This window comes from Scyliorhinus canicula, chromosome 1 (assembly GCF_902713615.1).
Source record: "Scyliorhinus canicula chromosome 1, sScyCan1.1, whole genome shotgun sequence".
Taxonomy (NCBI): domain Eukaryota; kingdom Metazoa; phylum Chordata; class Chondrichthyes; order Carcharhiniformes; family Scyliorhinidae; genus Scyliorhinus; species Scyliorhinus canicula.
This window is the reverse complement of record NC_052146.1, coordinates 266,347,977-266,420,065: the sequence shown is the minus strand read 5'-3', so window position 1 is coordinate 266,420,065 and position 72,089 is coordinate 266,347,977. Positions and strand designations below refer to the sequence as shown.

The window sequence follows — 72,089 nt, the reverse complement described above, 5'->3', positions numbered from 1 at the left end:
TGAGAATCGTTGGGCTCCCGAAGGGGTCGAAGGAGCGGACGCTGAGGCATACATAGCGGCCATGTTTGAGAAGCTGCTGACCCTTGGAGGTGGCGAATGGGAGACCCCCCCCCCCCCCCCCCCCCGAGGGCAATAGTGGTGAGATTCCACAGGTACTTGGATAGGCAGTGCGTTCTGTAGTGGGCCAAGCAGACACGGAGCTGTAAGTGGGACAATAGTATCCTGCGGGTTTACCAGGATCTGAGTGTGGAGGTGGCCAGGAGAAGAGCAGGCTTCAACCAGATTAGGTCGATGCTTTTTAAGAAAAAGGTGAAATTCAGACTGTTGTATCCGGCCCGTCTCTGGGTCACACACGAGGAACAGCACTTTTAATTTGAGTTGCCTGAGGACTGTTGGTGGACCGAGAACTTTTGATCTTTGCTGCAATGTTCTTGTTTTGGGTTTTTTTCTTTTTCTGTTCTTTAAAAAAAAAGTTTCTCGTTTTTTTTGTTTTGTGGAAGCTGTTTGTAATGCCTTTTGCATTGATTTGGGACCAGCGGTAGAGCTGAGTGAGTTAAGGTTTTCATTTGCATGTTGGGGGATGGAGGTGTGCTTGTTCAGATCTTGGTGATTTTCTGTCAGGCAATTGTGTGGGGATTATTTGATGTTGGAGTATGTTTGTATGAGCGGAGGAGGAGGGTGAGAAGGGAACAATAGATGGGAGACTATCCGGTGCCAGGACTGGGGGCCACCAAGCTAGCTGGGCGGGCTAGCTCTTGGTAGCACAGTGGGGGTGTGTGCATATGTTCGCTTTGTTAAAGGGGTTGGGTTACAGAGTGTTGTTATTATGGGGGTGGGGGGAAGGGAGGGTAAATGTTCTGCTGATGAGGGAGGGACTTGGGCTAAGGGACAGAGAGGAAGTTGGGGCGGGGGCTGCCTGGGCATGGAGGCGCGGAGCATGGACTGGAGGCGGGCCCAAAAAGGGGATGGCTGATTGGCGAAGGGGGGGGGGGGGGGGACAATGAGCCCCCCAACTAGGCTGATCACCTGGAATGTTCAAGGGCTAAATGGGCCGGTCAAGAGGACATGAGTGTTCACGCATCTTTGGGAACTGAAGGCAGACATGGTAATGTTGCAGGAGACGCGCCTTAGAGTAACTGAGCAAATTAGATGGAGGAAAGGCTGGGTCAGTCAGGTCTTTCACTCGGGACTAGACTCAAAGACTAGAGGGGTCGCGATCCTGATCAATAAGCGGGTGGTGTTTGAGGCGGGTAAAATAGTCTCGGATATGGGAGGCCGGTACATTATGGTCAGTGGGAAACTGGAGGGGGTGCAGGTGGCATTAGTAAATGTGTATGCGCCAAATTGGGATGATGTGGAGTTTATAAAGAGGATGCTGGGGAAGATACCGGACCTGGACTCTCACAGGTTGGTCATGGGAGGGGACCTCAACACAGTTATTGACCCTGGCTTGGATCGGTCAAGCTCGAAAATAGGCAGGGTGCCAGCAATGGCAAAGGAACTAAAAGGGTTCATGGAGCAGATGGGGGGGGGGGGGGGGGGGGGGGGGGTGGACCCATGGAGGTGTGTATTCCCGGATCGATTTCTTTATTTTGAGCAGGGCCTTACTGGTAGGGGTGGTGGACACGAGGTACTCAGCGATCACAATCTCAGACCATGCTCCGCACTGAGTTGACCTGCAGGTTAGTTAAGACAGTAACCAACGCCCGCAATGGAGGTTAGATGTGGGACTTTTGGCTGACGAAAGGGTGTGCGAGTGGCTGAGGAAATGTATTCAGAACTACCTGCAGGTCAACGACACGGGGGAAATTTCAGCAGCGATGGTCTGGGAAGCACTAACGAGAGTGGTCAGAGGGGTGCTGATCTCGATACGGGCCCAGAGGGAGAAGGTGGACAGGGCAGAGACGGACCGACTGGGAAAGGAGATACTACAGATCGATAGGAGGTATGCGGAGACCCCAGAGGCAGGGCTTTTAAGGGAACAGCGGAGGCTACAGGCGGAGTTCGGCTTCTTAACCACAGGGTGGGCGGTGGAGCAGCTGAGAAAGGCGAGGGGGGGCGATCTATGAGTATGGAGAGAAGGCCAGCAGAATGCTTGCACAGCAGCTTAGAATGAGGGAGGCAGCCAGGGAGATAGGGAAAGTAAATGATAGAGATGGGAACCTGGTTGGAGATTCAGCAGGGGTGAATAAGGCGTTTAGGGATTTCTACAGTGAGCTGTATAGATCGTAACCCCCTACGGGGCCGGAGGGGATGAGGCACTTCTTGGAGGGGCTGAATTTCCCAAAGGTGGATGGGAGCTTGTAGAAGGGCTGGGGGACCCGATCGGGTTGGAAGAGATAATGGAAGGTCTGAAGGCCATGCAGTCGGGTAAAGCCGTGGGGCCACACGGATACCCAGTTGAGTTTTATGAAATGTTCTCTGGGATATTGGGGCCGATGTTGATGAGGATATTCAATGAGGCAAGGGAAAGAGGGGTGCTGCCCCCGACGATGTCACAGGCCACGATTTCGCTAATTCTGAAGCGGGACAAGAACCCAGAGCTGTGTGGGTCCTGCAGGCCGTTATCCCTGTTGAATTGGACGCCAAATTGCTGGCCAAAATTTTGTCCTCCAGGATTGAGGATTGTGTTCCGGATGTTTTTGGGGAGGACCAGACGGGTTTGTTCAGGGTAGGCAGTTGGGGGACAATGTAAGAAGGTTGTTAAACGTGATCATGATGCCCCCGGAAGGTAGGGAGGTGGAGGTACTGATCGCAATGGATGCAGAAAAGGCTTTTGATCAGGTTGAATTGGATTATCTGTGGGAGGTACTGGGACGGTTCGGATTTGGGCGGGGCTTTATTGACTGGGTCAGGTTGCTGTATCAGGCTCCTGTGGCAAGCGTACGGATGAATAGGACAACATCGGGCTATTTTAGACTGCACCGTGTGACGAGACAGGGATGCCCCCTCTCCCCACTGTTGTTCGCGTTAGCTATAGAGCCACTGGCAATTGCTCTGAGAGCCTCAAAGGGCTGGAAGGGGCTGGTCCATGGGGGGTGGCGGGGGGGTGGAGCACAGAGTCTCGCTCTATGCAGACGACCTGCCTCTGTCTGTATCGGACCCAATAGAGGGGGTGGAAGAAATCATGAGGACTCTAGGGGAATTTGGCTGGTTTTCGGGGTTTAAGCTAAATATGGGGAAAAGTGAGATGTTTGTGGTCCAGGCGATGGGACAGGACAGGCGATTGGAGGAGCTGCCTCTTAGATTAGTAGGCGGAAGCTTTAGGTACCTAGGCATTCAAGTGGCGCGGGAATGGGACTGGCTGCATAAATTAAATCTGGCCCGACTAGTAGACCAAATGATCGGAGATGGGACGTGCTTCCGTTGTCACTGGCTGGGAGGATGCAGACGGTGAAGATGACGGTCCTCCCAAGATTCCCGTTTGTATTTCAGTGTCTCCCCATCTTTATTCCGCTGTGCTTTTTTAAATGGGTCAACAAAATGATCACTGGTTTCGTTTGGGCAGACAAGACCCCGCGAGTAAGGAAGGTAATGCTTTAGCGGAGTCGGGGGGGAGGGCGGGCTGGCGCTGCCAAATTTTAGTAACTATTACTGGGCGGTGAATATAAGCCATGATCAGGAAGTGGGTGGTGGGGGAGGGGTAGGCATGGGAACGTATGGAGGCGGCTTCATGCAAGGGCACAAGTCTGGGGGAGTTGGTAACTGCGCCTCTGCCGTTCCCGCCGGCACGGTACTCCCCCAGCCCCATGGTGGTGGCGGCCCTGAGAGTCTGGGGGCAATGGAGGAGACGTGTGGGAGCAGAGGAAGCATCGGTCTGGTCCCCAATCTGTAACAATCACCGGTTTGCCCCAGGAAGTATGGATGGGGGGTTCCGGATATGGCGGAGAGCAGGGATTGAGGGGATAGGGGACATGTTTATAGAGGGGAGCTTTCCGAGTATGAGGAGGAGAAGTATTGGTTGGCGAGGGGAAACGAGTTCAGGTATCTGCCGGTGCGGGACTTCCTACGTAAACAGGTGTCAACCATCCTGCTCCTACCTCTAAGGGTGATACAGGACAGGGTAGTTTCCGGAGGGTGGGTAGGAGAAGGGAGCATCTCTGACATTTACAAGGAACTTATGGGGTCAGAGGAGATGCAGACCGAGGAGTTGAAGCACAAGTGGGAGGAGGAGCTGGGAGGAGAGATAGAGGATGGTCTGTGGTCTGCTTTGAGTAGAATCAACGCGTCCGCAACATGTGCCAGGCTCAGCCTGATACAATTCAAGGTTGCTCATCGGGCTCACATGACAGTGGCTCAGATGAGCAAATTCTTTGGGGTGGAAGACGTATGTGCAAAATGTGCGGGAGGACCAGTGAACCATGTCCACATGTTCTGGACATGTCCGAAGCTTAGGGGATTTTGGCAGGGGTTTGCAGATGTCATGTCCACGGTGTTAAAAACAAGGTTGGCACTAAGTCCAGAGGTGGTGATTTTCGGGGTGTCGGAACACCCAGGAATCCAGGAAGAGAAAGATGTGGAGATAGAGGAGATAGAGATAGAGGAGAAAGAGGCAGACGATCTGGCCTTTGCTTCCCTGGTAGCCCGGAGATGGATACTATTAGCTTGGAGGGACTCAAAGCCCCCGAAGTCGGAGACCTGGCTATCGGACATGGCAAGCTTTCTCTGTTTGGAAAAAATCAAGTTCGCCTTGAGAGGGTCACTGTTAGGGTTCGCTGGCAACCATTCGTCGACTTCTTCGTGGTAAATTAATCGTCAGCAGAAGGGCGGGGGGGTTAGTTTAGCTCAGAGTAGGGGGTTAATAAAGGTGGGACCTGTAAGGAAGGGCTTTTGCACTATGTTTATAGTTTCATGTACATTGTTTATTTTGCTGGTGTTACAATACAAAAAATACCTCAATAAAATGTTTATTAAAAAAAAAATCTTTGCCCAGTGTCAGCAGTGACAACTTCAAATATTTGATTGCGGAATCACATTACGGTCTTTTGAAATTACAATCTACACATAAATACTAAGTTAACAAGCTGACGGTTTACAAAGAAACCGGAATCAATTTCCAAAGTCAAGGTGACCTCAGGAAATTTACTGAGTCCGCTAACAGAACAGGGGGTGTGTGTGTGTGTGTGTGTGTGGGGGGGGGGGGGGGGGGGGGGGGGGTGGGGGGGAGGGGGGGTGGGGGGGGGGGGAGGCGGGGGGTTCAGGTGGCTGAAGGAACGGGCTCAAAATGCCTTTCAAGGCAGAGACTTGAGTCCCGGGGTATCTCAACTCACTGAGCCTCATCTGCAGACAATCAGTCAGCTTCCTCCCCAGAATGAGCTGAAAGGGGTAACTGGTTGGCAGATGGAAGTAGCGTGGGCAGGCAAGCAGATCTGACATGGGAGGGATTTCAGGTCGGGGGGGAAGGGGAGGAATAATTTTCCTTGGAGTGCCTTTAATGGGGCTCTTCTGACTCCAAGTTGGATACAGAACTGGCTTGGGCACAGAAGACAGAGGGTAGCAGTAGGAGGGTGCTTTTCTAAATGGGAGACTGTGACTAGCAGCATTCCACTGGGATCAGTTCTGGGACCTTTGTTGTTCGTGGTGTATATAAATGATTTGGAAGGAAATGTAGCTGGTCTGATTAATAAGTTCGCAGACGACATAAAAATTGGCAGAGTTGCGGATAGTGAAGAGGATTGTCAGATTATACAGCAGGATATAAATTGGTTGGAGTCTTGGGTGGAGAAATGGCAGATGGAGTTTAATCCAGACAAGTGTGAGGTAATGCACTTTGGAAGGTCGAATGTATGTAGGAATTACACAGTAAGTGGTAGAACTCTTGCGAGTATTGACAGGGAGAGAGATCTGGTTGTGCATGTCCACCAATCAATGAAAGTGGCAACGCATGGGAATAAGGTGGTCAAGAAGGCATACAGCATGCTGGCCTTCATCGGTCGGGACATTGAATATAAACTTGGCAAGTCATGTTGCAGTTGTGCAGGACCTTAGTTAGACCTCATTTGGAATATCCTGTACAATTCTTGTCGCCACACTACCAGGAGGATGTGGATGCTTTGGAGAGGGTACAGAAGCGGTTTACTGGGATGTTGCCTAATATGGAGGGCATTAGCTACGAGGAGAGATTCGATAAACTAAGTCTGTTCTCACTGGAACGTCAGAGTTTGAGAGGCGACCTATAGAGGTCTACAAGATTATGAATGGCATGGACAGAGTGGAAATCAGGATGCTCTTTCCTAGCATAGGAGAGTCAAGTACTCGGGGACATAGGTATACAGTATGTGGGGAAAAGTTTTTTACTCAGAGGTTGGTAAAAAAAAATTTTTTTAATTTAGTGTACCCAATTAATTTGTTCTAATTAAGGAGCAATTCAGTGTGACCAATCCACCTACCCTGCACATCTTTGGGTTGTGGGGGCGAAACCCACGCAAACACAGGGAGAATGTGCAAACTCCACACGGACAGTGACCCAAAGCCGGGATCGAACCTGGGACCACGGAGAGGTTGGTAAATATATGGAACGCGCTGCCTGGGGAGGTGGTTGGGCAGGTATGATAATAGCATTTAAGGGGCATCTGGACAAATATATGAATAGGATGGGAAAAGAAGCATACGGACTATGTAAGTGCATACGGTTTTAGTTCAAGCAGGTACCATGATTGGTGCAAGCTTGGAGGGCCGAAGGGTCTGTTCCTGTGCTGTATTGTTCTTTGTTCTTTGTTCCTGGTTTAGAAAAGAAAATACTTTCAGTTGCCCTGAAGGACCTTCAATAAGATGTTGGATTCATAGAATCATAGAATTTGCAGTGCAGAAGGAGGCCATTCGACCCATCAGGTCTGCACCAGCCCTTGGAAAGGGCACCCAACCCAAGTCCACACATCCACCCTATTCTCATAACCCAATACCCCACCCAACCTTTTTGGACACCAAGGGTAATTTAGCATGGCCAATCCACCGAACCTGCACATCTTTGGACTGTGGGAGGAAACCAGAGCACCCGGAGGAAACCCATGCTCACACGGAGAGAACATGTAGACACCGCACAGACAGTGACCCGGGATTCTCCGTAGCCCGACGCCGAGATGGTGTTTGGCGATTGGGCAGAGAATGGGCTCCGACGCCAAAATCGGGGCCGGTGTCGGTTTGACGCTGGTCAGCCATGCTCCGCCCCTCTGAAATGGCATCATCGTGATGCTTACCGCGCGCAGTCGCTATGCCATTGGCGCCTCATAGGCCGGTCCACCCGCGATGCTCCACCCTGATGGGCCAAGTTCCCTACAGCGCGGGACATGTTTGGTCACATAAATCATGAATCCGACATGCTGTCTGCAGACTGTGTCCAGCGGCAGCGCACTCAGCTGGAATCCCTGCAGCTGCCTGGGGGGGGGGGGGGGGGGGGGGGGAGCTTCTGCGAGGTCTGGGGGGACTAGTGAGGGGGTGGCCAGGAGGTGGGCTGTGGGATCACGGATAGCGGGTTCGGTCCACACACGGCGGTCGCCATATTATATGGCGTGACCGCTACAGGCCGTCGGCCATGCGCGGCCCAGGACCTCGCCATTCTCCGGCCATTTTACGGCGCAGAAGGCGGAGGTTTCAGTTGGTGCCGGTGCCAGCCCCTCACCGGTACGGGAATTGATGAGGGGTCTGCACTGATTTCTTTCACAGATTCTCCATTTGAGCTGGCACTTAGCGGCAGGAATGGAGAATCCAGCCCATTGTTTGTGGAGATGCACTGGAATGCAACTGGCACAGTGATGCAGTGAATACAATGGTGATGCCAATTATAGTAGCACATTGGAAATTTGGTGCTACAAGAAACCAAGCAGATATTTTGAAGTACTTGAATAAATTCCCGTTATAAGCTGGTGTATCATCTCCACATACCTCCGAAATGTAAAATATACAACACTGATCAGAACCCTCATGCTCCTGAGCAGACAGAGAAGAAAAATTGCAGAGCAAATTTCGGCTGCTATCGATCATAGTTGATGTTGTGATAATGGCAAGCCATACAAATAAAAATATAGGCAGACTTGACTTTTCACAACTACCGGATGCCTCAAAGGACTTTTTTGCCAATTAAGTGCTTTTGAAGTATAGTTGCTTTTGCACGGCCGGAAATGTGGCAGGCAATAGGATGGATTCTGTGCTGTCTGCCAACGGTAGCAGATTTTCCAAATGGCTGGGGAAACGAGCATCGGCCGAAAAATGGTATTGACTCTCGTCTGAATGCTCCAGTCTTCCGCCATCAGCGGCAACGATCTACATGCCCTGGCACCATGCAAAACCGCAATTTGCGTGAAATCTAACATAATTAACGGGCTGGAAGAGGGCGTGAATTGGTGCAAGTGTTTACTTTTTAAAAAATTTAAAGTATCCCCAATTCTTTTTTTCTAATTAAGGGCCAATTTAGCGTGGCCAATCCACCCAGCCGGCAGAACTTTCAGTTGTGGGGGTGAAAACCACACAGACACGGGGAGAATGTACAAACTCCACACAGTCACCCAGGGCCAGGATCGAACCCAGATCCTCAGCGCCGTGAGGCAGCAGTGCTAACCACTGTGCCACCGCGCCGCCCTAAGTTGCAAGTATTTACAAGCAGGATTCAGCCACCATGGCCGTCGAGGGGGAGCAAGGAGGTAAGATAACTTTTCAAGCTGGGGGGTATGATTGGACCTCAGGGAGTAGCAGAGAATGTCTTGGTGGCAAGTGTGTGAACTCGGGGTGCTCCCCTTGGGATCGGAGTGTCCTGCCTGAGACCCCATTGCTGCTATCTAATCATTTAAACCCAACCCCATTACTGCAACCCACAGGCTTCTGGCTGTCGAGACTGCTGACTGCTCACGGTATCCTCCATATGCTCTGAGGGCTTTTGGTCATCTGGATTTCCCCTCTAGAAGCCCTCATACCCCAGCAGTGCCCGCAAGGGGATGAATGTGGCCATGCTTAATTTCCAGCCACCAAGTGTTGACAGTCCTCAACGTACTCCTCAGAAGTGCAGTCCCGCACCAGAGGTAGCATCGGATCAGGAGAGCTCACCCTAAACGAAGGGCACTGCTCTTCGGGCAGCACGGTAGCACAGTGGTTAGCACAGTTGCTTCACAGCTCCAGGGTCCCAGGTTCAAACCCCAACTTGGGTCACTGTCTGGGCAGAGTCTGCACAGTCTCCCTGCGCCTGCGTGGGTTTCCTCCGGGTGTTCCAGTTTCCTCCCACAGTCCAAAGATATTCAGGGGAGGTGGATTGGACATGCTAAATTGCCCCTTAACGTTCAAAAAGGTTAGGTAGGATTACTGGGGACAGGGATAGGGTGGAGGTGTGGGCTTAGGTCAGGTTCTCTTTCCATGGGCCGGTGCAGCCTCAATGGACCGAATGGCCTTCTTCTGCACTGTAAATTCTATGATCTATGATGATCTATGATGACACATGCACCGTTGCCGCTGGAGCCCTCCCTGGCACACAGCTTCTCTGAGAGTAAAATCTTCAGAAGTGATACTATCAGGGAGCCCACCCCTCAGCTGTCTCCAAGCCCCTGCCTGTTCACCACGCCCTGATCCCTTCCTAACTACCGACTGAATCTGCACATTATCCTTAACAGAATCATGAACAAGGACTCCCAAGTCCCTTTGTGCTTCTGATTTCCTAAGCCTTTCCCCATTTAGAAAATAGTCTGTGCCTAAATTTTTCCTTCCAAAGTGCATAACCCCACACTTATATTTTATCTGCCACTTGGACACTCCTAGCCTGTCCAAGTCCTTCTGAAGCCCACCTGCTTCTTCAATATTACCTGCCCCTCTACAGATCTTTGTATCATCTGCAAACTTAGCAACAGTGCCTTCACTTCCTTCTTCCAGATCATTAATGTATATTGTGAAAAGTTGTGGCCCCAGCACTGACCTCTGAGGCACACCACTAATCACCGGCTGCCATCCTGAAAAAGACCCCTTTATCCCCACTCTCTGCCTTCTGCCAGTCAGCCAATCCTCTATCCATGCCAGGGTCTTACCCTGAACACAATGGGGTCTTAACTTATTTAACAGTCTCATATGCGGCACCTTGTCAAAGGCCGTCTGGAAATCTAAATAAATCACGTCCACTGGTTCTCATTTGTCTAACTTCCTTGCTACTTCCTCAAAGAACTCAAACAGATTTGTCAGACATGACCTCCCCTTGACGAAGCCGTGCTGACTCAGTCCTATTTTATCATGCATTTCCAAGTACGTGATCTCGTCTTTAATAATGGACTTTAAAATCTTACCAATGACCGAAGTCAGGTTAACCGGCCTATAATTTCCCATCTTCTGCCTCCCTCTCTTCTTAAACAGCAGTGTTACATTAGCCACTTTTATGTCCTCTGGGACCCTTCCTGCCTCCAAGATCCTGCAAGACAAAGGACATGGGGTGAGATCTTTGGAAGAACTGGTCTGTGGGAGACTCACTCACTGGAGGGACATCTGCGCTGCATTGGCCTCCCACTTCTTCGGTGCATGCCGAACTCCATCGCAGCCACTATCCCCTCCTTGGCCTTCCCCGTAGGGCCCTTTCCTCTGAGGGGTGTAGACCCGAATATTTGGGTTACCCCCTCTCTCCTTTTGGCGTTCCCACTGATTATGGGCCATTTTATCCTTGGGGATATGACATAGTGAGAGGCGGGGAGATGAGTTTTTGGCTGGGTCTGAAGCTGGTTGCATGTGTGTACAAGGCACCTGGCCAAAGAGGACAAGACATGTGTTGGGGTTTTGTGGAGAGTGGGTTGTAAGGGATGTGCAGGCGGCAATGGGGGGAGGTGGGGAGGGGGGTGTTGCTGGCTTCTAGGGGATTGGGGGCTGATGTGAGGAGTAAGGGATGGGAGTGATGCCTGGGACACAGAGGTGGTGACTCACCTGAGGTCGTTCATTTTTGGCATTGCGTGCCGGTCCTCCTGGTGAGGCTGGCAGCATTGATGGCCTCTGTCGCCTCATCCCAGGCCTTGTTGGGAATGGCGGGTTTGAGCCTCTGCCACACCCTGGGGAAAAGGATATCGCTCCTTTCCTCAACAGCATCCATAGTTCTGTCGAACTCCAACTGCCAGAAACTTGGACCAGATCTTCGCGTGGCTTCCTTAATTGAAGGAATGGACAGTCTGTGTTGAGTGGAGCGCTTAAAAGCTGCTCCAGCTTGTCAGGCTATTAACACGATTCCCGACTCCAACGAATCAGACGCCAGTGGAGCTGGGAATGGCTCAGTCTGCATGTGGGCAGCGCCCTGGCCCATTTGCACGGCCTGAATTTCTCCTGGCTTACGCTTCCAGTGGGAGCACGTCATTTCCACGATTCTACTCCAGTGGGAGCACTTAGTCTCCAGAACGGAGAATCCAGCCCAATATGTGCACAACATACTTCCACAAACAGCAATGTCATGATGACCAGATTGAGGAATAAATATTTGCTAGAATACCAGGAAGAACTCCCCAGCTCTGCTCAACAATGGTCAGATAAGGTGCAAGTGTGGGAGGCCACTATACATGGAGTATGAGGATTGGCAGGAATGATATTTATTTGGCATTAGAAGTACAACAATGTTGTTTTTTGGAAACTGCCTCTTCTTTCATTGGGAAACATTTCCACAGGTGCCAGAGCACTCTGGAACTCAGTCATGAGGCCAGTTTTCACCTTTGAACCTAGATTGCAAATGTTTGGCAAGAGTGGCATTTATATCACACGCACAAGCAAATCATTCTGAGTTTTAAAAAACACAAATCATCGAGTTGTATGTGGCAATGTAAATTCCTGCGGCATTTTTTTGAAGAGGCCTCGAGCCTAGAGTTCCACTCAAACAAACAATTTGACAGGGTTCATTCAATCGTTGCATGGGCATTGTTGTCTATTTTGTTCATTAATGCTTTACCGTCTGATGCTTGCCTGCAATCCCCATAAATTATGGTTTCATCCTGCTGAGTCATGATGACAGGAGTCACTTCTCGTGATGCCAATGACAGCCTGACCCAACTGTCTGCATCTGGCATGGATGTGACATCTCAGGAACCTTGTCCCCAAAGCTAGTGTAAGTTTATAACTCACTGCCGCTCACTTCAAAAATATCACTGTTTTTAAGGCTTCCCACAATGCAGTTGGGGAACAATGCTGGAAGGAAGACACAGTACTAGTTCTTTCTTTATTCAATCAAGGAATGTGGACTTCACTGGCGAGGCCAGCATTCATTGTCCATCCCTAATTACCCTTGAGAAGGTGGTGGTGAGCTGCATTCTTGAACCGCTGCAGTCCATGTGGTGTAGGTACATCCTCATTGCTGTTAAGGAAGGCGTTCTAGGATTTTGACCCAGCGAAAGTGAAGGAACAGCGATATATTTCCAAGTTAGGATGGTGAGTGGCTTGGAGGGCAACATCCAGGTAGTGGTGTTTCCATGTATCTGGTACCCTTGTCGTTCTAGATGGTGTGGTCACGGCTTTGGAAGGTGCTGCCTAAGGAGCCTTGGTGAGTTGCTGCAGTGCATCTTGGAGATGGTACATATGGCTGTCACTGTACGTCGGTGATCATAGAATTTACAGTGCAGAAGGAGGCCAGTTGGCCTATCGAGTCTGCACCGACTCTTGGAAAGAGCACCCTACCTAAGGTCAACACCTCCACCCTATCCCCATAACCCAGTAACCCCACCCAACACGAAGGGCAATTTTGGACACTAAAGGCAATTTATCATGGCCAATCCACCTAACCTGCACATCTTTGGACTGATAGAGGGAGTGAATGCTTCTGGAAGAGGTGCCAATAAAGTGGACTGCTTTGGCCTGGTTCTCTGAGTCATATTCCCTTTGAATATATCTTCCCTGTCGGAAGATCAGGGTTGGTTCTCTGTTTAACAATGTGGTCTGGTGAATCCGAACTGTCATGCCGTCCTCAGCTAAAGCAACTTCAATGACAACCTATATTTATATAGCTTCTCTAATGCAATAAAACATAAAGGAGGCGATTTTCCGGCCCTGGTTACTAACTCTCATGAGAGGGCCATAATGGGATTTGCGCAGGGGAGATTTCAGAATAAGATGTCCACCCCCCCCCCCCCCCCCTCACCACCGTCGGCAGCGTAATTAGCGTCATGCCTGAATACAATCAATTTAAATAGCTTTGAATATGTTGAAATGGCAGAACGTCTTGTCTTCTGAGTTTGTTGTATTTCCACCAGCCCCCCGCCCACGCTGGTGTGACATCACACCGGCAGTAATCACTACTGTTCTGTAGCAATCGAGGTGACCAAGCCGGAGGCCCGGACGCCAGTGCAGCCCCCAGGTGGGCAGGGATTTGGCAGAAGGGGGTGGAGCCAAGGCGGCAGGGCCACAATGATGGGGTGCCATGAAGTGGGGAATTGCTGGCGATGATTATTAGAAAGGGGGTAAATTGCTGGTGATGCTGAATGGGGGATTTCCAACATCCATTGAAGTGGGGGGAGGGTTCTGTCTCTTAACCTTGAGATCAAAGAGTGCCCCGAACTCTGTGGAGGCTCCGATCCTCAAGAATGATGGCACAAAACATGCGCCCCACTGTTTTTTGTTGACAAAGTGTCAGAGAATCTGGAGAGAAAACTTGGCTGTTTCTCTGGGAAGGAACACGTCGGTTTTCAGTCAGAATCTGACACTTTGCCATCTTGTGGGAAAATTCCGCCCGAAGTGTTTCACAGGAGTACGAGAAAACAAAATACCACACCAAGCTACAGAAGGAGATTTTAGGTCAGATGACCGAAACCTTTGTCAAAGAGGTTAGATTTTCTTCCTGTATGTAACCCATTCTTTGTTGTTTTTCTTGTTACACTGGGGAAAGTAGGTTGATGAAAGCATGCAGAAAAGGAGCATTGGTTTGCTTTTACTGATCTTAGTGCTAAATAAATTGATTTAAGATTAGATTTCATCACCGCAGTCTTTCCAGATTGTAATCAAGTTCTTGCTGACATTACGCTGTAGTCTATGACCAGCTACCATTATCTCTCTCATTTAACCGTATATTACCAGTTTGCTTTACCTTATCATTTTTTTTCCCCCTTGTGGAATGATGTACCATCGATTGCACGCGAGGCAAGTAATTTACCAAAGTCTGGCTTTAATTGACTAGAACACAGCTCTGCGATCGTCTACAGTGGAAAGGGACGATCGTCAGGCGTCTGTGCATTTATACCTCGTTAATAGAGGCGTGGTTAACTCAGCCTCTCGGCCAATCGGTCGAGAGGCACATGACCGACCAGGGCCAATGGTAAGCCGACGTTCTGGCCCAATGGCAGACGAGTATGCAGATCATATCACCACATGGAATAAAGGAATTTCCATTAATATTGAGGCATTCTAGCAGCCACATCTGGCAATGCTGGTGCATTCTGAAATGTACTGAGAAAAATCATCATTAAGCAACTGGCTTTAGCTTCTTTAGCCATGTTAAAGGCCAATATGCTGAAATTTACACAAAATTATACAGCGTGCCTCGAAAGGAATGTACAAATTAAATGTCAGGTTGCATCTATTACTTGTTGGCTTAAGGAAGGTTCCTGGAGCACAGTAAAATAATTATTGGGTATTTCTTCATACAACAAGACGAAGAAGAGAGCTATAGAGGGGGCAAACAGTATGGCCACTGGGGGTAATGACTTGTTTGTGTGACCTTTAGGACTGCCTGCAGTTGGAGAAGATAAAGTACGAGTTCAGGGGCTCAGCATAGGGGCTTGAGACAAGGTGGGGGACGTTCACGACCATTTTGAGGAGTTGTTCGTCGCAGGGGGGCTGAAAAAGGGGGAAAAATCGTACAAACTGTATAGTTGACTGTTGGGAAGTATGTTTCCCGGACTGTTTATGTGCTGTCGAACTCTGACTCCCAGAAACATAGACCAGATCTTTGCGCATGTTTGTAATAAGATACATTGGCAAAAATAAATAGACGGTTGAAATTGAGAAACATGGGGGCGGCATGGTGGCACAGTGGTTAGCACTATTGCCTCACAGCTCCAGGGTCCCAGGTTCAATTCCGGCCCCAGCTGACTGTCTGTATGGAGTTTGCACTTTCTCCCCGTGTCTGCGTGGGTATCCTCCGGGTGCTCAGGTTTCCTCCCACAGTCCAAAGATGTGCAGGTTAGGTAGGTTGGCCATGATAAATTGACCCTGAGTGTCCAAAAGATTAGGTGGGGTTACGGCGATAGGGTGGAGACGTGTCCTCTTTCCATGGGCTGCTGCGGACTCAATGGGCCGAATGACCTCCTTCTGCTCTGTAAGTTCTATGATTCCATAAGTGAAACATTTTAAATCAATGTTCAAGTGTGCATGGTGCACACATTCCTGATGTCCTTATCCCATTGTGAGTCCTAAAGCTTTGAATAGACCTGTACCAATTGTCATAATATACATCTATGTATATAATGGAGTGCAGACAGGCAGTGATTGACACACAGAACGACCAGTAAGCACAGGATTGGCAGCTAAACGTTCCAGGATTTAGATGTTTCAGACAGGATAGAGGGGGATGTAAAGGGGTGGCGGAGTTGCGCTACTGGTTAGGGAGAGTATCACAGCTGTCCTGCGGGAGGACACCTCAGAGGGCAGTGAGGCTATATGGGTAGAGATCAGGAATAAGAAGGGTGCAGTCACAATGTTGGGGGTTTACTACAGGCCTCCCAACAGCCAGCGAGAGATAGAGGAACAGATAGATAGACAGATTTTGGAAAAGAGTAAAAACAAGAGGGTTGTTGTGATGGGAGACTTCAACTTCCCCAATATTGACTGGGACTCACTGAGTGCGAGGGGCTCAGACAGGGCAGAGTTTGTAAGGAGCATCTAGGAGGGCTTCTTAAAACAATATGTAGACAGTCCAACTAGGGAAGGGGCTGTACTGGACCTGGTATTGGAGAATGAGCCCGGCCAGGTGGTAGAAGTTTCAGTAGGGGAGCATTTCGGGAACAGTAACCACAATTCAGTAAGTTTTAAAGTGCTGGTGGACAAGGATAAGAGTGGTCTTCGGGTGAATGTGCTAAATTGGGGAAAGGCTAATTATAACAATATTAGACAGGAACTGAAGAACCTAGATTGGGGGCGGATGTTTGAGGGTAAATCAACATCTGACATGTGGGAGGCTTTCAAGTGTCAGTTGAAAGGAATTCAGGAACGGCATGTTCCTGTGAGGAAGAAGGATAAATATGGCAAATTTCAGGAACCTTGGATAACAAGAGATATTGTAGGCCTCATCAAAAAGAAAAAGGAGGCATTTGTCAGGGCTAGAAGGCTGGGAACAGACAAAGCCTGTGTGGAATATAAAGAAAGTAGGAAGGAACTTAAGCAAGGAGTCAGGAGGGCTAGAAGGGGTCACGAAAAGTAATTGGCAAATAGGGTTAAGGAAAATCCCAAGGCTTTTTACACGTACATAAAAGCAAGAAGGTAGCCAGGGAAAGGGTTGGCCCACTGAAGGATAGACAAGGGAATCTATGTGTGGAGCCAGAGGAAATGGGCGAGGCACTAAATGAATACTTTGCATCAGTATTCACCAAAGAGAAGGAATTGGTGGATGTTGAGTCTGGAGAAGGGTGTGCATTTAGCCTGGGTCACATTGAGATCCAAAAAGATGAGGTGTTGGGCGTCTTGAAAAATATTAAGGTGGATAAGTCCCCAGGGCCTGATAGGATCTACCCCAGAATACTGAAGGAGGCTGGAGAGGAAATTGCTGAGACCTTGACAGAAATATTTGGATCCTCACTGTCTTCAGGTGATGTCCCAGAGGACTGGAGAACAGTCAATGTTGTTCCTTTATTTAAGAAGGGTAGCAAGGATAATCCAGGGAACTACAGGCCGGTGAGCCTTACGTCAGTGGTAGGGAAATTACTGGAGAGAATTATTCGAGACAGGATCTACTCCCATTTGGAAGCAAATGGACGTATTAGTGAGAAGCAGCATGGTTTTGTGAAGGGGAGGTTGTGTCTCACTAACTTGATAGAGTTTTCCGAAGAGGTCACAAAGATGATTGATGCAGGTAGGGCAGTGGATGTTGTCTATATGGACTTCAGTAAGGCTTTTGACAAGATCCCTCATGGTAGACTGGTACAAAAGGTGAAGTCACATGGGACCAAGGGTGAGCTGGCAAGGTGGATACAGAACTGGCTAGGTCATAGAAGGCAGAGTGTAGCAATGGAAGGGTGCCTTTCTAATTGGAGGGTTGTGACTAGTGGTGTTCCGCAGGGATCAGTGCGGGGACCTTTGCTGTTCGTAGTATATAGAAATGATTTGGAGGAAAATGTAACTGGTCTGATTAGTAAGTTTGCAGATGACACAAAGGTTGGTGGAATTGCAGATAGCGATGAGGACTGTCAGAGGATACAGCAGGATTTAGATTGTTTGGAGACTTGGGCGTAGACATGGCAGATGGAGTTTAATCCGGACAAATGTGAGGTAATGCATTTTGGAAGGTTTAATTCAGGTAGGGAATATATAGTGAATGGTAGAACTCTAAAGAGAATTGAAAGTCAGAGAGATCTAGGTGTACAGGTCCACAGGTCACTGAAAGGGGCAGCACAAGTGGAGAAGGTAGTCAAGAAGGCATACGGCATGCTTGCCTTCATTGGCCGGGGCATTGAGTATAAGAATTGGCAAGTCATGTTGTAGCTGTATAGAACCTTAGTTAGGCCACACTTGGAGTATAGTGTTCAATTCTGGTCACCACACTACCAGAAGGATGTGGAGGATTTAGAGAGGGTGCAGAAGAGATTTACCAGGATGTTGCCTGGTATGGAGGGCATTAGCTATGAGGAGCGGTTGAATAAACTCGGTTTGTTCTCACTGGAGCGACGGAGTTTGAGGGGCGACCAGATATAGGTCTACAAAATTGAGGGGCATAGACACAGTGGATCATCCGAGGCTTTTCCCCAGGGTAGAGGGGTCAATTACTAGGGGGCATGGGTTTAAGGTGCGAGGGGCAAGGTTTAGAGAAGATGTACAAAGCAAGTTTTTTACACAGAGGGTAGTGGGTGCCTGGAACTCGCTGCCGGAGGAGGTGGTGGAAGCAGGGACGATCATGACATTTAAGGGGCATCTTGATAAATACATGGATAGGATGGGAATGGAGGGATATGGACCCAGGAACTGTAGAAGACTGTAGTTTAGTCGGGCAGCATGGTTGGCACGGGCTTGGAGGGCCGAAGGGCCTGTTTCTGTGCTGTACTTTTCTTTGTTCTTTGTTCTTTGTTCTTTGTTCTCACACAGAACAGAGCAGCCAATCACCAGACAGGACACTACCACTATAAAGACAGAGGGCACTAGGTTTCCCGCTCTCTCTGGACCCAGCTTCTGAGACAGTCAGAGTTTGTGAGCTAGCCAGTGCAAACACCATGCGGTAGCTAGTAAGTCTGGTCAGGCTACTACTAGGTCTCCAGTCAAGTCAGTATAGTGTCAACCCACAGTTGAACATGTATTGTAGTTAAGACGTTAAATAAAATCGTGTTGCATCTTATCAAGTGTTGGAGGTCTGTTTCTCACTACACTGCATCGAGTGCAGTCCACGTCGACCCAGCCTGCCCAACACATCATGGTACCAGTGAGCGATACTGCAATTTGATGGACCTACCTTGAGTGAATCAGCATTGACAAACAGCCATCAGGTAACATGGAAAACGTCCGCCCTCCTCCGCAGCTCTGTATCGCCGGCAACCTTGATGCAAATTGGAAGATCTTCAAACAAAAGTTCCAACTATATATCGAAGCCACCGACCTCGAGGCCGCATCGGATGCCAGGAAGATCGCACTATTCCTCACCACAGCCGGGGACCATGCCATCCACATCTACAACTCCCTTACATTCGCTGAAGGCGAAGACAAGGCAAAATTTAAAACAGTCCTGCTGAAGTTCGACAGCCACTGCGATATTGAAGTGAATGAGAGCTTTGAACGGTACGTTTTCCAGCAGAGGCTTCAGGGTAAGGATGAACCTTTTCAGTCCTTTTTGACCCATCTCCGCATCCTCGCGCAGTCATGTAACTATGAATCGATAGCTGATTCCATGATCTGGAATCAGATCATTTTTGGGGTCCACTCCGATTCCCTTCGCCAGCAGCTCCTGAAAGTCAAGCAGCTCACCCTCACCATCGTCATCGAAACGTGCGTTGTCAACGAACATGCTAACAATTGGTACTCCCACATCAGGGTGGCAGAGAATGCAAAGCTAGCCACCCACGAGGCGGAACGGGTGCAGGCTATCGCACAAATGCAGGGCCTAAGTATCGCCGAGAGTGGCCATTTTGCGTGCTTTTCCTGGGACCCTCCGCATGCGCGCCACGATCGAGGGGACGGCGAGACAGACGACCAGACTGCGCAGGTGCGTACATCGTTTGACCACACTGCGTATGTGCAATGGCGCACGGAACGTGCTGACGTTGGCATCATGACGTGTCCGAATTGTGGCTCCACCCATTTAAAGTGGCAATGTCCTGCAAAATCACGACGGTGTCTACAGTGTGGCAAACTTGGCCACTATGCAGCCCTTTGCAGATCTGCTCAACTGCCCAGCATCCAACGATCCCAGCCACAGCACAGAAGTGTCCATTCAATACAGCAAGACATGCCAGACTCCGATTCTTCCACCGGCCTGCCAGCTCTTTGACTACAATGGCAATGCCATAGCTGCCAGTTGTTCGTGCCAACTCGGAGTTTCCAATAATTCAATTAAAGCGACGATGCGGTTTGAGACCGGAGGACCTGACGGAGCATCCCTGCTCGGTGCTCGGGCCTGCAAGCTCCTGAACCTGGTTCAGCGAGTCCACACCATGTCATCCCCACAGGCGACAGCCTCACCTGATGAAAACTTCCAGGCTGATATTGATGACATCATCACGCAGTACCACAGCGTGTTCGTCGGTATGGGCACACTCCCATACCGATACAAAATCCTGCTGAAACCGAACGCCACCCCTGTAATTCATGCACCACGTCGGGTGCCGGCACCCCTCAAGGATCGTCTCAAGCAGCAATTACAGGACCTCCAGGACCAGGGCATCATATGAAAGGTCACAGAACCCACGGACTGGGTCAGTTCCATGGTCTGCGTCAAGAAGCCATCAGGGGAGCTTCGGATCTTCATCAACCCCAAGGATCTAAACCGCAACATCATGTGAGAGCATTACCCGATACCAAAATGAGAAGAGTTGACCAGTGAGATGGCTAATGCCAAATTCTTTACGAAGCTGGACACGTCCAAGGAGTTCTGGCAAATACAGCTGGACGCATCCAGTCGCAAGCTGTGCACATTCAATACCCCGTTCGGTCGCTACTGCTACAACCGGATGCCTTTTGGCATCATCTCTGCCTCAGAGGTTTTTCACCGCATCATGGAACAGATGATGGAGAGTATCGAGGGGGTGCGAGTGTATGTTGAGGATGTCATAATCTGGTCCACAGCTCCCCAAGAACACATCGCTCACCTCAAGCAGGTATTCCAGAGAGTCCATGAGCATGGCCTCCAACTCAACAGGGCCAAGTGCTCGTTCGGTCAATCAGACATCAAATTCTTTGGTGACCACATCTCGCAGCAAGGCGTGCAGCCAGATGCTGACAAGGTTTCGGCGATCAATGCCATGAAGACCCCAGAGGAAAAGAAGGCAGTCCTCCGCTTTCTAGGGATGGTCAACCTCCTCAGGAAATTTATTCCCAATATGGCGTCCCACACCACAGCCCTCCGCTATCTCGTCAAAAAGTCGATGGAATTCCAGTGGCTGCCCGCGCATGAAAAGGAATGGCGTGAGCTGAGGGCGAAGCTCACCACAGCCCCAGTTCTGGCGTTCTTCGACCAAACCAAGGAGACCAAGATATCCACTGATGCCTGCCAGGACGGCATTGGGGCGGCACTCTTCCAACGGGATGACTCCTCGTCCTGGGCTCCAGTTGCGTACGCCTCCAGAGCCATGATGCCCACTGAGCAACGGTACGCTCAGATTGAGAAGGAATGTCTGGACCTCCTAACGGGAATTGACAAGTTTCACGACTATGTTTATGGCCTGCCAAAATTCACAGTAGAGACGGACCCAGGTCACTCGTCCACATCATCCAGAAGGATTTAAATGACATGACGCCTCGATTACAGCGAATCCTTCTCAAGCTATGCCGCTATGATTTTGAACTCATTGTTGCAGATGCCCTTTCCATTACCACACCATGTGAACAAACTGACTTCATCTACCACATCGATACGCAGCTGCAATTGTGTGCCTCCAACCTTCCGGCCTCTCATGAGAGGGTCATCCAAATTCGTGAGGAAACGGCCAAGGATCCTCTGCTACAGCGAGTGATGCAGCACCTTACAAATGGCTGGTAGAAGGGACAATGTCCCCAGTTCTACAACGTCAAGGATGACCTGACGGTGGTGGACGCCATCCTCATGAAGCTCAACAGGATCGTGATTCTGCAGAGCATGCGAGCTATGGTGCTCGGCCAACTCCATGAGGGTCACCTGGGGGTCGAGAAATGCCGACGCAGAGCTCGGCAGGCAGTCTATTGGCCGGGCATCAGCCAGGACGTTGCCAACACGGTCCTCAACTGCCCTACATGTCAGAAATTTCAGCCTGCTCCACCCAAAGAAACTTTGTGATAATGACCTCCCCATGGTCCAAAGTCAGTTTTGACCTTTTCCATGCCAAGGGGCGTGACTATGTCCTCCTGGTCGACTACTTCTCCAGTTACCCAGAAGTGGTGAAACTGCCCGACCTCACGTCGAAGGCGGTCATCAAAGCCTGCAAAGAAACGTTCGCCAGGCATGCGATACCGCTCACGGTCATGAGTGACAACGGCCCCTGTTTTTACAGTGAGGAATGGTCTGATTTTGCATGGTTATACAACTTCCGTCACGTAACCTCCAGCCCCCACTACCCGCAGTCAAACGGGAAGGCCGAAAAAGGAGTCCATATTGTTAAGAGGTTGCTATGCAGACTCAGGCTCCGACTTCAACCTGGAGCTGCTGGCTTACAGGGCAACCCCGCTGTCCACTGGGTTGTCTCCAGCACAGATGCTCATGAATCGCACTCTGAGGACCATGGTTCCAGCCATCCATGTTCCAGACCTTGACCACCTCACGGTCATGCAAAAAATGCAGCAGTCTCAGGCCCAACAGAAATCAGCATATGATGCTCATGCCACGGATCTACCCGAGCTGGTCCCAACTGATCGTGTTCGTGTGCAGTTGCCTGACGGCGGCTGGTCAGCCACAGCTGTGGTGGTCAAGCAAGTGGCCCCGAGATTGTTCCTCGTCCACATGGCTGATGGCTCCTTGCTACGACGCAACAGACGGGCACTGCGTAGAGTTCCACGCCCGCCACCTGACTGAAATGTCCCGCCACCCACAATGCTTCCTCCGGATGCGCCCTACCACGAGGCCACCGATCTACCAGCAATCCTGCCGACCCCTGCGACCACCGCATTGGCAGCGGTCCCACCTATCCAGGTGCAGGTGGCCCCTGATCCACCCTTGCGGCGATCAACAAGAATTCGTCGCTCGCCACAAAGACTAGATTTATAGACTGAACTTTTGTACATCTTGTTACTTCATCGTTTTGACCTCTGTAAATATCGTTTTACAGTTTCATCTGCCCTATGCCGGCACTAGCGACACCTTCCTATGTATATAAGTTCATTTTAGCGCATTCTGTATATAGTCACGCACATATACACTTCCACACGCACACGCATCTTAATATTTATTATCTAAAAAAAAGGGGGGGAGATGTCATAATATACATCTATGTATATAATGGAGTGCAGACAGGCAGTGATTGATGCACAGGATGACCAGTAAGCGCACAGAACACAGCAGCCAATCACCAGACAGGACACAACCACTACAAAGCCAGAGGGCACTAGGTTTCCTGCTCTCTCGGGACCCAGCCTCTGAGACAGTCAGAGTCCAAGAGCAAGCACCATGCGGTAGCTAGTAAGTCTGGTCAGGCTAGTACTAGGTCTCCAGTCAAGTCAGCATAGTGTCAACCCACAGTTGAACATGTATAGTAGTTAAGACGTTAAATAAAATCGTGTTGCATCTTATCAAGTGTTGGAGGTCTGTCTCTCACTACACTGCATCAAGTGCAGTCCATGTCGACCCAGCCTGCCTAACACATCACCAATAATAAGCCCTTCCTGATTTAAGGGTGTAAGCAAAGAGGAATAGCTGCTCAGCTTACTTAATGCTACATGGGATAAAAGAAAATATCCACTAATCGTATCTGAATTAGGGTCAATCCTTTTCTCAGTGTGATTCCATTCTAATACCTCAGGCTTCATGTGAGCCTGGTTTGGGGGGGGGGGGGGCATCTAATGGGAGAAGCACCAAGCACTGTAGCAAACGCAACTTTCCGGGTGCTTCCCAACGGGCGACCCAGCGAGACCGTGGCCGGTATTTAACGTCGATTAGGGCCGGCAATGATCCCCCAGGGGCTTCACAGCAGCAATGGCAGTCCCACCAGCTCATTCACCTGCACTGCGCCAGGCAGCTGCCCGCTAAGGAGGGGGAGCAGCTCATAAACCGGTTCCTCCGAGCAAACACCAGGCAGCACGCAGCCATGCCACGGGGCAGACCCACTGTGGTACGGTAGCACAGTGGTTAGCACTGTTGCTTCACAGCGCCAGGGACCTGGGTTCGATTCCCAGCTTGAGTCACTGTCTGTGTGGAGTCTACACGTTGTCCCTGTGTCTGTGTGGGTTTCCTCTGGGTGCTCCTGTTTCCTCCCACCCAGAGCGTTGGAAGGATTCCTTCCAACGGCACCCGTTGGAAGAGTGCCGCCCCAATGCCGTCCTTAAAGACGTGTGTTAGATAATTTGGACATTCTGAATTCTCCCTCCGTGTACCTGAACAGGCACCGGAATGTGGCGACTGGGGACTTTTCACAGTAACTTCATTGCAGTGTTAATGTAGGCATACTAGTGACAATAAAGATTACTATTATCTTTTAGAGGTGCTGACCTGGCCAGACTATTGGATACAGTGAAGTCAAGATGGGACTCCCTGTTCCCCTGAGGGGGTCAGAGGGAGTCACAGGCCAGCAAGTGCCATCGGGGAGCGTTACAAGGAGGACCTCAGTCAAATGTCGCAAGAAGTTCAAGGACCGGCACGGGTGAGTTGGCTTCAGCCGCCTGACAGCATTGAGCCACCACCGGAACCACCCCCCCCCCCCCCCCCGCCCCCGCCCCACCAATGAGCCAGCGGCTCAATGTGCCCCCCCCCCCCCCCACAGCACAATACCATGCCTGTGCCCCAGCACACCTTGACTCCCACCAGCACAACGTACTCCTGCCCAGCAGTGGTGCCCACACAGCTGTCTCCACCCATAAACCACACCACAAGATGCATGAAGTTCTCGGCATATAATACCCTCTCTTTGTCCCCACAGGAGAAGTTGGCACATAACAGGCAGGAAAGGGTCCAATGGGTGACGGGCTGCAGGACATCAGTGGAGATTGTGGGGTGGGTGACCAAGGACAGAGCGGTTACTGACAGCGAGGTTGGGCTGCGCTGCAGAGGTGAGGATCCGCCATCCCCGCCCAGATGACCTTTTGCAAGTGAGTTGTTCATGACAGACATGAGTATCCTTCCCTTCAATGACCACCTGTCCATTCTCCCGCAGGATCTCCATCTGATGGGGCCGGGCCATCTGCAGTGCACCTGCCCCCCTCACTGCCTTCCAAGGGAACAACAGAGGAGAGCTCTGAGAATGCCACCATCGATGCGTCACAGCTGTCACCCCCACCCTCCACCAGCGCAGAGACACACACCTCTGCCTCCCAGAGCTCCCCAGCGCACCCCCAACAATGGTGCCTAGCTGTCCTGAGCACTGGGGCAGTGGGTCCAGAGCACCCTGGCTTGCGTGCCCAATTTCGAAGATGGCTACTCATCTCCTCCGATCCCCTCGACAGTCATTACACCAGTTTCCCTCTTTTAAATAGGTATGCTAAAGGGTGGTCATGTGAGTGAAGTGTTGGCTGGTGTAGACTTGAGAGATAAACAGACACTTCCAACACTGATGAAGGTTCAACTCAATTTTATTAACTAACTTCTAATTAACTAACACACGATGACTGTGGGTCTAAATGATGCTAACTTGAACTAGAGACCTAAGCCTTGTCCGAACCAGTTGATTCTCTCAGCACGTGGTGTGAGTCTGTGCTGGGCTGGATGAGTTCCTGTTACACTCAGAGGCAGCACCCAGAATGAGCGGGAACCGTGGTGCCCTCTGCCTTTATATTGTGTGTATTCTAACTGGTGATTGGCTGTGGTGTTTGTACATGTTGATTGGTCCCTGTGTGTGTCCATCAGTGTGTGTCTGCACCATGATATACTGGTGTATATTATGATAGTGAGCACCCGCTGGGGAGCTCGTTAGATATCAGCAGGCCGTTAGATAGGTCGTCTGGCTGGTTAGTGATATGGAGGTTGTCCTCAATCGCTGCTGATTGAAATCTCGCCACGTCTAGGCAGGATCTGGAATCCGTCAACGGGAGCGACCGGTTAGATTGGAAACCGATCGGCGACTGGCACAGATCCCGATTTCGGGCTCTCCCGCGATCTAACCGCTTCGTACGCCTCCGCGTCGAGACAGCCAACAACACCCAAAAGAGCTGAAGAGTCTCGTCCAATCTATAACTCCAGAGCAGACTGACCGAGTTCTGAGAATAAAGGAAATTAATCAGTTGGTCAGTATTTTTCTCATTTATCTGTCAAAACTCAGGTCATTTTAATAATTGTAACATTTTATTAGTCGTAGAATGTTTACTGATAGTAGTGAAGCTTATTAGATTGGCAGGTGAGTGGCTCTTTTATCTTAACTAGGGAATTTCAATCACGGTAAGTAGAACATTTATTGAAATAATAATACTATTATTTAATTAGAGACATTAATTAAAATGTAATCAATAAAATAATACATTTATTAAACATCATAAGGATGGCAGGCCAGCGAATCTGTGGCGTTGCTGATTTCGGGGGTTTGTGGACACCAATGTGATCGAAGGCAAATACATCTACAGTAAATGTCTGTGTCTGGTTGTGCTTTCGTTCTGAGTTATTGAGCTGGAGATTGAGCTGCAGACACAGTGACACATCAGCAAAGGAAATCTGCCATCTGTACATGGTCTGACCTACATGTGACCCCAGGACCACAGCAATGTGGTTGACCCTTTACTATCCTTTGAAATGGCCGAGCAAGCCACTCAGTTCAGGAGTAATTAGGGACGGGTAACAAATGCTGGCCTTGCAAGTGATGCCACATCATACGAAAGAATATTATCCAGACACTTTGTTCAGGGAGCCAAGCACACGCCTTCGTACAGGATGATCTGATTTGATCCACAGTCAGGGTCATGAGGACATGACTGCGAGTGAGGCAGGTATAGGGATAAAGAAGGTAGAGGTGGAGGACACACAATTGGGAGCTGAGCCTCTGTGACTGGCTTCACCAAAACATCAACAGGATTTATTTATAGGTCACCCAACAGGTAGTGGTCACGTAGGGCATAATATAAATCAAGAAATTAGGGGTGCATGCACAAGGGTAAAACAGTATTCTTGGGGGATTTCAATCTACACATAGACTGGGGAAACCTAATTAGCATTAATGCTGCAAAGGAGCAGTGTTCTGGCAAGTCATCGAGATGACTTTAAACTAAATAGTGGGGACTTGAGGTCAGGTGAGTGAAGGTATGATATATTCACCAGAGAGGAAAAGAGAAGAGAGAAAGGTGGCAATAAGGAAATTGATGACTCGCGTGTGGCAGAAAGGGACAGATGTGCCAGTAGATAAAGCTAGAGGTTGGAAAAATAAAAAAGACAGAATTAATGGCACTCTATCTGAATGCATACAGGATTCGCAACAATTAGATGAATTGATGGCACAAATGGAAATAAACAGGTAAATATTACAGACTGTAGAGTGTAGCCTGCAGGCTGTAGGGTGTAGCCTGCAGGCTGTAGGGTGTAGCCTGCAGGCTGTAGGGTGTAGCCTGCAGGCTGTAGGGTGTAGTCTGCAGGCTGTAGGGTGTAGTCTGCAGGCTGTAGGGTGACCAAGGCTAGGGGCTGAACGTTCAAGAGTGATCCACATTTAGGAATGACAGGCACAGGGGAAAAGGAAGTGGGTTAGCTCTGTTGATAAAGAATAAGAACAATGCATTAGTGAAAGAGGATCTTAGATCAGATGATCAAAATGCAGAATCATTTTGAGTGGAGCTAAGAAACCACAAGGGCAGCAGACATTGTCAACAGTTGTTTATATGTCACCAAACAAGTATTGGTAATGTGGGGCATGGTATAAATCAATAAATTAGAGGTGTATGCAGCAAAGGTAATATAGTAATCTTGGGGGGCATCAATCTACATATAGACTGGTTAAACCTAATTAGTACGAATGCTGCAAAGGACAAATTCCTGGCTGACTTTCTGGAATGGTATGTTGAGGAACCAACTTCAGAATGGTTGTTTCAGATGTAATATTGTCAATGGGAAAGGGCTAATTAATAATCTTGTTGTAAAGGGGCCTCTACGGAAGAGTGACCTTAACAGGGTAGAATTTGAAAGTGATGTAATTCAATCTGGAATCTTCAATCTAAACAAATTAAACTACAAATGTTTGAAGGGAAAATTGGTTGTTGTAGGTTGGGTAACTACATTCAAAGTATGACGATAGATGGCTAGCATTGAAAGAATGAATATAGGGCTGACAATAAATTTGCCTTTCTTTGAGGCACAGAAACCCAGCAGGAAAGGTGATCCAACCATGGCTTACAGGAGATGTTTAGCACAGGGGCTGTTTAACACAGGGCTAAATCGCTGGCTTTGAAAGCAGACCAAGCAGGCCAGCAGCACGGTTCAATTCCCGTAACAGCCTCCCCGGACAGGTGCCAGAATGTGGCAACTAGGGGCTTTTCACAGTAACTTAATTTGAAGCCTACTTGTGACAATAAGCTATTTTCATTTCATGTTAAAGATTACATTAGATCAAAGATTTATGAAGTTGACAAAAAGTAGTAAGCCTGAGGATTGAGAGCATTTTAGAATTCAACAAAGGAGGAGCTGCTGCCATGTTACCTTCACCACAGGGAAGAGAACACAACTGAACATGGTTGGCATACAGTTGCCTCATAATTACTTGGGTGCCCCTTTAGACAGCCACTTGTGCTAAAGTTTTTTTTTTAAAATGTTTTTTATTGAGTTTTCACATTTTATATCCAACAAATTATAAATTATTAGAAAAAAAAACACGCAAAAATTAACATGTATATTTACAGGTAAGCATCTTCATAATAACAACTGTGGCCGCCCCCTTTAACCGGCATACATATTTTACATTCCCCAATATGGCCGAGGCACATGTTTATAGGCATTTATTTACAATTTGGTTTTGGGCCTTAGCTTTCCATCAAACCCCCATAATGAACCCATAGTCCTCCTCCCCCCGGCTACCTTCCCCCGATTCCTGTCCATTCTCCCCTGATTCTTGGCCACCCGACTATTCTTCCTCTTGTTTGTTGGCCACAAACAGGTCCCGGAACAATTGCATGAATGGCTCCCACGTTCTGTGGAAGCCGTCGTCTGACCCTCGGATGGCAAATTTGATTTTCTCCATTTGGAGAGATTCAGAGAGGTCGGACAGCCAGTCTGTGGCTCTGGGCGGTACTGCTAACCGCCAGGTAAACAGGATTCTACGGCGGGCGATCAGGGAGGCAAAGGCAAGGGCGTCCGCCTTCCTCCCCAGGAATAGATCTGGCTGGTCTGAAACCCCGAAGACCGCCACTATCGGGCATGGCCACTTGTGCTAAAGTTTAACTCCACTCGCCCAAAAAGACCCTGTTCCCTGTTGGATCTCTATGACATGAAAAGAAATCCAACACCGTATGTTCAAAACTATGGGCGCGATTCTCCGCTCCCCACGCCGGGTGGGAGAATCGCGGGAGGGCCGGGCGACTCATTTCACGCCCCCCTGGCGCCCCCTACGATTCTCCCACACCCCCCTCGGAAGAATCGCCGATCGCCGTTTTTCACAGCGACCGGCGATTCTCCGACCCGGATGGGCCAAGCGGCCTTCTGTTTGCGACCGTTTCACGATGGCAGCAACCGCACCTGGTCGCTGCCGTCGTGAACATGGGTGACAAAGGCCCGTTGAAGCTTGTGGGGGGCGGAGAGGGGAGTGAACACCACGGCCGTGCTCAGGAGGGAACTGGCCCGCGATTGGTGCCCACCGATCGTCGGGCCGGCATCTCAAAGCGACGCACTCTTTCCCCTCCGCCGCCCCGCAAGATCAAGCCGCCACGACTTGCGGGGCAGCGGAGGGGAAGACGGCCACCGCGCATGCGCGGGTTGGAGCCGGCCAACCTGTGCATGCGCGGCTGACTTCACATAGGCGTCGCCGTCGCGTCATTCTCGGCGCGTCAAGGCCCGGCCGCCGAGAATAACGGAGCGCCGCTCCTAGCCCCCCGGGTGGGGGTGAATACGGTGAGAGGAGCGGCCTCCGAGGCCGTCGTGAAACTCGGCCGAGTTCACAACGGCCTTCCCCATTTTTCCCGGTAGCGGAGAATTCCGCCCTTTATTTTTCTTGCTATTTTATTCAAATTGATTTTCTGCAAAATCAAAAGGGATGGCTGCTACATGTCCCATGATGTCAGGATTGGCCCTTTGTTCTGGGAATTACGACCAGGAGTTATAAGAACAAAATAATTCCTCACTCAGCCTGTGGCATCTCTCACCTCTTTGTACATACACCTTGTAATCAATGAAAACAGAGGCAGTGCAGACAAACTGGCACTCCCGGCCTGAACTATCACAAAAGAGAGAAATCAAACCTTATTAAAATGGAAGATATGTTGGGCGGAAATCTCCAGCCTCCCAGTCATGTGTTTCTCAGTGGCGGGTGGCGGCGTGGAAATTGCTATTGAAGCCACCTCATGCCACCTGGAAGCACGTGGGAGGGGATGTGCTACCAATGGGACCAGAGAATGCCGCTGCCAGCGGGCGGCTGTAGAATTCTGACAACTAACCTTGTCCCACTTCTAAGAAAGAATAATGGCATTCTGGCCAGAAGCACAGAAACTAATGTTAAGCCACAATTAGCCATTAATGGGCCATGTCACATGACTCAAGCCTCTTCATCTTTGGCTTCACAGGCAATCTGCCATTTAACATCCAATTGGCGAACCATTAGGAAGCAGATTGTCAGGGAAGATTACTTCCCATTGCTTGCAGAATTGATCCAGTCTCCATACCTACTTCACGTTGCATTATCAGCACCAATAGTAAAGCGAACACTCTAAACTCCGATCTTTAGCCAGCTGAACTCGAGATCATATGTGAAGTAATTCCTCATTGCACTCTCACTCGGGACTCAGAAAATCATGTGAACTAATATTTATTTCTGTGGCTCTTCTACACCTGCTATTCATAGTTGTAATACTCTGGGCGGAATTCTCCGCTCCCGGGAAAAATCGGGAAGGCCGTCGTGAACTCGGCCAAGTTTCACGACGGCCTCGGAGGCCGCTCCTCTCAGCTTACTCACCCCCACCCGGGGGGGGGGGGGGGGGGGGGGGGGGGGGCTAGGAGCGTTGCTCCGTTATTCTCGGCCGCCGGGCCTTGATGACGCGACGGCGGCGCCTATGTGACGTCAGCCGCACATGAGCAGGTTGGCCAGCTCCAACCCATGCATGCTCGGCTGACGTCACGACAGCTGACAGCTCGAACCCGCGCATGCACGGTGGCCGTCTTCCCCTCCGCTGCCCCACAAGACATGGCGGCTTGATCTTGCGGGGCGGCGGAGGGGAAAGAGTGCGTCGCTTTGAGATGCCGGCCCGACGATCGGTGGGCCCCGATCGCGAGCCAGTCCCCTCCCAAGCATGGCCGTGATGCTCACTCCCCTCTCCGCCCACCACAAGCTTCAAACGGGCCTTTGCCACCCAAGTTCACGATGGCAGTGACCAGGTGTGGTTGCCGCCGTCATGAACCGGTCGCGAACGGCAGGCCGCTCGGCCCATTCGGGCCGGAGAATCGCCAGTTGCCGTGAAAAACGGCGAGCGCCGATTCTTCCGAGCGGGGGTGGGAGAATCGCGGGGGGCGCCAGGGGGGCGTGAAATGAGTTGCCTGGCCCTCCCGCGATTCTCCCACCCGGCGTGGGGAGCGGAGAATCGCGCCCTCTATTTCTATCCCTCCCTTTACTGTGTGTGTTTGTGTGTCTGTGTGTAGTATGTGTGGGTGTCAGTGTGTGTAGTGTGGGGTGTCAATGTGTGTCAGTGTATGTGTCAATGTATGTGCAGTGTGTCAGTGTGTGTGTAGTATGAGCGTATGCGTGTAGTGTATGTGTGTGTACAGTAGGAACTTACGAACACATCTCCCCTTGGGTTTTGAATGTGAAATAACCTGCTGGGTTAATCATTTTAAAAAAAATTAATTTAGAGTACCCAATTCATTTTAGAACATAGAACATTACAGCGCAGTACAAGCCCTTCGGCCCTCGATGTTGCACCGAACTGTGAAACCACTCTAAAGTCCATCTACACTATTCCCTTATCGTCCATATGCCTATCCAATGACCATTCAAATGCCCTTAATGTTGGCGAGTCCACTACTGTTGCAGGCAGGGCATTCCACGCTCTTACTACTCTCTAAGTAAAGAACCTACCTCTGACATCTGTCCTACATCTATCTCCCCTCAATTTAAAGCTATGTCCCCTCGTGCTAGACATTACCATCCGAGGAAAAAGGCTCTCACTGTCCACCCTATCTAATCCTCTGATCATCTTGTATGCCTCAATTAAGTTACCTCTTAACCTTCTTCTCTCTAACAAAAACAGCCTCAAGTCCCTCAGCCTTCCCTCATAAGATCTTCCCTCCATACCAGGCAACATTCTGGTAAATCTCCTCTGCACCTTTCCAATGCTTCCACATCCTTCCTATAATGCGGCGACCAGAATTGCACGCAATACTCCAAATGCGGCCGCACCAGAGTTTTGTACAGCTGCAACATTACCTCATGGCTCCAAAACTCAATCCCTCTATCAATAAAAGCTAACACACCGTACGCGTTCTTAACAACCCTCTCAACCTTTTGGCAATTCAGTGTGGCCAATCCACCTAACCTGCACATCTTTGGGTTGTGGGGGTGAAACCCACGCAAACACAGGGAGAATGTGCAAACTCCACACAGACAGTGACCCAGAGGCGGAATTGAACCTGGGACCTCAACGCCGTGAGGCAGCAGTGCTAACCGTCTGCGCCACCGTGCTTCCCACCTGCTGGGTTAATCATAACGTGGGTTTGCTGCGCATTATATCTAAATTGGATCACACAAACTAAGAGTTTGGAAAAAACCCCCACCACAGACTTATAAAATAATTCAAAACACCTTCTGCTTATGGGCAGATGGTGCGGGGAAATAAATGTAATTTTCCTGTGTCGCTGCTGTCAGCAACATTTCACTTCAAGGGACCTCACTCACGGACTAAATGCCTGGTCAAGGTCAGATTTGTAAAATGGAGAACATCATATTCCAGATTCTCTCCACCACCTTCTGCCCACCCAGTCACCCAACCATTTCCCCCCAATCACACTTGATGCTCCCAATATCAACATCTTTAGGGCAGCACGGTAGCATGGTGGTTAGCACAAATGCTTCACAGCTCCAGGGTCCCAGGTTCGGTTCCCAGCTGGGTCACTGTCTGTGCGGAGTCTGCACGTCCTCCCCGTGTGTGCGTGGGGTTTCCTCTGGGTACTCCGGTTTCCTCCCACAGTCCAAAGATGTGCGGGTTAGGTGGATTGGCCATGCTAAATTGCCCGTGGTGTCCTAAAAAAGGTAAGGTTGGGGGGGGGGGGGGGGAGGGGGGGGGGAGGGGTTGTTGGGTTATGGGTATAGGGTGGATACGTGGGTTTAAGTAGGGTGATCATTGCTCGGCACAACATTGAGGGCCGAAGGGTCTGTTCTGTGCTGTACTGTTCTATGTTCTATCTCTTCCCATTCGGTCACTCTTGAATCTCCCCAGTTACCCTGGACCTTATTACAATCCAACAATCCACTTAAACATGTCTTCCCTCCCCTCAGAGACAACAGCCATAACCACCCCCCCCCCCCCCCCCCCCATGCCCACCCTGGCGGGCCCACCCCCCCCCCCCCCCCCCCCCCCCCCCCCCCAACCCAGAGATGCAGGGGACCTCCCCTAACCGGCAGAAGGCTGTGGAGGCCAAGTCACTGAGTCTCTTTAAGACAGAGGTAGACAGGTTCTTGATTAGTAAGGGGATCAGGGGTTATGGGGAGGAGGCAGGAGAATGGGGATGAGAAACATATCAGCCATGATTGATGGAACAAATGGCCCAATTCTGCTCCTGTGTCTTATGGTCTTATGCCTTAACTTCTTGTCCAGCTCAGGTCAACTGGTGCAGCACAAATAGGCGGTCAATGTGGGATGTACCTGAGAGCTTTCCTCAATAGTTAAACTTGACGTAACATCAGTGAAGCCCTCACTTTAGACAGTCTAACAGCTAGTACACTGAATTATGCACCAAGGCATCAGCGGGTCGATTCACCATCTTATCACAAGCCAAGTAGGTTGGATGATAAATGCGAAAAATCAGTCTGACTTGCCAGCTGAAAATATTTGCAGACTTTTCTGTGTAAACCTTCCCAGAATTCCTCAGATGCTGGTAAGATTTTGTTTGCGGCGGGATTTAATTTCCTGATTTTCTGGGAATGCTGGAGAGATAATTTCGGGAATGAGATTCTGCTGCCAGTTGCCTGTCGGAAATTCAAGCCCACATCGTGCGGGCATTATTTATTTAAATGGTCGGAAAATCTTACTCTGCCATTGCCCACATTTCTGGCAAGCACAGTCAGTGAAGTCAGAAAATCATCTTTCAACTGCTGGGAATTTTCAGAACCAGCTATCCACCCGGATAGGTTGGTAAAATATCTGCCGCTGGGTTTTGGCCTGGAGCAGAGGCAGACATGGAATTATCTCTAGCTCTGCCAACTGGTATGCCAGTTGCCTGGCTCCATTTTAGCGGAGGCAGCATGGGGGAGGGCAGGTGGCTGTATGGCGGCCTGTGGGATGCAATAGGCAACTAATCAGGCTCATTAAGAGCTTCACTGGGGCAAATCAAAGGAGACCAACTGGAATTTCCCAGTCGGCCTCCAAGTTCCCACAGGTTAGGTCCCAGGAAGTAGCCTCCTGGCAACAGACTGAGCAACTATTAATCCAGTCAGGCCTGAAGACCCTCCCAACCCTTCTGAAACAGCTACAGATTGACTCAAAGAGGGCCATGCACACACTATATATATCCCCGCCCACCCCGCAACAAACACACACACACATGCTAAATTGCAGTTAGTGCCCAAAAAGGTTAAGTAGGGTTACAGGGATAGGGTGGAGGTGTGGGCTTAAGTGCTCCTTCCAAGGCTGGTGCAGATTTGATGGGCCGAATGGCTTCCTTATGCACTGTAAATAATCTTCTTTCTCAACTTCTCCTGCTGCTTCTCTCAAGCTGGAAGGTCTCAGATTGGGCATTCCCGCATCCTTCACTGGACTAAACCTGCACTCTGGCCATTAACTAGTCGCCCTGGGGAAGATCACAAGTCACTGTTTCCCCTAGGGGCAGGTTTGAAACACAAAAACAATCCCCACCTGCACACCTACCCCAGGAGTGAAAGTCCAGCCCCCTGGTATCAAAGGTTAGTCACAAAGGCATCAAATGTATGCAAAATAGCAACTTAATTCCCTTTACAACTAGATTCATGGCAGGAGATAAATAAATGGTAGCACAGTGGTTAGCACAGTTGCTTCACAGCTCCAGGGTCCCAGGTTCAATTCCCGGCTTGGGTCACTGTCTATGCGGAGTCCGCACATTCTCCCAGTGTGTGCGTGGGTTTCCTCCAGGTGCTCTGGTTTCCTACCACAGTCCAAAGATGTGCAGGTTAGGTGGATTTACCATGCTAAATTTCCCTTAGTGTCCAAAAGGTTAAGTGGGGTTACGGAATAGGGTGGAGGCGTGGACTTGAGTCGGATGCTCTTTCCAAGACTCGATGGGCTGAATGGCCTCCTTCTGCACTGTAAATTCTATGAAATGGTCGACTCCCTTCAACCGGGGTCCATGTGATTGAAGACAATAATTTGTCTCAGTTACATATATTTAACTTTTTAATGATTTACATTTATTTCTTAAAAGGTAGTAATCCCACAGTGTAATCATTTTTCCTATTTCTTTGCCTCACTGGTGTTTATAGCAGGCAGGTGACTTCCACACTGAATTGAGGAGCTGCCACACAAGTACACCACTCTGCTGCATGACTGTCTTGAGAGATGATAAATCTGATAGAATAAAGCTGCTATGCTGTCGGAATCTTGAAAAAAAAGTAACTCAAATAAACTCATAAAATCGGCCAACGTGAAATATAAACAAGATACATTACAGGACTCGGGTTTACAGATAAATAAACGGCGAGTGAGTCAAGCCAGCTTCACTTACTTCCCTTTTCTTTTTGTGAGTTATGGAGCCCCTAGTGCCACTGGTTAGTTTATTTTTCAGTAAACCCACCGAGCCCCTGTCATGTTTCATCTATCTTCCTGATGAATCCATCACTCCAAGAATGTTCTCATTTAGCTGCTCTGCAAAATATTGCTTTAAGCAATATTTATAACTGTCGTCACTTCCAGAACTTTCAATCTCTTCAAGTAAGTGGCAGGTTGGAGCTGAAGTTGCGTTTCACAGGGAATCCAGGGGCAGGGAGAGGTGGTGGTGGTATTGTGGTAATGTCTTCCTGACTAATAATCCAGAAACCTGGGTTCATGCTCTTTAGATGTGGGTTTGAATCCCATGAGGGCCACATGACAACAGATGGAATTTAAATTCAGTTAATAGAGTTGGAATTTTTTTTGAAGAAGCTTTTCTTAGTAATGATGACCACAAAACCATACTGTCCATTTTCCGGCCCATCTTGCAGTGTGTTTTGCCGCAGCGGAGAATGCTCACCATTGATCTTCCGGTCTTGATGTTTTCATGGCTCGCCTGTCCCACTGCCAGGAACCGGCCTTTAGCGGGACTGGGAGATCCTGCTGGCCGGAAGGGCTACAAATCATGCCCAAACATTGTCACGTGGCATAAAAGCCCATCTGGTTCACTAACGCCCCTGAAGGGAAGGAAATCTGCCCTCCTGACCTGGCCTGGCCTACATGTGATTCCAAATTCTTAATTGCTCTCTGAACTGGCTCAGCAAGCCACTCAGTGCCATCAAAACCACCACAATACCTCCAAAAAGAGAGAGCCTGCATGGATGACCAAGGTACTGGAAATGACTGTGGAAAACCCAATCCTTCAAAATTCTCCTAACATCTGGGGGCTTGTGTCAAGAGCCGTCCCACAGAATTGTCTAGCAAAAGCCTGGCATTTCCGTATTCATCACCATCATTGGATGTGTTCTGTACAACTGACAGGGCAGACCCAGCACAGGTGGCAGCGGCACAGTGGTATACAGTCTGGAGGGAGTTTCCCTGGGCCTTTTTAACGTCAACTCTGGACCCACGCGGTCTCATGGCATCAAGTCAAACATGGGCAAGGAAACCTTCTGCTGATTACCACACCGCTCCTCCCCCACCACCCGCCCTTCAAATCCGACCCCCAGATGATGGATGTGTAGTCCTCCACGTGGAACACCACTTGGAGGAAGCACTGAGGGTGGGGGAATTTCTATGTCCATCATCAAGAATTGCTCGGTAGTGGGCAGTACGGTAGCACAGTAGTTAGCACAGTTGCTTCACAGCTCCAGGGTGCCAGGTTCGATTCCCGGCTTGGGTCACTGGGTCACTGTCTATGAGGAGTCTGCACGTTCTCCCCGTGTCTGCGTGCAGACTCGATGGGCTGAATGGCCTCCCTCTGCACTGCAAATTCTATGTCTATCGCTACTGACTGAGCTGGCTGAGTCCTAAAGGGCTTAGCTGCGAGACTGGGTCTGCGGCTAGGGGGTGAGGAAACCAACAAAAGTGAAAAAGATAGTTGACCTCATCCACACCAATCTACCTGTCGCAGATCCATTTGTCCATGACAGTATTGCTGGTAGTGACCACTGCAAAGTCCCTGTGGAGATAAAATCCTGCCTTCACATTGAGGATACCCTGCATCATGTTGTGTGGCACTATCACTGGGCTAAATGGGATAGATTTCAAACAGATCTGGCAACTCAAAGCAGGTGCTATGAAGCGCTATGGGCCATCAGAAGCAGCAGAATTGTATACAATCATTATCTGTAACCTCATGGCCTGGCATATCCCTCACTCTTCATTACCATCAAACAGTGGAATCCACGTTGGTTCAATCAAGATTTCAGGAGGGCATACCTAGAGCGGCATATCTAAAAATGAGGTATCTCCCTGGTGAAGTTACAACACAGGACTACTTGCATGCCAAACAGCGGAAGTAGCAAGTGGGAGACGGATCTAAGCATTTCCACAACCAACGGATTGAATCCAAGCTCTGCAGTCCTGCCCCATCCAGTCATGAATGGTGGTGGACAATTAAGCAAAGAACTGAAGGAAGAGGTTCCCCCAGCCTCAATGATAGTGAAGCCCAGCACATGTCTGCAAAAGACAAGGCTGAAGCCAATGCGACCACCTTCAGTCAGAAGTGCCGAGTGAATGACTCATCTCGGCCTTCCCAGCATAATAGATGTCAGCCTTCAGCCAATTCCGATTCACTTAACGGGAGATGAAGAAACAGCTGAAGGCACTGGATATAAGAGTCTTGCGAAAATACCAGCAATAGTAATGAAGAATTATGCTCCAGAACTAGCTGTACTATTAGTCAAGCTTTCGCAGGATAGCTACAACACTAGTGTCTACCTGGCAATGTGGAAAATTGCTCAAATATGTCCAGTACACAAGAAACAGGACAAATCCAAACAGGACAAAGGGCCAAGTACCATCCCATCAGTCTACTCTCTACCATCAGCAAAGTGTCGGAAGATATCAACAACAGTTTTATCAAGCGGCACTTACTCAGCAATAACCTGCTCACTGACGCTCAGTTAGTATTCCCGTCTTCATTACAGCCCCAGTCCAAACATGGCCAAAAGAGCCAAAATCAAGAGGTGAGATGTGAGTGACTGCCCTTGACATCAAGGCCACATTTGACCAAGTGTGGCATCAAGGAGCCCTAGCAAAACTGGAGTCAATGGGAATCAGGAAAAAAGTCTCCACTTGTTGGAGTCATACTGAGTGAAAAGGAAGATGGTGCAGTCACTCGAGGTCAATCATCTCAGTTTCAGGACAGCTATAATGCGGGAGCAACACAAGTAATGTTCTCCACAAACAGGATGCTACCGCCAAGCCACAAAGTAATTCTGCCTATCACACAAATTAGTAACATGGTTTATGGACGTCACTGCAGGAGTTCCTCAGGGCAGTGTTCTTAGCCAAACCATCTTCAGCTCCTTCACCTTCCTTTCCTCTTAAGGTCTGAAGTGGAAATGTTCACAATTGATTGCACAATGTTCAGCACCATTTACGATTCTTCAAATACTGAACCAGTTCATGCCCATATGCAACAAGACCTCGACAACATGCAGACCTGGACTGATAGGTGGCAAGTAATATTCTCACTACGCAAGTGCCGAACAATGACCATCTTCAGCAAGAGAGAACCCAACCATTTTCCGGCGACACAGTAGCACAGTGGTTAGCACTGTTACCTCACAGCTCCAGGGTCCCAGGTTCGATTCCTGGCTTGGATCACTGTCTGTGTGGCGACTGCACTTTCTCCCCGTGTCTGCGTGGGTTTTCTCCGGGTGCTCCGGTTTCCTCCCACAGTCCAAAGATGTGCCGGTTAGGTGGATTGGCCATGCTAAATTGCCCTCAGTGTCCAAAAAGGTCAGGTGGGGTTACTGGGTTACGGGGATGGGTGGAGGTGTGGACTTAAATAGGGTGCTCGTTCCAAGGGCCAGTGCAAATCGATGGGTTGAATGGCCTCCTGCACTGTAAATTCTATGATTCTATGATTCACATTACCATCGCTTGATCCCTCATTATCAACATCTTGAGGGTTACCATTCACCAGAAACTGAACTCGATCAGACATATAAATACACTGGCCTCACAAGTATGTCACAGTCTGGGAATTCTGTGGTGAGTATCTCACCTCCTAGCCATCCCCGCTCCCGACCACCACCCTGCCCCCATGGCCTGGCCACCATCTACAAGGCACAAGTCAGGAATGTGATGAAAGATTTTCCAATTGCCTAGATGGGTGCAGCTCCATCAACACTCAGACAGCTCAACAACATCCAGGACGAAGCAGTTCACTTGACTAGTGTCCCATCCACCAACAGCAGCATCCATTTCCTGCATTGCTGATACACAGGAGCAGCAGTTCCACCTACAAGGTGCACTGTCGCAACTCTAAACGCGTGACCTCTTCCACCTGGAAGGACAAGGGCAGCAGATGCGTGGGAACACCATCACTTGCAAGTTTCTCTCCAAGCTACATTCCGACTTGGAAACAGTTAAAACATTTTTGTTTCGAAACTTAGAGTACCTAATTCTTTTTTTTCCATTAAGGGTAACTTAGCGTGGCCAATTCACCTACCCTGCACATCTTTTTGGGTTGTGGGGGTGGGACCCACACTGATGTGTAAACTCCACACAGACAGTGACTTGGGGCCGGGATTGAACCCAGGTCCTTGGCACCGTGAGGCAACAGTGCTAACCACTGCACCACCGTGCTGCCCCTTGACTTGGAAACTGTTTCTTTACTGTCGCTGCGTCAAAATCCTGGAACTTCCCCTCACCATCCAAGCAGCACAGTGGGTGTGCCTATTGGACTACAGTGGTTCAAGAAGGAAGCACCCCACCATCTTCGCAAGGGTAACGAGGGATCGGCAATAAAAATGCTGGTCTAGCCAATGACACCCAAATCCCATGAAATAATTTTAATGAAATTGTTACAACACCCTGTGCTAGTGCCCGGTCAATTTCAGACCTGGAGTCAAAACACAAGTGAATTAACCAATGATTCTTAGAAAAATACCCGAGGTCTTTGGCCCTTGGTTGCCCAATAATTACAGTCACCAGGTTCGTAAATGTAAACACGGTTACCGTTTATTTGTAACAAGAACGAATGAATCATGCAGCAAATGCAACTGGTTAATTATTATCTAATTCCTCATACTCCACTTTTTAAAATAAATTTTTTGAGTACCCAATTATTTTTTTTCCAATTAAGGGGCAATTTAGCGTGGCCAATCCCCATACCCGGCACACCGTTGGGTTGTGGATGTGAAACCCACACAGACATAGGGAGAAAGTGCAAACTCCACACGGACAGTGACCCAGGGCCGGGAGTCGAACCCAGTTCCTCAGCGACGTAGGCTGCAGTGCTAGCCAGTGTGTCATGTGCCGCCCCTCCTAATACTCCACTTCAACTTGTCCCACACCCTCTACCTGCACATACACGATAGACAAGCAGAGGGGAAGAAAGGGGTAAAATATCATAAGTAAAAGGGAAAAGAGTCAGACGGCGGTTTCCAGCATCTCACTTCTCTTCAAACCTTGTTTTCAGTTCATAGTCTTCACAGGTTCGTGGCTGCATGGTAGCACAGTGGTTAGCACTGTTGCTTCACAGTGCCAGTGTCCCAGGTTCGATTCCAGGGTGGGTCACTGACTGTGTGGAGTCTGCACGTTTGTGTGGGTTTGCGTGTGTTTGCTCCGGTTTCCTCCCACAAGCCCCGAAAGACGTTCTGTTAGATGAATTGGCAATTCAGAATTCTCCCTCTCTGTACCCAAATAATGTCCATGAAATTGTGCTAGTGCCCGGTCAATTTCAGTCCCACTAGACCCGGAATCAAAACACAAGTGAATTAACCAATAAATGTGGGGCGCGATTCTCTGCTGCCAACGACGGGTCAGAGAATAGCGAGAGGGCCTTCCCGACATTTTTCCCGACCTCCCGCTATTCTCCCCCCTCCCCACGGCCGCCCCACGACACGAATCGCTGCTCGCCGTTTTTTACTGCGAACAGCGATTCTCCCCAGGCCGATGGGCCAAGTTCCCAGGCCTTTACGGCCGTTTTCACGAACGCAAACACACCTGCTCTCACCGTTCGTGAAAATGGCCGCAAAGTGCCGTCCCGGACAACCATGGCACCGATTGGCACGGCCACACCACGGCCGTGCCAAGGGTGGCATGGGCCCGCGATCGGTGCCCACCGATTGCGGGCAGCGGGTCCGATACCCGCACACTATTTGTTCCTCCGCAGCCCCGCAGGATCAGTCCGCGGGGCGGCTAAGTGGCATGACGGCTCGCGCATGCGCGGGTTTGATGCATATGCACGGGTGACGTCATCGTGTGCGTCAGCCGCCGTGACGCTTGGCGCGCGGGTTTAGCGACGGTCGCTAAGCCCGCGATGCCCTGCTTCACGGGGTCGCGTTGCTAGCCCCGCCCGGGGGGAGAATCGGGTCGCGGGAGGGGGTGCGGAGGCTGCCGTGAAACACTGCCAGTTTCACGGCAGCCTTTACGACTCGCCGAATTTGCGGAGAATCGCGCCCGTGGTGAGTAGAGGATTTTCACAGTAACTTTGTTGCATTGTTTTTTAAAATAAATTTAGAGTACCCAATTTATTTTTTCCAATTAAGGGGCAATTGAGCATGTTCAATCCACCTACCTTACACATCTTTGGGTTGTGGGGGCGAAACCCACGCAGACATGGGGAGAATGTGCAAACTCCACACGGACAGTGACCCAGAGCCGGGATCGAACCTGGGACCTCGGCTCCGCGAGCCTGCAGTGCTACCACTGCACCACCGTGCTGCCCCTCTTCATTGCAGGTTAATCTGAGCCTACTTGTGACAAGTATTATTATTATTATTATTATAAGTAATATTATTTATTATTATTATGGTTTTATTGTAGGTTCATTCAGGTCTCTATAGTTTCAGAAATACTGCACTCACGGGTCTTTCTGGAGAGAGATAGCAGGTTCTGGTCTTTGTTTGCAGCCTTTAATAGTTTTCCTGTAGATACATTCATGTTCTCTGTCAGCTCAGAAATACAACACTCACAGCTTCTCTGGAGAAAACAGAGAGAAAGTAGCAGGTCCTCATCTCTGTGCTGCCAGGATCAAAACTGAAACCCCTTGGGACTCTGAAAATCATTCCACTGGGATAGGATCCAATCACCACCTGTTACCAGGCAGAGTACGACCTCTTGTGCCAATTCATTGGCCACCAGCCAATCAATCAAACTGAGTCCCACCCCATCTCTCTCTCTGGTGTCGGCAAGTCTGCAGCTCCTGTTCAAACCAGCAGAAATTAGCAGAGTGCTCCTTCCTATAACTTCTGAATTCTGCTACTTGCCTTAAAGATACACATCCATTAATCAGCTATGGATCAAAAATAACCACGGCAAAATAAAATAGAGGGCAAATCAGGGAATAAACAGGAAGGACTCTTACAAAGTGATGGAAACATCAATTCTACGGACACGTGCTTGTAGGATTAGAATAGCGGTTTTAATATACTTACAACAGAGCCAGCCTGTTAGCCGTTGAACTTTCGATGAACTGGCTGGCTGGCTCTGTGGCACGGATCTTTATACAGCAGCACCAGGGGGAGGAGTTCTGGGCGGAGCCATGGGGGGAGCCCAACCAAACTCTCGAGTACTCCCAGAGCTACTCCCCTGGTGGTCAGGTAGTGCAACTGCACTTACAATATCGGCACATATATATAATGGAACAGAGTGACATTGGTAACTTATAAAACCGTGTGAATCTCATTCACCACATTCACCCCCTGTGAAAAAAATCAAGTCCGGCGGGGGTGCTGGCTCACAGAGTTAGTTTGTCCGGTGGCCGAATTGTTCGTTGCGATCTGCGGAGCACCGGGGTTGCAGCCTCTTGCGGTGGCTGGGTGGGTGTTGAGAGCTGGGGTACGATGGCAGACTCCAGGGCGGGTCTCGTCCAAACTTCATACACCTCTGGCTCAACCAGCGACTGGGGGCGCTGGGGCAGGCTGGCGCTGGCGCGTGGAACAGGTGGGGCGAGCTTGCGGAATTGGGGGCACGAGGGGGCGGCAGCATAGGGAACGGGGTAAGGGGTTCCTCAGTGGGGGTGGGGGGTGGGGCTGGATCCAGTGGGTGCCAGGTCCCGAAGGGATACTGTGTCCTGGAGACCGTCCGGGAACTCCACGAATGCGTACTGTGGGTTGGAATGGAGGAGGCGCGCCTTTTCAACAAGGGGGTCGGTTTTGTGCGCCCTGACGTGCTTCCTCAGCAGGACCGGGCCTGGTGTCCTCAGCCACGCCGGAAGTCAGTAGGGCGGTCTTCCAGACCGTCGTGTTCTCCCTCTCCACCTGCCCGTTCCCCCTGGGGTTGTAGCTGGTAGTCCTGCTCGAGGCGATGCCCTTGTCGAGCTGGTACTGACGCAGCTCGTCGCTCATAAAGGACGAACCCGGTCGCTGTGCTCATAGCTGGGGAACCCAAACAGGGCGAAGACACTATGCAGGGCCCTAATGACTGTGTGGGAGGTCACGTCGGGGCACGGAATGGCAAAAGGGAATCGGGCGAACTCGTCTATGATGTTGAGGAAATAAATGTTCTTGTTACTGGAGGGGAGTGGCCCTTTGAAATCGATCACAAGGCATTCAAAGGGCCTAGAAGCCTTGACCAGGTGGGCCCTGTCTGGTCTATAGAAGTGCGGTTTGCACTCTGCACAGATCGGGCAGTCCCTGGTGACCGCTTTTACCTTCTCGTTGGAGAAAGGCAGGTTTCGAGCTCTGATGTAGTGGGCGAGCCGGGTGACCCCTAGATGGCAGAGGTCATCGTGGATGGCTTTCAGATGGTTGATCTGCGCGCTAGCGCATGTCCCGCGGGATAGGGCATCCGAGGGATCATTGAGCTTCCCCGGTCGATATTTAATTTCGTAACTATAGGTGGAGAGTTCGATCATCCACCGAAGGCTTTTATCGTTTTTTATTTTGCCCCTTTGCGAGTTGTCAAACATAAAGGCAACCGATTGTTGGTCGGTGATGAGGGTGAACCTCCTACCTGCGAGGTAGTGCCTCCAGTGACGAACAGCCTCCACGATGGCTTGTGCTTCCTTCTCGACTGAGGAGTGTCGGAGTTCTGAAGCGGATAGGGTACGGGAGAAAAATGTAACGGGCCTCCCTGCCTGATTTAAAGTGGCTGCTAGAGCGACCTCTGAGGCGTCGCTCTCAACCTGAAAGGGAGTGGATTCATCCACCGCCCGCATGGCTGCTTTCGCAATGTCCTCCTTGATGCAGCTGAAGGCCTGGCGCGCCTCAGCAGACAGGGGAAATCGTGTGGCCTTAAAGAGTGGGCGGGCTTTGTCCGCATATTGAGGGACCCACTGGGCGTAGTATGAAAAGAACCCCAAGCACCGTTTGAGGGCCTTGGGGCAATGAGGGAGGGGGAGTTCTAAGAGGGGGCGCATGCGGTCCGGGTCTGGGCCCAGGACTCCGTTCTCCACGACGTAGCCGAGGATGGCCAGTCTGTTTGTGCGGAAAACGCATTTCTCCTTGTTATAAGTGAGATTTAATTTCTGTGCCGATTGGAGAAAACGGTGGAGGTTGGCGTCGTGTTTCTGCTGGTCATAGCCACAGATGGCAACGTTGTCTCGATACGGAAACGTGGCCCGCAGCCACGTACTGGTCTACTATTCGGCCCATTGCTCGTTGGAACACCGAAACCCCGTTGGTGACGCCGAAGGGAACCCGGAGGAAATGGAAAAGGCGGCCATCGGCCTCGAACGCCGTGTAGTGGCGGTCCTCCGGGCGGATTGGGAGCTGGTGGTATGCAGACTTCAGATCCACCATGGAAAATAGCCGATATTGGGCGATCTGGTTAACCATGTCTGCAATTCTGGGGAGGGGATACGCGTCTAGGAGCGTAAAGCGATTTATGGTCTGACTATAGTCGACGGCCATGCGAAACTTTTCCCCGGTCTTGACGACCACCACCTGAGCTCTCCAGGGACTATTACTGGCCTCTATGATGCCCTTACTGAGCAGCCGTTGGACTTCTGATCGGATAAAGACCCTATCCTGTAGGCTGTATCGCCTGCTGCGAGTAGCTACTGGTTTGCAATCTGGAGTGAGATTGGCGAAGAGAGAAGTGGGGGAGATGCGCAGCGTTGCTAGGCTGCAGATAGTGAGTGGGGGCAGGGGCCCGCCGAAGCTGAGGGTGAGGCTCTTGAGGTTGCACTGGAAATCCAGGCCTAATAAGAGTGGCGCGCAGAGGTCAGGCAGGACATAAAGTTAAAATTTTGAATAACTAGCGCCTCGAATTGTGAGCGGAGCGACGGTGCGTCCTTAGATTTGGACTGAGTGGGAGCCCGAAGCGAGGGCGATAGTTTGGCTCACAGGAAAAACAGGAAGCGAACAGCGTCTTACCAGCTCTGGGTGTATGAAGCTCTCGGTGCTCCCGGAGTCAAAGAGGCATGGCGTGCTGTACCCGTTAATCTGGACCTCCGCCATCGAACTTCGTAGGTGCTTGGGGCGGGATTGATCTAGGGTGGCCGCGTTGAGTTGCGGGCCGCGTGATGAGTGCCCGGGGAAGTCGTATTCTTCTGAGTGGGTGTCCAGTCGAGTAGATGCTGGTACGTTCTGGTGAGCTTGATGCAGGATCGGAGCGCTGAGTTGCGGGCCGCGTGATGAGTGCCCGGGGAAGTCGTATTCTTCTGAGTGGGCGTCCGGTCGAGTAGATGCTGGTACGTTCTGGTGAGCTTGATGCAGGATCGGAGCGCTGAGTTGCGGGCCGCGTGATGAGTGCCCGGGGAAGTCGTAGTCTTCTGATGAGCTATCTGAGCATGGAGATGCAGACGGGGCCCGTGGATCGCACGTGGTGAGCGGCGATGAAGATGGCGTCCAAGATGGCGGCCCCATGAGTCGCACGTGGCTGGCCGCATGGTGGGGGTTTGCCAAGATGGCGGCCCCCATGGATCGCACGTGGCGGGAGGGGGCGGAGTCGGGGCGTAGGCCACAGCGTTTCGGGCCCCGCGGGCCCGCTGGTGTTGGGAGCGATTTGTTCTCTCTACTGGGGAGTTAGAAACTGAGGCCCTTTTCGCGAGGCACACTCTGGCATAGTGGCCTTTCTTCCCGCAGCTGCTGCAGGTCACGGATCGGTCTGGGCAGTGCTGCCGCGGGTGCTGCCTTTGGCCACAGAAATGGCAGGCTGGGGCAGCTGGGTAGCTGGCTGAGCAGCTGAGTAGCTGGCTGGGGCAGCAGGGTAACTGGCTTTGGCAGCGCGGTAGCTGGGGGGCCATGCGGCACAGGCCTGGGGGGACTGTTGGCCGGGGGTCCACGATGAGGTCGCGGGGTCCGCGGGAAACGAGGTGAGGCTGCGGAAGGAGACTTCCATAGTGGTAGCAGCCTCCATAGTAGTATCTAAGTCCTGGGCCCCCTTTTCTAGCAGTCTTTGGCACACATAGTTCGATCTAAGGCCCGCTACGAAAACGTCCCGCACAGCAAGCTCCCTATGTTCAGCCGCGGTAACGGCTTGATAATTACAGTCATTAGAGAGATTGTTCAGTTCACGTACAAATTCAGCTAGCGTTTCTGTAGGCCGCTGATGGCGAGTCGTAAACACGTGGCGTGCATAAACCCCGTTAATGGGCCTAACATACATTTTGTCCAATATTGCCAGCGCTGCGGTGTAAGAACCAGCTGGATTTAGCGGTGTGGATATTCTGTGGCTTACCATCGCATGCAGTAGGCTGAGTTTTTGTTCCTCCGTTGTTCCAGCGGTGCTGGCTTCTGTCAGATAGGCCTTAAAACATCTCAGCCAGTGGGAAAAAATGTCTTTAGCCTCTGCATCCTGCAGGTCGAGTTCTTGGCGTCCGGGCTTGAGGGCTGCTTCCATGATTTACTTCGACAGTTTCGTAAGTATATTAAATTGATGGAACTATCAATTCTACGGACACGTGCTTGTAGGATTAGAATAGCGGTTTTAATATACTTACAACAGAGCCAGCCTGTTAGCTGTTGAACTTTTGATGAACTGGCTGGCTGGCCCTGTGGCACGGATCTTTATACAGCAGCTCCAGGGGGATGAGTTCTGGGCGGAGCCAAGGGGGGAGCCCAATACAAACTCTCGAGTATTCCCAGAGCTACTCCCCCTGGTGGTCAGGTAGTGCAACTGCACTTACAATATCGGTACATATATACAATGGAACAGAGTGACATTGGTAACTTATAATACCGTGTGAATCTCATTCACCACACAAAGTATTTTGAAGAGATACACTAACAAAAATATGTACTTTCCCTAAAAAGTCTGTGGAATCTGTAATTGTTGTTAAGAATATTTGAAAGGGAATTTTATGAGATTGCATCAATTGTAAAATGGATTAATTGCAATTTCTTTGGTGAATAAAAAATAGTGGTCCATGTGACCTGACGACCCTTTACCTGGAAGTAGTACCAACAAGAAGGAAGCTAAAAAATTAGTCATGTGGCTGGAACAGAGAAAGGAGAGATACAGGTGGAGCAGTTGGAGGATGATCCTTACCATAAGGACACGTTTTCTTCTTTATCTCAATTGCTGTCACCTTTTTCATCCAGGAAGCTGTGGATTTGTTTGCCCTACCTTTTCCTTTCAAGGATGTATACCTTTTTTTTAATAAACATTTAATTGAGTTATTTATGGTTTTATAACAGCAACAGAAGAAATAGTGAAAATACAATTATAAACATAGTGCAAAAGCCGTCTTCCTCCCTCACAGGTCCCACCTTTTCTAGCCTCCTTCTCTACACTAAACTACCCTCACAGCCAGCCCCCCCCCCCCCCTTCTGCTGACGGTTAATTTTCCCTCAAGAAGTTGACAAACTGCTGCCACCTCCGGGTGAACCCTAACAGTGACCCACTCAAGGCGAACTTGATTTTCTCCAAACAGAGAAAGTTCGCCATGTCCGATAGCCAGGTCTCCGACTTCGGGGGCTTTGAGTCCCTCCAAGCTAATAATATCCGTCACCGGGCTACCAGGGAGGCAAAGGCCAGACGTCTGCCTCTTTATCGTCCTGGAATCCCAGATCTTCCGACAGCTCGAAAATCATCACCTCTGGACACGGCGCGCTCTCGTTTTCAATACTTTGGACATGACATCCGCAAACCCCTACCAGAAACCCCCAAGCTTCGGGGATGTCCAGAACATGTGAATATGATTCGCTGGTCCTCCTGCATACCTTGCGCACCTGTCTTCCACCCCAAAGAACCTGCTCATTCGGGCCCCTGCATGTGAGCTCGGTGAACGACCTTGAACTGTATCAGGCTGAGCCAGGCACATGTTGTGGACGTATTGACCCCACTCAATGCATCTGGCCAGAGACCATCCTCTATCTCTCCACCTAACTCCTCTTCCCATTTGTGTTTCAGCTCCTCGGTCTGCGTCCCCTCTGACCCCATAAGCTCCTTATAAATATCTGAAACCCTCCCTTCTCCCAGCCAAACTCTGGAAACTACCCTATCCTGCATCCCCCTTGGTGGTAGGAGCGGGAAGGTTGAGACCTGCCTGCGTAGGAAGTCCCGCGCCTGCTGGTACCGAAACTCATTCCCTCCCGTCAATTCAAATTTCCCCTCCAGTTCCCTCAAGCTGGGAAAGCTCCCTTCTACAAACATATCGCCCATCCTCTCAATCCCTGCTCTCTGCCACCTCCGGAACCCTCCATCTAACCTCCCTGGGGCAAACCGATGATTATTGCAAATTGGAGACCAGACTGGTGCTCCCTCTGCTCCCACATGTCTCCTCCATTGCCCCCAGACTCTCAGGGCTATGACCACCACGGGACTGGTGGAGTAGCATGCCAGCAGGAACGGCAGAGGGGCGGTTACCAACACCCCCAAACTTGTGCCCTTACAGGATGTCGCCTCCACTCGCTCCCACAACAGCCCCCCCCCCCCCCCCCCCCCTCCCCCCGCCTCACCACCCACTTCCTAATCATGGCTATATTTGCCGCCCAGTAATAATTACTAAAGTTCGGGAGTGCCAGCCCGCCCTCCCCCCAGCCGCGCTCCAACATCCCCTTTTTAACTCGCAGGGTCTTACCCACCCATACAAAGCCCAAGATCACCTTGTTGACCCGTTTAAAAAAGGACCGAGGAATAAAGGTGAGGAGACACTGAAACACAAATAGGAATCTCGTGAGAACCATCATTTTCACTGTCTGTACCCTCCTCGCCAGTGACAGCGGGAGCACATCCCACCTCCGAAAATCCTCCTTCATTTGGTCTATTAGTCGGGCCAGATTTAATTTGTGCAGCCGTTCCCATTCCCGCGCCACCTGGATGCCTAGGTACCGAAAGCTTCCCCCTTCCACTCTAAACGGCAGCTCCCCATGTCGCCTCTCCTGGCCCCTTGCCTGGATTGCAAACATCTCCCTTTTCCCCATGTTCAATTTATCACCCGGAAACCAGCCAAAATCCCCCAGAATACCCATAATTTCTTCCATCCCTTCCAATCGGTCCGACACATATAGGAGCAGATCGTCCGCGTACAGCGAGACTCTGTGTTCCACCCCCCCACCCCCTCACCCGGACCAGTCCCTTCCAGCCCTTTAAGGCTCTCAACGCAATTGCCAGCGGTTCTATGGCCAGTGCGAACAACAGCGGAGAGAGGGGGCATCTTCCCTGCCTCAGCTCCCGGTGCCGCCTAAAATAGCCCGATGTCAGCCTGTTCATCCGAACACTCACCACGGGACCTGATACAGCAGCCTGACCCAGCCAATGAAGCCCCACCCAAATCTAAACTGCCCCAATACCTCCCACAGATAATCCCATTCCACCCGGTCAAATGCCTTCTCTGCGTCCATTGCGACCACTACCTCTACGTCCCTACACTCTGGGGGCATCATAATAATATTCAACAGCCTTCTTACGTTGGCCGCCAACTCCCTCCCCTTAAAAAATCCTGTCAGTTCCTCCCCAATCACATCCGGGACGCAGTCCTCAATCCATGAGGACAAGATCTTAGCCAACAATTTGGAATCTACATTTAGCCGGGAGATCGGTCTGTACGACCCACATAACTTCGGGTCCTTATCCCTCTTCAGGATCAATGAGATAGTGGCCTGTGACATTGACAGGGGAAGCCCCCCCCTCTCTCCCTTGCCTCATTAAATGTCCTCATCAACAGTGACCCCAGCATCCCAGAGAACCTTTTGTAAAACTCCACGGTGTACCCATCCTGTTCCGGGGCTTTACCCGACCGCATGGCCTTCAGCCCATCTGCTATCTCTTCCAACCCGATTGGGGCCCCCAGCCCTTCTACCAAGTCTTCATCAATCTTCGGGAGCTTCAGCTCAGAATTGCCTCATCCCCTCCAGCCCAGCTGGGGGTTCTGACTCATACAGCCTGCTGTAGAATTCCTCGAAAGCCTTATTGACCCCAGCTGAATCTCCGACCCAGTTCCCATCCCTGTCCCTTACTTTCCCAATCTCCCTGACTGCCTCCCGCTTTCTAAGCTGCTGCACAAGCATTCTACTGGCCTTCTCTCCATATTCATAGATCTTCCCCCTCGCCTTCCTCAGCTGCTCCACAGCCTTCCCTGTAGTGAACAACCCAAACTCTGCCTGTAGCCTCCGTCGTTCCCTTAGAAGCCCTGCCTCTGGCGACTCCGCATACCTCCTGTCAACCTGTAGTATCCCCCCCCCCCATCTGCTCCATAAACCCCTTTAGCTCCTTTGCCATTGCCGGCACCCTGCCTGTCCTTGAGCTGGATCGGTCTAGCCCTGGGTTAAGGACTGTGTTGAAGTCTCCCCCCCATAACCAGCTTATGCGAATGCAGGTCTGGGATCTTCCCAAACATCCTCCTTATGAAGTTCACATCACCCCAATTTGGCGTGTACACATTCACAACTACCACCGGCAGCCCCTCCAGATTTCCATTGACCATTATGTACCACCCCCCCCCACATCCGCAACTATTCTTCCCACTTCGAATGACACCCGCTTATTAATCAGGATCGCAAACCCTCTGATGCGACCATCAATTCACTCAGAGACACGAGTTGAAGGAAACTGTGGCTTTAATCGACTTACAACTGAGCCTGCCTGCAACTAGCTGAACTGAAGGCAGGCTCGCAAGACCGCAGCACTTTATACTTCCAGCTGGGGGCGGAACCAAGAGCGGAGCCCTGTATATGCTCCTCATCTCCCCCGGTGGGCAGAGCCATGCAACAGCTCACAGATGGAGCCCACAGGGACACAGTGATATACACAGTGTGGATTTATATGTTATACATTCACCACCTGTTAAAAAAATTAAGTCCGGCGGGTTGAGGGGTCTATACGTTCAGGGATCCGGTGCTCGAATCGTGCGTTGGGACCGACGGAGCACCAGAGTTGCAGCCGCTTCGGATGGCTGTGGACAGATGTTCGGCGCGAATCCGAGGGTGGACTCCGGGGGTGGTTCTTCCAGAGCTTTGTTCCTGTGGACCGGTGTGATGGGTGAAAGGGGGCGCGGGAAGCAAGTAGGTGCAGGGCGCAGGGCGTGGGAGGTCGGGTGGGGTGTAGTGTGAGGGGTACTTAGTCGGTAGTGGTAGTAGTAGTGGTAGATCCTGCAGGTGCCAGGTCCCGGAGGGAAACGGTGTCCTGTCGGCCGTCGGGGTGCTCGGTAAATACATAGTGGGGGTTTGAGTGCAGGAGTAGGACCTTCTCCACCAGCGGGTCTGTTTTATGTGTCCGAACATGCTTCCGAAGGAGGACAGGGCCCGGTGTCCTCAACCAGGATGGAAGCGAGGCCCCCGTGGTAGTGCCCCTGGGGAAAACAAATAATCGCTCCTGAGGAGTCTGATTTGTGGCCGTACACAGGAGGGACCTAATTGCATGGAGCGCGTCGGGGAGGACCTCCTGCCAGTGGGAGGTCGGGAGATTCCTGGACCTTAGGGTCAGTAGGACGGTCTTCCAGACCATCACGTTCTCCCTCTCCACCTGCCCGTTCCCCCTGGGGTTATAGCTGGTAGTCCTGCTCGAGGCGATGCCCTTGTCGAGCAGGAACTGACGCAGCTTGTTGCTCATGAAAGACGAACCCCGGTCGCTGTGGACGTAGCTGGGGAAACCGAACAGGGTGAAAACACTATGCAAGGCTCTGATGACTGTATGGGAGGTCATATCGGGGCATGGGATGGCAAACGGGAAGTGAGAGAATTCATCTATAATATTGAGGAAATAGATGTTACGGTTGGTTGAGGGGAGGCGTCCTTTGAAATCAATACTCAGTCGTTCAAAGGGCCGAGATGCCTTTACCAGGTGGGCCTTGTCTGGTCTATAGAGGTGTGGTTTACACTCCGCGCAGATCGGGCAATTCCTGGTGACAGCTTTAACCTCCTCGGTGGAGAAAGGCAGATTGCGGGCCTTGATGTAGTGGGCGAGCCGGGTGACCCACGGGTGGCAGAGGTCATTGTGGATAGCCTGTAGTCGGTCGTCTTGCGTGCTGGCGCATGTGCCGCGGGACAGGGCATCTGGGGCTCGTTGAGCTTCCCCAGACGGTATACGATATCATAATTATAGGTGGAGAATTCGATCCTCCACCTCAAGATTTTGTCATTTTTAATTTTGCCCCACTGCGAGTTATCGAACATAAAGGCAACCGATCTCTGGACAGTGATGAGGGTAAACCTCCTACCAGCGAGGTAGTGCCTCCAGTGCCGTACAGCTTCCACAATGGCTTGGGCTTCCTTTTCGACCGAGGAGTGTCGAAGTTCCGAAGCGGAGAGGGTTCGGGAAAAGAACTCTACTGGCCTCCCTGCCTGGTTCAGAGTGGCAGCGAGGGCGACCTCTGAGGCGTCGCTCTCCACCTGAAATGGGACGGATTCATCCACCGTCCGCATGGTGGCTTTGGCGATGTCCTCCTTAATGCAGTTGAAGGCCTGCGGGCCTCGGCTGACAGTGGGAAGAGTGTAGTCTTAAATAGTGGCCGGGCTTTGTCCGCATACTGGGGGACCCACTGGGCATAGTACGAGAAAACTCCGAGGCACCTCATGAGGGCCCTGGGGAGAGGGAGTTGTATACGGTCAGGGTCGGGTCCTAGGACCCCGTTTTCCACGACGTAGCTGAGGATGGCTAGTGTGTTCTGTGGAAAACGCTTTTCTCCTTATTATATGTGAGGTTGAGTTTATGGGCGATTTGGAGAAATCGGTGGAGGTTGGCGTCGTGGTCCTGCTGGTCATGGTCGCAGATGGTGACGTTATCCAAGTACGGAAACGTGGCCCGCAGCCCGTACTGGTCCACCATTCGGTCCATTGCTTGTTGGAACACCGAAACCCCATTCGTGACGTCAAAGGGAACCCGGAGGAAATGGAAAAGGCGGCCGTCTGCCTCGAACGCCGTGTTGTGGCGGTCTTCCGGGCGGATTGAGAGCTGGTGGTATGCAGACTTCAGATCCACCATGGAGAAGATGCGGTACTGGGCGATCTGATTTACCATGTCTGCAATCCGGGGGAGGGGGTACGCATCGAGGTGCGTGAACCGGCTAATGGTCTGGCTGTAATCAACCACCATCTGGAACTTTTCCCCGGTCTTGACGACCACCACCTGAGCTCTCCAGGGGCTATTACTGGCCTCTATGACCCCCTTACGTAAGAGCCGCTGGACTTCGGCTCTAATAAACACCCTGTCCTGCAGGCTATACCTCCTGCTGCGAGTGGCCACTGGTTTGCAGTTAGCGGTGAGATTAGCGAAGAGTGGAGGGGGGTCGATTTTTAGTGTTGCTAAACTGCATATAGTGAGGAGGGAGGGGTTCCACCGAAGCTGAGTGTTAGGCTCCTGAGGTTACACTGGAAATCCAGTCCTAGGAGGAGGGGGGTGCAGAAGTCTGGGAGTACATACAGTTGGCAGTTGGTGTAGTTGGCGCCCTGTATCGTTAGTGTTGCAGTAGTGCGCCCTTGTATCTGAACGGAGTGCGACCCCGAGGCGAGGGAGATAGTTTGCTGCGTCGGAAATATCAGAAGCGAGCAGCGCCTTATCAGGTCTGGGTGAACGAAGCTCTCGGTTCTCCCGGAGTCAAAGAGGCACAGTGTCTTTTATCCGTTGATTTGGACGGACATCATGGAGCTTTTGAGGTGCTTTGGCCGCGACTGGTCCAAAGTGACTGCATTGAGCTGCGGGTAGTCGGTGGCATGGTCAGCGGTGCTGGAGTGGCCCCATGATGACTGTCCGCGGAGGTCGTAGTCGTCGAGTGGCATATCGGGTGATGGCCAAGATGGCGGTCCCCGTTGATCGCACGTGGCAGGCGGCGAGGAAGATGGTGTCCAAGATGGCCGCCCCCATAGATTGCACGTGGCGGGCGGAGAGGAAGGTGGCGCCCAAGATGGCAGCCCCCATGAATCGCATATGGCCGGCCGCGTAGGGGAGGATTGCCAAGATTGTGCCCCCCATTAGTCGTACATGTGCGGAGGCGGAGTCGGCAGACACGCTGCCACATTGCGGGGTCTGCGGGCCTGTGAGTTGGAGGGGCGAGTGTTCTGGTTAGCGTTCGAGTTGGAGTTTTTAGTTTTAGCCAGGCAGATCTTCGCAAAGTGCCCTTTCCGCCTGCAGCTACTGCAGGTCGCGTTGCGGGCCGGGCTGTGCTGCCAGGAGTGTTGAGGCTGGCCGCAAAAGTGGCACGATAGCCCTTCGTGGTGGGCGGGTGGCACGGCGCAGTCCTGAGGCAGTCTCTGGTCGGGGGTCCACGTTGGGGTCGCGTGATCGGCCGGGAACGAGTTTAAACTTTGAAAAGCGACTCTAACAAGGTCGCTAGTGTTATTGTGTCCTCCAGGTTCTGGGCCCCTTTCTCGAGGAGACGCTGGCGCACATAATTGGACCGGACCCCTGCAACATACACATCTCGGACAGCGAGTTCCATGTGCTGGGAGGCTGTCACAGCCTGGAAGTTACATTCTCGTGCTAGAGCTTTCAGGTCGCGCAGGTAGTCTTCTAGCGACTCTGCAGGGCGCTGGCGGCGGGTAGTAAAAATATGCCGCGTGTAAAATTTATTTACGGGCCACACGTACAGGCGGTCGAGTATCGCGAGGGCCTTGGTGTACGAGTCGGTACTATCAAGTTGAGTTGAAATACGATGGCTCACCCGTGCATGTAGAAGACTGAGTTTCTGTTCTTCTGTAACAGCGGAGGTAGTCGACGCAGCCAGGTAGGCCTTGAAGCACCGAAGCCAATGCAAAAATATTTCCTTCGCTTCTGCGGCCTGTGGATCGAGTTCCAGTCAATCAGATTTGAGGGCTGATTCAATGGTAGTTTTTTAAGTCGATTAAATTGGTGCGACCATCAATTCACTCAGAGACATGAGTTGAAGGAAACTGTGGCTTTAATCGATTTACAACTGAGCCTGCCTGCGACTAGCTGAACTGAAGGCAGGCTCGCAAGACCGCAGCACTTTATACTTCCAGATGGGGGCGGAGACAAGGGCGGAGCACTGTACATGCTCCTCATCTCCCCCTGTGGGCAGAGCCGCACAACGGCTCACAGATGGAGCCCACAGGGACACAGTGATATACAGTGTGGATTTATATGTTATACATTCACCACATCCTCTAGTCTTAGAGTCCAGCCCCGAGTGGAAAACCTGTTCGACCCATCCCTTCCTTAGTCTGACCTGGTCAGTTAATCTAAGGTGCATCTCCTGCAACATTTCCACGTCCGCCTTCAGTCCCCTCAGATGCACGAGATGCATGCGTGCCTTCTTAACCGGCCATTTAGCCCTCTTACATTCCATGTGATTAGCCTGGTTGGGGGGCTTCTCGCCCCCCCCCCCCCCCCGCCCATTCCGCCGATCAGCCATCACCTTTCTTGAGCCAGTCTTCAGCCCGCGCCCCACGCATCCGCAGGCCCGCCCCCCGGCAGCCTCTGTCCCCAACCTCCCTATTGTCCCACAACAAAAGTCCCTCCCCCATCAGCAGAACATTACCCCCCCTCCCCCCAGTAACAGCACTATACACATAGCCCCCTCCAACAAGCATACCATCTGCTCACCCCCCACTACACTTCCGTGAGCAAGACCGTCCAGCTAGCTTGGTGGCCCCCGCCCATGGCACCAGACATTTTCCCACCTATTGTCTCCCCCCCCCCCCCCCCCCCCCCCGGGGCTCGGACACACATGCAAACGTAAACAATCCCAACCCAATTGCCCAAAAGAAACACACAAAGAAAATCAAAAAGATCAAACATTTACCATTCACACCTCCATCCCCCATCAATGCAAATACAAATTTTAACTCAAACAGCTCTTCCGCTGACCCCAACTCAATGCAAAAGGCATTACAAGTAACATCCAAAGACAAAAACGATTATTTTTTTGAAAAAAATAACTGAAGAGAAGAGGAAAGTAAAAACACATGAGCACTGCAGCAAAGTTCAGTCCAAACACCTCAGTCCGCTACCAGCCCTTTTCTTCTCGCGAAGACCATCGCTTCCTCGGGTGCCTTGAAGTCGAAATGTTGCTCTTCGTGAGTGACCCAAAGACGGGCCGGGTACAGCAATCCAAGCTTTACCTTTTTCTTAAAAAGGGTAGATTTGATCTGATTGAACCCTGCTCTTCTCCTGGCCACTCCCGGTGTTTAGATCCTGATATATACAGAGGACGCTGTTCTTCGATTTGCAGCTCCATTCTGCCTGGCCCACCTTAGAATGCACTCCTTGTCAAGATACCTGTGGAATCTCACCACCATTGCTCTCGGGGGGGGGTCCACCTACACACGGCTTCCTTGGTAGCGCTCTGTGCATCCTGTCCACCTCCAAGTGTCGGGTGAATTTCCCCTCCCCCAGTAGCTTCTCAATCATACTCACTATGTATGCCCCTGCGTCCGTTCCTTCGGATCCCTCCGGGAGACCCACGATTCTCAGGTTCTGCCGGCGGGACTTGTTCTCTAGATCTTCCACCTTCTCCTGGAGATTTTTCTGTTGGTCTCCAACATTCCCACCTCCAACTCCACTGCAGCTTGTGGTGCTCCTCCTGCTCAGTCAGTGCCTCTCCACTTTCTGGATCACCCGATCTTGAGCATCCAGTCTGAGTTCCAGTCGCGCAATTGACTCCTTAAATCGTGTCCCGACAGTCCTGTTTCTGCTTGGCGAAGCCCTCCTGTATAAACTGCATCAGCTGCTCCATTGACCGCTGGGTCGTCAAGCCAGGAATCCGGTCGTCCGTCCTGCTTTCTCCCGTGGCAGCCTCAGCCCAAGCCTTCTCCGTTCACCTATTTCTTCCTTTCCTAGCACTTCTGGTCTGCTTCTTCATGCACTGATGTAGGATTCCTTGCCATCGTCTGTCCAACATCAATTTTCCACTTCAGATCCAGTCGGGGGGAAAGGTCCAAAGTTCCGACCTGAGCGGGAGCCACCAAATGTGAAACCTACTCCTTCAGAGCAGCCACCGATGTCCCAAGGGTGTATACCTTGACTGTGCATGAAATTCTTCAAATTTATTTGTCCCAGGTCTACTTATTATCTCAGTGAAGTCTGTTTTCCCCCAGTTAATCTTTGTTGCTCTGGATATTCTTCGCCCTTTTCCATAGTCAGTCGAAGATAATGAGATAATGATCACTGTACCCCAAATAATCTCCTATTGTCACTTGATCTATTTGGCACACCTCATTTTCAAGAGCCAGGTCGAGCAGTGCCTGCTTCCTCATTGTACTGGAAACATACTGTTGAAGAGACATTTTCTAAACCTACTCTAACAACTCGATAATTAATGCTCAGTGACCATTTCTCTGTATTCATTCCCAGAACATTGTCAGCACCCAAATACATCACATAAAATGTATTTTTATTGTTGAGAAAGAAAGAAAGATTGGATTTATTTATTGCCTTTTATGACCTCAAGGCCGAAAGTGTTTTACTGCCAATGAAGTGCTTTTGAAGTGCTGTATTGTGGAAAAACACAGCAACCTATTTGTGCGCAACACGTTCCTGCAAACAGCAATGTGATGGTGGCCGGATCGTGTCGCACCTTCTCATTATTCCTGAGGTTGTTAGGTGTTAATATGATCATTTTGCGTTCAGAAGTACTGAGGCCCACTTTACATTCCAAAACCCGCAGGTGGTGCCTTATGTCCAGAACTCCAGGAGCAAAGTGCTGATCAGCAGCAGCCGGGACCACTAACTACATACTTCCGTTATTCTGCAACTGATCCACAGCTGTTGCCATATGAGTGGGGCAGGTTCTGCAGCAGGGGAATTACATGTCATAGGGCCACTTGCAAGTGCCACTATTCTACAACACAAGCAAGAAGCTAGCTTCTTCTCCCACTGACTGGTTTGCTCCTGGGTAATTTTATTATCCATCGATGTAAAATCTGCTCATCTGCCACAGTCTCCTCGTGCTTCTCTCATTAGCCATGCAGAGTAGTTTACGGGCCACCATATCAAATTACCATAGCTGTGATTGAGGGAAAAAAACAATTTCTGGTGCAGGATTTAAAAAGCTGCAGTCAACTGAGGTCAACATCACTTTCAGGCAAAATGCTTTGTCCAGCAACTTTAGGGATGACAGCATCTGAAAGAGCCCACACCTTTTCTGATGCTTCTGCTGGAGGTGCTGCTGGCCCAGCAGAGGGCAAGAGGCCCCATAAGGGAATGATACAGGCTGTCTGGAAGGAGGTGGTAGTGAGAGAGATGCTTAATGATCTCACTAGGTGGTCAAGGTAAGTTAAAACCCCCGCGACACGACATGTCCTCTACCACACAGACAGCTTCATTCATCTCCTTACTTAAGTATACTCTTCCTCTCTCAGCACCCGTATTCACCTCAATAATACCTTGCAGCAACTCTTACCACCATTAATATAGTGGCAGTAATTATTCGGAAAGGAAATAGAAAGGAATGGAGTGGAACATTTAGCTACACCCTTTTACCATTTGAAGTGGCGCATATGCTACAGATAGGATTTAAAGGGAGTTGGCTTTTCTTTTACGCGGAGATCGCAAGTGTGATTATTTTGTGGTGGTGGATGTTTGAGGCAGCAGCCTCTAATAACACATTTTACTGCAACTACTTCCTTCAATCTCTGCCAAATCTGACGTGAGCAGAAGAGACTCTAAACCAAGGTAACGCATTTAGCCCATCAGATGGATTTGCACTCCTACAATATTTGTCAGGATCCAAGGGTTTTTTTGCACACTTTCATTCCTTTTTGACTTTTCGGCCTGTGGAATTTTGAACATTCCTGGAAGATCCAGGCAAACGACCAAGAGGAATCGATGGCGGTTAGGAACAAAAAGGTTTTATTTTATTTACTCACTGCACATTGTACTCGCCGAAGGATCTCCTGCGCCCCGACCCACACTCGGTCCTGGGTATTTATGTCCCAGGGCACCCTTGGTTAAGGGTGTAGGCCCGCAGCCTCATCTGGGAAGATCATATACAGGTGAACCACGGGAGCATAATGGTACAGACCCGTGGCCTCCAGTCGGGTTGTAACAATTCCTGAGCTATTTAACCGTCGCCCTGAGACACGGAGGTACCCATGAAACTCTGATGCTTCCAAATTATATTGTGCATTGTTTGCACTGTAACATAACAATAGTAATCACTTATTGTCATGAGTAGGCTTCAATGAAGTTACTGTGAAAAGCCCCTAGTCGCCACATTCCGGCACCTGTTTGGGGAGGCCGGTACGGGAATTGAACCCGCGCTGCTGGCATTGTTCTGCATTACAAACCAGTGATTTAGCCCACTGTGCTAAACCAGCCCCATATTATTTTTTTAAAATTTAGAGTACCCAATTCTTTTTTTTTCAATTGACGGGCAATTTAGCGTGGCAATTCACCTACTCTGCACATCTTTTGGGTTGTGGGGGTGAAACCCACGCAAACACGGGGAGAATGCGCAAACTCCACACAGACAGTGACCCAGAGCCGGGATCGAACCTGGAACCTCGGCGCCGTGAGGCAACAGGGCTAACCCACTGTGCCACCGTGCTGCCCTAACCAGCCCCATATTAACACATTTGTTTAAATTCCTTTCTCTACTATTACGACAAGCATTTTAACCTGAAAAATTTAATAACATAACAAATGAGATTTCAAAGCAGGGAGTGAGCTTCATGAACGCCCCCAGGCAAGAGTAAAACAATCACTTGAACTATTCATGACATGTTATCTATTGCCTGGATTCTGAAGAAAAGAATTAATGGGGGTGGCTTTCCTCTGGGGCCAACCAGTGGTGCCAATTCAGTGTAGCAGAACTGCCATCCAGCCCGTGCCTATAACCCTGTTACTGGAAGGTTTACCAGGATCAGACTTACTGGGCTCCCTGCAAAGTTCCAGCCTCTAAGTGTAATTGGGAGCCCAACTGTAAAGGGTAGGGAAGAGAAAGCCTGGAGAAAAGGTGAGCAATTGCTTCCAAGGCAGCTAAAGGGAGGCCAAGAATTAAAAAATAACTATCTTACAACTTTCATTTAGCTTCAGGTAGAATCAATTACCTTCTGCTGAATTAAATTCCCTTTGGGCATTTAAGATGTAAATTTTGCCCTAATATCCAGCCTTGCCATGGTGCAGATGCGTCAAACCTGTGGAACTTGCAGGTTGTTTGTTTTGTGCTTTTGTCATTTTTTAATGATAGAACATTATAGTACAAATCATTTTCGATTCTTGGGAGACCTGAAGGCTGTGTGACTTGCAGATTAGACAATCTGCCAAAATCCAACAGCTTCAGCATCTCCTTGGTATCCGGGTCCACCTCAATCATCTCTTGATCCAGAGCGGGAATCTCTGGGACATAGTTATGCTCTTTAATGTGATTACTATTCAACTTTCAGGTGCGGTGCTTTGACTTTCTTTTACTGCTGCAGACTTCTGGAAGTATTGTGTGTTCTTGTCGTCGAGGGAGGCAACAGATACCTTTTCAGTCAGAGTGACGTGAAACAAAATATACTCTAAACAGAAAACTTGCTGCAAGGCAAGGGGCGATGTAGTTGCAGTTTCTCTTGGCTGTAACATATTGGTAATGGTGCAGAAGCAACAGAAGGAGAAGCTGGTCACAGAGGAAGAGGAGGGTATTATTTGTACAAATTAAGGTTAGGTGTCTGCAGGTTGTTGGGACACTCATCAGATAATGACTTATGCATATATAAAGAGACAATCCTCTTTAAGTGGCTGTCAATGTGTTCATTAGTTAATTTGCTTCTTTTAATTGATATACTCAAAAGTGTGTCAAGAAACACTGCCTTCCACTGCAGGAGTGCATCACCATTCGGGAAAGGCAAGTTAATTTATTTTGCCAAATTTCCATTGATGATTTTATTAAAGTTATCGTGACTCTTTAAGGGGCTATCAATTTGTTAATTTGATTATTTGTTTTACTCAAAGGAGTTCAGAACTATAGATTTGGAATGCCTCACTTTGTGAATAAAACTAAGCAAAGATTAACCTCCGGTCTCTTCTTTCACCTCCGGCCAGTTTAACAGAGGGGGTCTCAACAGAAAGTCATATCCATCTCAAGTCTTCAAAGAGGACTTGTCCTGCCCACCCCTCACTGAGGAACAGGGTCTGCATCCGCTACGATTCACCAAGGAGGTGGTCATGGAACTGCACCACTGTTCCAACCTGGACCTGCAAAACAGGGCAAGAATGGCACTGGCAGTTCCCATCAAGGTCACTATGACCCTCAATTTCCACGCTTCCAAGTCATTCCAGACTGGACCTGGTGACATCATCAACTTTTCCCAGTTCATAGTGCATCACTGCATCTGGGAGCTCATCGACGCGCTGCAGACAAGGATTAGGGACTTCATGTTCTCTGTCAAAGCAGCAACACAAAATGCGAATTAATCGCAGGTCTGTCTTGCACCACTCCCAGCTTTATTTTCCATTGGCTTAAATATGAAATAGATGGTGGTTTCACTAATATCCATTTGGTGCTACTGGCTGAGGATTCATTTACCCCTTTGCTCAACTGGGGGAAGCTGTTTTGTGTAGATTTTCAGGATAAGAATGTCCAAGTACCATTTTTCACACTGTTCCAAAGTTGGCTTTGTTCACCCTTAAAATGCACGTGAAAAAGGAGTAGAAAGTAGGTCATCCCTTCTGCAAATCATTGAGGAGTATTTTAAAAGATGTGTGTTTGTAAGAAATTGCAGATGTATTAAATTAATGCTTCATGTCAATTTGGATGAACAAAGATGGCGGACAAATTCCAGAAAAGGTCAAACTGGCTCAAATATTTCAAACATATCTAGAGGTCAGTGAAGCATGCGTTATGAAGAACTTTAACCAGATGTCTTTGCAAGCAAACTCCTCAAGGCAATCATTGAGGAAATAGATGAAAGACCTCATTGGTATAATTTGAAGTGCCATACCAGAGATAGTGGAGAAGAGTGAACATTATTCCAATATGCAAAGATATGTTCCACTTACTCTGACCATCATCACAATTTGAATAGTTGGACAGAGGTATCCTATGAGCCCATCATTTCCAGGAATCTCCTTGACAGGGGCAATTATGCTAACAGTCAGTGGAATGACTGGGGCCAACGGAATGACTGATGTTAAGCTGCCTTTCCAGCGACGGATTGGGGGCTTCATTGCCCAATGTAATACCCTGCTTTCATCCCGCCATTGGGAAGATCACATTTTACTCGCCTCGTTTCCCACTTCTGGGAGCCTCACAAGATTCCACCTCAGGTGTTCTTTCTCCGTGCAATTCCGACTTGATCTAAACTGAAACCAGATGCTCTTCTAGAGTTGACTGATTTTTAATGGGCTACATAAGCACCAGGCAGGGGCATCACCTGGGAATGGGGAATGGGAATGCCCCTGATCAATGGAGAGAAGTTGAGCAAGGTTGCAAGTATTAAAAGCCTGAGTGCAAATTTATGGAGTAGGTTCTGGGCCTTGAATAGAGAGAGCAATGATCTACAAATATAATTCCCAGTCTGTCAGGGGAGATGTACTGTACCCTAAAAGTGTCAAGCAGTTAGCTGCCAGCCATTCTGATTTCAAAATTTTGTGAACTATAGCACAGGGTAGAATTTTAAGGTTGGCATGCAGTTAGCACTCACCATCCTGAGGGTCAGTGAAAAACACGCTGCCGATGACTCTCGGAAGCCCACTACTATTTAATTCTCACTTAGGCATTGATTGACAGAGGGTGGGACTTTCAGCTACCCTTGATAGGAAGTCCTGACCGTGAGAGCTATTGGCCAATTGGATTGGCCGACAGCTCTCCAACCTTGCCAAGCACAGCACCGCTGTGGCCAGAAGAGGCACTGCAGTGTTCTGCCTGGAACCAAATCCTGGGGTCATTGGAAAGGTCCCGGAGGTCTCAGGAGCGGCAGAGAAGAGAACGCCCTGGTGGGGTTGTGGGGTGGGACGAACATGACTTCGGAGGGTCGGCCAAGGAGGGCCAGAGCCTCAGGATGTCTGAGCGGAGGACGTCCCAAATCTGAAGGGGTCTTCAGATTGAGACGTCCCCACCTCTTACCGCCCAAGATGACAAAAAAGAATTCTCTGTTTCCCACATTACTCGCATTAATTGGCATTGATGAGTGAAAGGGAATCTTTCCCACAGCCCGCCCAACTGTAAACTTGTGCCTGGGTTAGGGTGCGTGGAATTGCAGGGGGAATCCCATCCATTCAATTTTACTATTCCCCCTGAGCCCCCCCCCCCCCCCCCCCCCCCCCACCTCTACCCCCGCCTTGGGGGGTGCATAAAATTTCACCCACAGTTTCAACAGACCAATGGATTTCTAGGTTCTCAGTCATACTTCATGATGTATGTACTCATGGGGTTGAGAACGCAATCATCAATTAGAGTATGAAAATACCGAATGTCTTAGAAACCCATCCCCTCTCAAAGTCAGCCTCCACTGCAACATGAATCACATGGCCTTGTATCCAGGTAGAAATGCTGATTAGGGGCAGCACGGTGGCCTAGTGGTTAGCACAACCGCCTCACGGCGCTGAGGTCCCAGGTTCGATCCCGGCTCTGGGTCACTGTCTGTGTGGAGTTTGCACATTCTCCCCGTGTCTGCGTGGGTTTCGCCCCCACAACCCAAAAATGTGCAGAGTAGGTGGATTGGCCACGCTAAATTGCCCCTTAATTGGAAAAAATAATTGGGTAATCTAAATTTTTTTTTTTTTTAAAGAAATGCTAATTAGCTCTCTTTGAGAACTTAACTTTCGTTTATCTTGGAAATGACTGGATAGTTTAAAGCACAACTATTTACAAACTGACATTCTCAACACTTCCTGGGGCATTGGAGATACACAAGGCGTGATCCAACGGCCACGCTGTGCCAGGAAAACAGCTGGCTGTGGCGTGCATGGCCATTGAAAGCTGGGTGACCCCGCTCTCAAGATCTATCCTGATCACCACACCTTGTGAGTTGCAACACAATCTCGCAAGACATGGTGATGTGAATCCTGCCCACAAATGGGGACCAGATGGCACTCATGGGGGTCTCTCAGGGGATCCGAGCCTCCCCAGCTGCATACCCTTTAGGCAGGGTAGTGCCCTGGAACTGGTGGTACCATCTAGGTACCCTGGTAGTGCCAGCCTAGCATTGCCAACTTGGTGCCATTCTGGCACTGCCAAGATGCCCACACAGCACTGCCAGGTGGCATAGGAACTGTCAGGGTGCCAGGTTGGCACTGCCAAGCTGGCATTTTATGCTCACGCATGATTGGGCCAGGGCTGCCCGGTGTGGGTGTTGGGGGAGGTGCACGGGGGCCGCGGACCCTCTCATATTGCATTTGGACTGAGGGGAGGTCAGAGGTTGTTTTGGGGGCCTCAGAGATCGGGACGGCTTTTAAAAATAGCATCCCAATCTCTCAGTACAATGAGGATTTTCGGCGAGCCGAGCTTCCCGCTGTACAAAGTGGAGCTATGTCGAGCCTCGGCTGTGCGTTCCCTGTTCAGGTCCCTGATTCAACGCAGGCCACGTTGAATAGTCTTGTGTTTCTTGGCACATGCTCGCTGTGGGACTTTATTCCGTTTTGGGAGAACCGCGCCCACAGTCTTTCCACTATCAACACACAGGCTACTGCTATCACAATTTCTAAACACTTCACACTATCAACCAGTAAAGCCCCCCCATTCTTGCCGTCAGGCAGACTTCAGAGCAGGTCATACGCCTCTCAACTTTTTGCTTTAAATGAAAGACACAATCCCAAAACATAACAATATTATCAACCTCAAGCTGGAGAACAGAGAACGTAGTCAGAAATAATTGAAAACATGAAACTGATAAGCCTAAATTCCTCATTGCATTTGCCCATATCAGCTTGGCAAAGCTTGTTACACTCTGACTTCTGAGCCAGAATGTTGTAAATTTGAAACCCCATTCCAGAACTTTAATACACAATTTAGAATATAAATGTGTGTTTCAGTGCAGTGCTGAGGGAGTGTTGCGAGATTGGTAGTGCTGGTTTGGTGGGGGTGGGGTGAGGGGGGTGGATGTTGCGAGTGGAAGTGGGGGAGGGGGGTGGGCAGCATGGGGTGGGGGGAGGGGGGGGGGGGGCTGTGTTGGTGGTGGCTACCAGAAAAAGGAAAATCAGTTGTCATTGCACCACAACCCACAATACCCCAGCAAAGAATTGCATCTTCAAGAGGAGGATGGAGTACAATAATCAGGGAAACTTGGGGAGATTTTTGTTTCAAAGCTGAAATGAGTAACCCTAATGTAACACCGAGCATGGGAGAATCAACTTTGGGAATTTTACCTAACACACATGAAATAAAAGGCACGTTCTAGCCTTCATCTACCTTACACACAATCTGGAGTTATCCTGGGCGGGATTCTGCAATAATGGGGCTATGTCCCCACTCCAGCGTCAAAACACAGGCGAATCACTCTGGACTTGTGATTCTCCTACCTGAATGGGATCGGTGGGCCCCAATCGATAGCCTGACCGTCTGTGAGGCCCCCCCCCCCAGTGCAGGATTCCCCCAGCCCCTCTACCAGGGCAGCTGCGGACTCAGTCCGTAGCCGCCACGCCGAGTTCCCGATGGGTGAGACCATGAGAGACTCGCACCGTCAGTAACTTGGCCAGTTACACTTGGAGAATCGATGCGGGGGCCTCTGTCAATGGCCCCCTACCCACGCCATGTAGACCGCGCACGTGCAATTCACGGCAATTCTCTGGGGACTGGAGAATCGGGGGAGCAGTGTCGGTCCGGATTCGGCGTCAACGCCCATTCTCCGCCCTCGCGCCGATCGCGATTTCACCGTGGAGGCTCAGAGAATCCCACTCCTATTTCTTTGATGTGGCTTCGTAATGAAACACTCTGTTAATAACAATACAAAAACTTTCAACAACTGAACCTAACACAATCATTAATCCATTTTTAATGGTGTTCATTAACATAAGCCTGATTCATTATTTTGATTAAGCATTCATCGGAACACGCCACGTTGCTCTATGCCGCTTTGTGAAAAGAGGGAAGGTAGAAAAATTTACAATGAGCGTCAGATAATCCTCCACAGGGAAAAATAAATGGAAAAGTTGAGGGCTGGCGATCCTCGGCCACCTGGTGCGCATCTTAATAACAGATTACACAGCGGAGAAGTGGAAAGCACATTGGGAAAAACATAAACAAAAATGAGGAAATGAAATGGCAGGCAGAGAGTTGAGTGAATGATGTACCTAACCCAAGTATTTAGTCCATAGAGATCTTTATGCCTGTGCTGTGCTCACTGCCAGGAGATGGGTTCACAACCTTATGGGGTTAGGAATAAATCACAAGGTTCTCTATCAACAGTCACAGAAAACAAAGTGTATTCGATCGCAAAGCCAGAAAATAATAATCGCGCCATTCCAATCATCCTGTAAACCAGAAAGACAAACAATGCAATGCATGCCACTCCTTCTGAGCTGCAAGTCAATAGATAAAAAGGACTTTGACCCGTATCGTAAACACTCACAACAGAAATCAGATTGGACGCTACAAAGTCAAAATTTAAAGCAGCAAAGACAGCTTAATCAGTAAATTACAAACAACTGCAAAAATACATTTTAAGAGTAAACAGCTGAACTACAGTTTAGTCCTCATTAGTGGAGCTTTTCTTTTCTCTGTCTGGGCTCATAGCAATGGAAAATTCCATTCCTGTTCCAGTTTATGTCCAGCTTTATCTTGCCATCTTTAATGTTCTCAAGCATTTCAGCCACATATAATGAAAATGCAATCGCACTGACGAGAAGACGGACTCTCTATGGAATTCATTAAAATGTTACGTTTGCTCTTTAAAAAAATGTTATTACAGGCTCAAAGTTGTCTGTACTGGGGACTGCACATTTCTCAATAAAGGCTGTATGTATTTATTGTGAAATTCAATTAAGTGCGTTTGCCATCTTTTAATCCATGCGGTTTTTATGTTTTATCTTGAAAGCAATAAATCGTGCTTTTGCGCTGGCTATCGGCCATCTTGCCCTTTGGCCTCTCTTTCAATGTGGCTAACAAAGCACAGTGCAATTAATCTTTGCCAATTTGGCTAAATTAACAAAATGAATCATTATGCACATATGCAGCAGTGATTGTTTGTAATAAATGTTTATACAGTCTGAAATGTTTCATAACTGAAGCTGGCTACTTTTTGGCGAGAACCTTTCAAACTTCCAAAGAGATTGCAGTAGAAAGCCCATCAAAGAAGCAGAACAGCCTGCTTGTTGAAACCTGAGTACAAGCATTCAAATTTAAATTGCCTACCTCTACTATTTAAGCTTGGTGGCTTTCCATTCAGCTGTTGGTCAGCGAGGATTTCCTTTAAATGTCTTGGCATCCAGTTAACTTGTTATGAAATAAGGAGAAGCATAAATGAAGATGTCTCTTTGCTGAAATACAAGCCTATACGGATTGGCAAAACCAGAAGTGAGATTATTTGGTTGTAAAATAAATAAGACTGACTCAAACTTTTCAAAACACAAGTTCCAAAGCAAACTAAAAAGGACCTCACCCAAATTAAGTTGTGCATGGGATAATAAAGAAATACTTGGCAGCAGTTATGCTCCATGCATCTTGGTGCCTTTCAAGCAAACGAACATTGCAACAGCGCATGGTACAGTCCCCATCACTTACAGAGGATGCATTGGTGTTAATGCAATTAGTCCGCAATTAGTGTTGGATGGTGCATCATCTTTTAAAGATATAAGGGTGAACGTGAACCGATGGCGAACTGGATTCTGATTCTGTTCCATTGCAATTTATAAACAAAACTTTACCATGGAAATGGAGGGAAGCAGTATTCTCCTCATGCCTTGGCCAACGTTGATCCCTCAACCAGTACCGAAAACAGGTGATCTGGTCATTTATTTGATTGCTGTCAGTTGGACTATGCTGTGTGCAAATTAGCTGTTGTGTTTCCTGCATTTTTGAAAAATAGATTTTATTCCAAACATATTCAAAAACACAACACAAATCAGTAACATTCTCAACACCCCCACAGTTTACAGTTTGAACAGTTTTCCCCCTTTTCACCCCTCTTCCTTCCCCTCCCTCTCCCCTCCCCCCCCCCCCCCCAGCAACAAACAATTCCTCAAACATTGTCATGAACAGTCCCCACCATGTCTCAAAGTCCTCCACTGAGCCCCTCAACTCAAATTTGACCTTTTCCAGCTGAAGGAAGTCATACAGGTTCCCCAGCCAGGCCGCCAGCCCCGGCGGCCGCCAATCTAGCAATGCCCTTGGCCAGATAATTAGAGAGGCGAAGGCCACAATATCGGCCCCCTTTCTCTCCATCAGATCTGGCATTTCCGATACCCCAAAGATCGCCACCACAGGGTCCGGCCTGACCTGTATCCCCACAATCTTCAATAGTGTCCCAAACACCGCTTCCCAGTATCTCTCCAACTACTCGCAGCCCCAGACCATGTGCACATGGTTCACTGGCCCTCGCCCACACTTCTCACAATCGTCTGACACCCCCTGGAAGAACCCACTCATCCGCGCTCAGGTCATATGCACCCTGTACACCACCTTGAATTGAATCAAGCTCATCCTCACACATGAGGAGGTCGCGTTTACCCTATCCATTGCCTCACTCCACACTCCCCATCCTATCCCCCCCCCCCCCCCCCCCCAGCTCCTCCTCCCATTTATTCTTGATTCTCACCACCTGCGCTCTCCTTGCTCCCCTAGCCAACCATATATATATCACCAATCCTGCCCTCTCCCTCGACATCCGGGAGCAGCAGCCGCTCCAACAGGGTATATTCCGGCAGCTTGGGAAACCCTTTCCATTCCTTCTATGCAAAGTCCCTCACTCCCTGATGTACCATCAATTGGACTCGAGACACGATGAAGATCCAAACTGTGGCTTTAATCAGCTAGTTGTTAGCCCGGTGGTCGACTACAGAGAAAGGCCGACCACTGGGAACTCTGGGTACTTATACCTCACCTCGGAGGCGGGGGTCTACTTGCCTCTCGACCAATTGGTGAGCAGCCACATGACTAGTCCCAGCCAATCGGACGAGAGGCACATGACCAGCCAGAGCCAATGGGAAACCCATGCTCTGCACCAACGGCAGTGCTCACATTCATACCACCACACTCCCATATACCTGAATTCATTTCCCTTTGGCAGCTCCACCCTCTCCCGCAGCTTTTCCATCCCTGCAAACCTCTCTTCCAGGTACAAATCCCTCGCCCTCACCAGCCCCACCTCCCTCCACCTCCTATACATGCCACCGTCTTCCCTGGCTTAAATCTGTGATTTCCACACAACAATGTCAGCACCAACATCCCCTCCATCCTAAAGTGTCTCCTCAGCTGGTTCCACACCCTGATTGTAGACTGTACCACTGAGCTCAGCGTGTATCTCCCTGGAGACAGCAGAAGCGATGCCGTCGTTGTGGCCCTCAAGCTGGACCCCCTACAGGACACCCTCTCCATCTTAGCCCACTGTAACACCTCTCTTTCACACCACCTTCTCCATATTCGCTGCCCAGTAATAACGCAGCAGGTTCGAGAGTGTCAGTCCCCCATTCAGCCTCTGCCTCTGTAACAGGGCCCTCTTTACTCTTGGTACCTTCCTCGCCTCTGGGATCACTGCCTCCAATTCCGGAAAAAAGCCGCAGTAATAAAGATTGGGAGGGTCTGCAATACGAACAGGAACCTCAGCAGCACATTCATCTTAATAACCTGGACCCTCCTTCCCGCCAAAGTCAGGTGCAGCATATCCCACCTCCTAATGTCCCTCCTAACCTCCTCCACCAATGTTGGCAGGTTCCACTTGTGCATTGTCGATCACACCCCGTCGCCTGAACCCCCAGATACCTGAACCTGTTCCTGGCTACCCTAAACGCCCCCAGATTGGTTCCCCGACTCACCGCATTCACCGGGAACACCTCACTCTTCCTGACATTTAACTTATATCCTGAAAAGGCCCCAAGCCTCTCCGGTATGTTCATAATTCTCTTCATACTCTCTAGTGAGTCCAGCACAAATAGCAGGTCGTCCGCAAACAGCGACACCTGGTGCTCCCTACTCCCTCTCACAATCGCCTGCCACTCTACTGACCCCCTAAGGACCATCGCCAAGGGCTCTATCGCCAACATGAACAGCAGCGGCGACAGAGGGCACCCCTGCCTCGCTCCCCTGTGCATTCCAAAGCTCCACAAACTCATCTAATTTGTCCGCACCCACGCCACAAACATTGGGCAAAACCCAAACCTTCCCAGAATGTCAACCAGATATCGGCATTCCACCTGATCGAAAGCTTTCACTGCATCCATAGAGACCACTTGTTAAATCCAGCATGCCTCTCGCCAGCTCTTGGTAAATTGGTAAATTTGGACCTGGTTCCCCGTCCATTTGCATTTCTGTTTCTCTCTGGCCCACCGCAGGATGTTTTCCTTCTCCACAAACTTGTGGAACCTCACAATCACTGTGGCAGCTCCCCCACTCTCGGCTTCTGCCTGAGGGACTTGTGTGCCCTATCCACATCTGGGGCCTTGCCCAGCACCCCCTCCACCACCAGCATCCTCGTAACATATATTGTGGTGCTTGTACCTTCCACATTCTCCGGCAGGCCAATTATACGTAGGTTCTGCCTCCTGGACGTGTTCTCCTCAGCGACTTGCAAAGGGCCCCGAGGAGCCCTACCTCCACCTCCAATGACACCACCCAATCACTATGATCGAACACCACCTTCTCCACCTCCCGTATCAGCGATCCCTGTGCCTCGAGGTATTTCTCCACTCATTCCTCCGATCCTCTCAGGGGAGCTACTGCTCCCTCAATGGCCTTTGGCCAGTCCTCATGCATCCCCCTTCATTGCCGTCAGAACTCTTCTCAGATAAGTGCCATCAACTGCTCCATCTGGGACTTTCCCACTTGTGACAACCCTTCCCCCTCCGCCATCTTCACAACTGTTGCTGCGCCACAGGTCCCCTGCTGTTCCTTCGCCCAGGTCCTGAACTGTTTTTTGCTGGGTCTAGTAGCCAGCAGACATGCTACCCATGGATAAATTTCTCCTCCAACCTTTTACTATACTTTCCTGCTGAAACTACCCCACTTTCGGATAAAAAAAACTCAAACCAATGCCTTCAAGCGGAGCTGCCCTGTGTGTGACACTCCCTCCATGGCCGCCACCACAAGTCCGCTGTGTTTCCGACATGACAGCATGTCAAAAGTAGTTAATTGGTCACAAAGTACTTTGCTGCCAGAAGTCACTATACCAATGCAATTCTTCTTTTCATAAAATCACATTATGTATTAAGAAATCGAATAACCAATCTTATAGATAAATTTTACGGCTCCCTTTGTTTTGCTTGGATTCCCTTTCTAAAATGAACATTTAATTTGGCTAGATGGAAATTTTTGCAAGGTGGTTCATTTATAATAACAGAGGCTCTTGGGGTCAATGGGGAGCATCCCGACATCTGAGCCAAAAACTCCGGGTCCAAGTCTCACTCCAGGACATGGTGGCCAAGGAAGGTGTGTTGATAACGCAGCCACCCAGCTTGGTTATCAACCAGTAAACTCTTCCAATACATCTATGGCAGGCAGCAAGAGCAGGGAGAGATTCCTGATGCAGAGTGGTGCCCCTCAAGCTATAGCCTCTATTGCAGGCTTGCGACATGTTCCAGGAAAAACAAGCTCTGGAAAAAGAAGTAAGCATGTGATGCGTCAACCTCATGCGCTTCTAGACACAGGGGACGGGATTCTCTGCAGC

At 50.0% G+C, this 72,089-nt stretch overlaps 1 long non-coding RNA gene across 1 annotated transcript; it reads right to left on the bottom strand.

The window, feature by feature from the left end:
* Positions 1–25,171: 25,171 nt before the first annotated feature.
* On the bottom strand, positions 25,172–68,276 carry LOC119974159. Its single transcript, XR_005462466.1, has 3 exons — positions 68,137–68,276; positions 67,625–67,762; positions 25,172–25,644 (listed from the first exon to the last, which is right to left on the bottom strand). It is a non-coding gene; the product is annotated as an uncharacterized LOC119974159 (long non-coding RNA).
* Between the last annotated feature and the right edge of the window lie 3,813 nt (positions 68,277–72,089).